This window comes from Eubalaena glacialis, chromosome 2 (assembly GCF_028564815.1).
Source record: "Eubalaena glacialis isolate mEubGla1 chromosome 2, mEubGla1.1.hap2.+ XY, whole genome shotgun sequence".
NCBI lineage: Eukaryota > Metazoa > Chordata > Mammalia > Artiodactyla > Balaenidae > Eubalaena > Eubalaena glacialis.
In genome coordinates this window covers 44,796,746-44,867,621 of record NC_083717.1, presented here as the reverse complement: position 1 = coordinate 44,867,621, position 70,876 = coordinate 44,796,746, and the positions used below count along the sequence as shown (strand labels likewise).

Below are 70,876 nucleotides of genomic sequence, written 5' to 3'. Positions count from 1 at the left end.
TTAAACGCGGTGTGAAAGCGTGCAAAATGTTTAATCATTGAGAAGTGGCTGTGACTTCTGGCCAGTTGGTCTTCCCAGGGACAAGGGGTCTCAGCTCCGAATTGCCGGCTTTCGGGTCCCCTGGGTATTCTTTTGCTGAAGGCGATCTCCCACCTGCTCTCTTTCTGGGGGACTCCCAGGCCTCCCGCCCCCAGGCCTCCTCTGCGGGTAACAGGTGGCTGCAAGCCCTCTCTTTGAACTGGAGAATCCCTCTCCCTAGCCCACACCCTCGCGGAAACCCACAGGCCCTAGGGCCGATCAGAAGGTGAGTTGTGCCTGGACCACCTCTGGGGAGTTCACGGCTGGGCCCTGGCCCTCCGGGGAGACCGCGCCAGGCGCCTCTCGTCCCCCGCGCTTCCAGCCCAGCTGCGGGCTCTCCTTTGCAACCTTTAAGAAGATTTTTAAATTACATTTCCCAAGCCCTTCTGATCTCCAAGTGTACAACACCCACACAACACCCCAGCCCCACCCCCAGGTACGCAGTATGATCGAAAGCTAAGCACCGCCCCCCTCCCCGGGATGGATAGAAATGCAAACCAAGGGGTTTCTGTGGAGACTCAGCTCTAGAAACTGAGCCTATTCATCTGTAAGACAGCTCTGGGGGGCGGGGAGCGGGGGCAGTCAGGGCCCCAAAACACATTGACTGTAGATTCCAGCTTGCCTCTGGTATTTCATAAGGTTGCTGCTTAAACATAATTCCAAAGAAATTGAGGTTATCCTTGGGAGGGAGGGAAGGATGGAGCGAGAGAAAGGCGAACTTGTCCTGTCCTATTAGCGAACTGCAATCACTGATCCTTTGTGACACAGAAGTCATAGGTCAAATTCAAGATCTTACTGCAAATCGCGCGGCGGGGGAGCAGGGGAGAGGGGGATTGTTCTCTCAGGAATATAAGACTGTCCTCTTATTTCCTACTAACACCTCCAAAGTCTCCTGCCCTGAGAATTAGCAAGGATGATGACACGGAAAGCGATAAGGGGATTCGGCCTCCTGCCATTGCTCTGCATCCATTTAATTGATTACGCAGCTCTGGACTCCAAAAGCTCCACCACGCATTTCTTTTCCCCAACAATAGGGAAAATAGTGAAGCTTTCTTTTTACTTATATTTATCTTTTTGCTTTATTTTTGGAGTTTTCTAAAATTAAAAATTCAATGTCCAGACCCTGGTTATTTAAAAACAAGCTACAATAGTTAACTTCCGCTGCATAAACTGGCCTCCTAAATAATTTCTCTGGAGGCCCTGAGATTCCTAAAATGAATCCATCTGAGGAAGCCACAAGGTAGGGAGGAAGAGGAGAGAATTAGTAATTGAGGAGATGTTGCCCTCACTTTGCCTCAGTTTTCCTTCCAGAATCTTCTCAGGCCTGTCATCAGAGGGCCCTTCTCTGTGCCAAGGCAGCTTCTCGCATGGGCTGAGCCATGCCCACCCCACCACAGCCGCACCAGCCCTGCGGCCTAGGTGAACCCCACCTGAACTTAGCAGCACTGCCGCCTCCTTAGGGTGATGCCAGAGGAGCCCCAGTTCCCACTGTGAGTAAAGAAAAGGCCTTGCCAGCATTTGAAGTGAGTTGGTGTCATTCTTTTGGGGCTCACTGCAGGAAGTGCAGCAAGCTTCCCCTTAAGACAGAATGCACAGCCACAGCACCGAAAACAGTGGATCCAATGATCTGGGGAGTCGACAGATAATGAAAAAAAATGGGGAAACAAATATGCATTTGCTAACTTTTTATTTTACCAAGAAAGGATTTTTTTAATTGAAGTACGGTTGATTTACAATATTGTGTTAGTTTCAGGTATACAGCAAAGTGACTCAGTTATATATTTTTTCAGATTATTTTCCATTATAGGTTATTACAAGATATTCAATTTTGTTCCCTGTGCTATATAGTAAATCCTTGTTATCTATTCTACATATAATAGTGTGTGTATCTGTTAATCCCCTCTTCCTAATTTATTCCTCCCCTGCCTCTCTTTCCCCTTTGATAACCATAAATTTGTTTCCTGTGTCTGTGAATCTGTTTCTGTTTTGTAAATAGATTCATTTGTATTATTTTTTAGGTTCCATATATGTGATATCATATAATATTTGTCTTTCTCTCTCTTACTTCATTAAGTATGGTAATCACTAGGTCCATCAATGTTGATGCAAATGGCATGATTTCATTCTTTTTAATGGCTGAGTAATATTCCATCATATATATACATGTATATATATGATGGAATATTACTATAATATTACCATGTATAATACTGCAACTTCTTTATCCATTCATCTGTTGATGGACACTTAGGTTGCTTCCATGTCTTGGCTATTGTAAACAGTGCTGCTGTGAACATTGGGGTGCATCTATCTTTTCTAATTAGAGTTTTCATGTTTTCCAAATGCATGCCCAGGAGTGGGATTGCTGGATCATATGGTAGCTTTATTTTTAGTTTTTTAAGGGAACTCCATACTGTTTTCCCTAGTGGTTGCACCAATTTACATTCTCATCCACAGTGTAGGAGGGTTCCCTTAAGAAAGGATGTTGTTAAAACAATTACTTCCTACTATCACCATCATTTCTTTGAAGAAAGAGTGCTTTAACTCATGCACATAAATGCATGCACACACACTCGGAAAGATAAACCCTCAGAGTAAAGAACTGCCCTTCAGTTGATAATGTCAAGCTTTCTGGAAAGCCAACCACTGAGAAAGCCTGGTGTGGAGTATCTGTCTCATCCTTTGGCTGTGCATGGGGACCTGGGCTTCATCTACATCACCTCTCAGCAAAGATTAGTGAATTTGAGAGCCCCAGTTTTCTGCGGTGAACTTCTCCAGTACATGAGAATAAATCAGCTTCTCTGAAAGCCGTCTCCTCCCAGGACAAGGAGCAGAAAGATAAAAGACTAACGACAAAAATCTTGTGCCCGTTATTCATCCATTGTTCAGCACCACTTCAATGTGCGTTTCCAAGGTCAATTTAAGTCTGAAACTTCTGATTCCATCTCAATGGTGACAGAGGCCTGGCCCAAAGCTTGGCTGGAGCTGTGGTGTGGCCTGCTCCCACGTCAGCTGGAGAAGGAAGTGCTATCTGCTGATATCCCACTATTAGACCTAAATCACTCCAAATAACTTGCAAAGAACCAGGAAGCCATCTCTAGACCCAAATTAGACTGGGATGCTTCGGTGCTTGATGGACACCCATCTAATTGCAGTTTGATTGGCTCTGAGCAGGCCTGCAGAATGGAGAAATGGACTCCTTCGTTCTGATAAAGATACTGATGCCCCAGCTTTGTGCCAGGCGAGAGATCCGCATTGTCGTTCCAAAGCAATTTGTAAGGGATTAGAATTATTTGAAGGGGGGATGCACCCGTGACCAGGGTTGTATAATTCTGGGCTCTTAGTCACAGTTGACTGTCCTTCACCAATGCACGTTCCCAAGCATCGCACTGTCCAATTTGTATTCTAATGGTAAGGAAGGGGTGGGCCTCTTGGGAGCTTGGAGTGCACAGCAAGGATCAATTTCATTCATTCTTGCAAATGTTCTCCCACCTGAATGTGGGCTTCTGAGGATGAAAGAGGAAGCTGACAACCAAGAAATAACACCAGGAGATGAGGCGCTCGTTTTGAAAAGGGGCCAAAGAGACGAACAGGCCATTAGAAAAGGAGCAAAAATGTAAATACAAATGGCCAATAAATAGAATTTAAATGTCCAGTGCCTCTGGTAACTTGTGAATCCATACAATGAGATACCATTTTTAGGGCATCTGATTGGCAAGATAAAGTTTTGATAGTCTTGTTTCCCAGGCTCCAGGGAAACTGGCACCCCATAGGAGAGAGTAGAAAAAAATTGCAATTTTTCCAGAAGTCAGTTTTGCTTTACATATCAAATGTCAAAAACATGTGTATCCTTTGATTCCATTATTTCACAAATGTGTTCCAGGAAATAATGGAGAATGTGCAAAGATGTCCCTCTATGAGAATGTTCACTAAATATCTAACAGTAGGAAGTTGTTTAAATCAGTTATGGTCTCTCTAAGTAATGGAAGAGTGAGCAGCTTGAATGATATGGTAGTTGTGTTGAAACAGACAGGGATTCAAAATTTACTGTTGTTCTAAAAGGGCTACAGACAGTAAGCATACTTTTTTTTGTTTACTCATTGTTTCATTCAACAAATATTACTAAAAAAGAGGAATACATGAAAGATCAAGGGAGTTCCTTGCTCTTATAAAAACTGCATTTACTGGAGTGATGGAAACTGGGGATTGGATAACAATGAATAAATTAGTGAGAAAACTATAAAGTTGGTGACTTAATTAATAGATCTTTCTGACATTTTATACTGAGATCTGAATAACAAAGAAGAGGAAGTAATGAGAGCATCCCAGTCATAGAAAACAGCTAGTGCAAAGGCCCTGAGGCAGGAGCGAGCTTTAGATGACATGATTAGATACAGCTGGGTCATGCTGCTAAACCAAAGTGTAAGAGGGGCAGAGTGGTAGATGAGGTCACAGACTGGGCAGGAGCTGGATCATGTGGGTTTGGTAAACCAGGGTAAGGAGCTGGGATTTTATTCTATGTGCTGCGGGAAGACATTGCAGATCTCAAACAGGAGACAATGTCATTAATGTTACTAAACTTCACTCTGGCTGCTGTGTGAAAGAATGGATTTGAGAGCATAACAATAGGGGCAGAGAGACCAGTCACCAGGACTGCTGTGCTGGTCTAGCCAAGGCTTGGGGGTGGCTTGGACTAGGATAGGAGGTGGAGAGGGAAAGAAGTAGGTGCAGTCAGGATTGACTTTGGAGTTAGAGCCAGCAGTACTTGCTAATGGATGGATGATTCCTAAGATTTCCCGTCTTTCCTCCTATTCCCATCAAATGCCTCCAGCTCTAATTCTGGTCCTTCCCTACCAAGGTTCATCTATACTTCCTGCCTTAGGTTCTGTGGGATGACTTGGACCTAAACTAAATCTCCCTTTCCTCAAAGCTAACTCAAGCTGGTTTTCATTTCTTGCAGCCTTGACGGAGGCCATGCAGCAATAGCCCTCTAAGAAGGGCACAGCAGTTGAAGCAAGCGAAGCTCAGAGAGGTAAGGCAGCTTGTCTAGTTCAGAGCATCAGAGCAAGGATTCAAACCCAAATCTGCAGGGTCCAGAGCCAGCGCTTCCTCCTCTATGCCATGTGCTAGATTGACACAATGCACCCAGCTGATATTTGTCCGCTGAATACTGCTAGTCGTCCACCAAAATCAAAGCCCCCTTCTTCCATGGAAACAGAACAATGGCTGCTGAACTACATTAATTTCCCAGCCTCCCTTGCAGCTAGGAGTGGACCTATGTCTTCCTCCAGTGGAATATTAAGAGAAATGATGATGCAAGCAGAAGCCATTTACTTATGGCTTCAATTTTGCAGATCACAATAAGGCTCTGGGGGATAATGGAACAATGACTTGGAAAGAACCTGAATCACAGAATGACCACATGGATCACCAGCCTGGAGGGCCTACCCTGGACTGTTATATGAGAGAAAAAGAATATAAACTTTATTCTTTAAGTCATATTATTGTTCGGTCTCCTGATTACCCTATTGTTCAGTCCAGTCTTACCCTAAATGATCTATCTATTTTTAAATACAAGTCACCTCTTTTGTTAAAAAATAATTGAACCCCATAAACAATACCTGCAGACAATGGGCAGATCCTTGAGTCTCCCTACTCCAATCCTTGGCTGAATTTGTCTAATTTGTGGGCTAGATTCAATGCCTGGTCCTCTCCCAGGAGTACCTTTAAAACCCAGTTTGGGGGACTTTCCTGGTGGTCCAGTGGTTAAGAATCCACCTTCCAATGCAGGGGACACACGTTCGACCCCGGGGAACTAAGATCCCACGTACCCTGAGGCAACTAAGTCTGCACGCTCTAGAGCCCCCGAGCCACAACTAGAGAGAAGCCCGCGTGCTGCAATGAAGAGCCCATGCACCACAACAAAGATCCCGCATGCCACAATTAAGACCTAACACAGCCAAATAAATAAATAAATATTAAAAAAAAAAAAAAACCCGGTTTGGGTTGGAAAACAAAATCAACAAGACCTCCATGCATGAGGTATGAGAATTTTTTTAACATACTGTTATTTATTTATAAAAAATATTTGAATTACGTATGTATTCCTTGTTCTTAATAAATGCTAAACAATTGATAAAGCAAAATTTTAAATTATGCAATCTAATATTAATTCCGCTGGAAAAGAAATAGATTTTTAAATTAAGCTTATTCCAGAAGGACCAGACTCTGGGGGTCATGAGATCTGGCTTTCATATGTTAAAGAACCATTTTACTAAAGATGTTGGTACATTAGTCAAGGAGCAAGGTGAAAACCCTAGTTGATCAATGAGAATTTATTTATATCAGCCATTGAGCTCCTTCCCAAAGGGTCCAAATTTGAATACCATCCTAAGAGCCCCAGAGATGGGTGTGACTCAGTCACTTTGGGGGAAGCGCATCTGAATATTGAAAGGAACCCAATGTTCCCCTGACCTTCCCTGTGGTTCACAGACTGACAAAGCTTTCCAAAGTCCACCAGAAAAACATCCCACCAGGAGAACTTGCTCTGTGGACATCAGGTGCATTTGGCTGGAGGTGATAGCACTACTTATATACTCCACCAGCCTTGCCAGCGCTGCAGAAAATAAGGCACGAGCTTGCTCCCCAGAGCTGTGGGTGTAGATGATTCTGGCTTAAACCTAAGCCAGAGGAGAGGTGGAGAAGGACGGTAAGGAAAATGGGCCACATGCTTAGCGGGAAATGCACTGTTTGGGGACTCAGGTGGATATGGATTCGAATCCTGACTCTGCCACATGTTCATCAACTCATTAACTTCTCTGAATCTCAGTTCTTTATAAAATGAGAATTGCACCCACCCCAGAGAGTGTTATGAGGAGTAAGGAAGCATCTATAACATAGATAGAATGTGCTGGCACCGTCAGCATTCAGTAAACAATAGCAAAACAAAACCCAAACTGATCCTGCCTTGAGATAAAGAAGTCAGCAAGCCTTGCCCTCCTGGCCACGTCACCGTGAGGGAACGCAGCATGCCAGCTGGCCCCAGGGTTTCTGAATTGTCAAGGACAGGCTTCTGTGGATGCTGTTGAGGGGTGGGTGGATGTGCTCGCCGACCACATGCCAGCTGTTCTCCTGCAGCTGTGGCTGCCCAAACCTTCCAGCTCTCCTCCTGGCTAAGCCAGCCAGCAAAGCCTCACACAACAGCCTGCTTTCCCACCACCTTATTCTATTGTCCAAATGCGTGAAACAGCAATGAAGAAATGTGTTGTTTGCTTTTTATTCCTGCGGCTGACAGTTTGCTTATCTAACCAAAAAAAAAAACCTTTATTTTGCCTTATTTTGGTCCTTACCACTAGACAGCAAATGACCGGCCTGTGGGAAAGAAAGCTGCAGAGAAACAATGAATTAACTAGGTCTTCTTTTCTTTTTTCTTTTTTCTTTTTTTTTTTTATAAATAGGAGCACACCGTTTTGGTTTTTTGTTTTGTTTTGTTTTTTATTTATTTTTGGCTGTGTTGGGTCTTCGTTTCTGTGCAAGGGCTTTCTCTAGTTGCGGCAAGCGGGGGCCACTCCTCATCGCGGTGCGCGGGCCTCTCACCATCGTGGCCTCTCTTGTTGCGGAGCACAGGCTCCAGACGCGCAGGCTCAGTAATTGGGGCTCACGGGCCCAGTTGCTCCGCGGCATGTGGGTCTTCTACCAGCCTCATACCTCCCAGTACACTCTTAGCACCCTGAGTCATGCTCCTGACAAAAATGTGCCAAGATTAATAGAAACTTCTGGCTGGTCTTCCACCTCTTGTTTCTCCAAACCATCTTCCATTGACTTACCTAAAGTGCAGCTTCACTTACATTATTCCTCTGCTCAGTAACCTTCAATGGCTCCCTATTAGTCATTCTGCAACCAAGCTTTCCCACGTTATCACCCTAACCTGCTGTCTCCATGACATCTCTGTTCCAGCACATGAATTCCAACTAGATTTAACCACTCTTTAATGAACTTGCCCACCTTTTGCTATCTCCAGGCCTTTTTTCATGGCATGCCCCTGCCTGGAATACTCTCCCTCCTTCTCTATCATCCATACACTAAAATCAAGTCCATCCATCAGAGATCATCTGAAGCAACACTTCTCTAAAGACTTTCCCAATCTTTCCAGCTGGTAATGAACCTGCCTTCTAAATCCCGTGACATTGAGCACTTTCCTTCTGTCTCTTCTGCCCCTCTACCTTGCAGTGTCAACTCCAAAGAGTCTGTAGGGGCTTCTGAGCAGCAGTCTGATTGGAAGGGAAGGCCAGAGACTGGCCTTAAAGCTGCATTTGCTCGAACAAACAAAAGTCCAGGACCAGATGGCTTCACAGGTGAATTCTATCAAACATTTAGAGAAGAGCTAACACCCATCCTTCTCAAACTCTTCCAAAAAATTGCAGAGAAAGGAACACTCCCAAACTCATTCTATGAGACCACCATCATCCTGATACCAAAACCAGACAAAGATACTTAAAAAAAGGAAAATTACAGACCAACATCACTGATGAATATAGATGCAAAGATCCTCAACAAAATACTAGTAAACAGAATCCAACAACACCTTAAAAGGATCATAAACCATGATCAAGTGGGATTTATCCCAGGGATGCAAGGATTCTTCAATATACGCAAATCAATCAATGTGATACACCATATTAACAAATTGAAGAATAAAACCCATATGATCATCTCAGTAGATGCAGAAAAAGCTTTTGACAAAATTCAACACCCATTTATGATAAAAACTCTCCAGAAAGTGGGCATAGAGGGAAACTACCTCAACATAATAAAGGCCATATACAACAAACACACAGCAAACGTCATTCTCAATGGTGAAACACTGAAAGCATTTCCTCTAAGATCAGGAACAAGACAAGGATGTCCACTCTCACCACTATTATTCAACATAGTTTTGGAAGTCCTAGCCACAGCAATCAGAGAAGAAAAAGAAATAAAAGGACTACAAATTGGAAAAGAAGAAGTAAAACTGTCACTGTTTGCAGATGACATGATACTATACATAGAGAATCCTAAAGATGCCACCAGAAAACTACTAGAGCTAATCAATGAATTTGGTAAAGTTGCAGGATACAAAATTAATGCACAGAAATCTCTTGCATCATACATCATACATTAATGATGAAAAATCTGAAAGAGAATTTAAGGAAACACTCCCACTTACCATTGCAACAAAAAGAATAAAATACGTAGGAATAAACCTATCTAGGAAGACAAAAGACCTGTATGCAGAAAACTATAAGACACTGATGAAAGAAATTAAAGATGATACAAATAGATGGAGAGATATACCATGTTCTTGGATTGGAAGAATCAACATTGTGAAAATGACTATACTACCCAAAGCAATCTACAGATTCAATGCAATCCCTATCAAATTACCAATGGCATTTTTTACGGAACTAGAACAAGAAATTTTACAATTTGTATGGAAACACAAAAGACCCCGAATAGCCAAAGCAGTCTTGAAGTAAAAAAACGTTGCTGGAGGAATCAGACTCCCTGACTTCAGACTACACTACAAAGCTACAGTAATCAAGACAATATGGTCCTGGCACAAAAACAGAAACATAGATCAATGGAACAAGATAGAAAGCCCAGAGGTAAACCCATGCACCTATGGTCAACTAATCTACAACAAAGGAGGCAAGGATATACAATGGAGAAAAGACAGTCTCTTCAATAAGTGGTCCTGGGAAAACTGGACAGCTATATGTAAAAGAATGAAATTGCAACACTCCCTAACACCATACACAAAAATAAACTCAAAATGGATTACAGACCTAAATATAAGACCAGACACTGTAAAACTCCTAGAGGAAAACATAGGAAGAGCACTCTTTGACATAAATCACAGCAAGATCTTTTTTGATCCACCTCCTAGAGTAATGGAAATAAAAACAAAAATAAACAAATGGGACTTAATGAAACTTAAAAGCTTTTGCACAGCAAAGGAAACCATAAACAAGACGAAAAGACAACCGTCAGAATGGGAGAAAATATTTGCAAACGAATCAACAGACAAAGGATTAATCTCCAAAATATATAAACAGCTCATGCAGCTCAATATTAAAAAAACAAACAACCCAATCCAAAAATGGGCAGAAGACCTAAACAGGAATTTCTCCAAAGAAGACATGCAGATGGCCAAGAAGCACATGAAACGCTGCTCAACATCACTAATTATTAGAGAAATGCAAATCAAAACTACAATGAGGTATCACCTCACACCAGTTAGAATGGGCATCATCAGAAAATCTACAAACAACAAATGCTGGAGAGGGTGTGGAGAAAAGGGAACCCTCTTGCACTGTTGGTGGGAATGTAAACTGATACAGCCACTATGGAGAACAGTACGGAGGTTCCTTAAAAAACTAAAAACAGAATTACCATATGATCCAGCAATCCCACTACTGGGCATATACCCAGAGAAAACCATAATTCAAAAAGACACATGCACCCCAATGTTCATTGCAGCACTATTTACAATAGCCAGGTCATGGAAGCAACCTAAATGCCCATCGACAGACAGATGGATAAAGAAGATGTGGTACGTATATACAATGGAATATTACTCAGCCATAAAAAGGAACGAAATTGGGTCATTTGTTGAGACGTGGATGGATCTAGAGACTGTCATACAGAGTAAAGTAAGTCAGAAAGAGAAAAACAAATATCATATATTAACGCATATATGTGGAACCTAGAAAAATGGTACAGATGAACCAGTTTGCAGGGCAGAAGTTCAGAAACAGATGTAGAGAACAAACGTACGGACACCAAGGGGGGAAAGCCGCGGGGGTGGGGGGATGGTGGTGTGATGAATTGGGCGATTGGGATTGACATGTATACACTGATGTGTATAAAATTGATGACTAATAAGAACCTGCTGTATAAAAAAATAAATAAAATTCAAAAATTAAAAAGAAAAGTCAGGACAAAAAAAAAAAAGCTGCATTTGCACAAGCACCATGTTTCACTACAATTACAATAGATGAGGAGAGGGGCTGATGAGATGAAAAATGGAGCTGCTCAGGCACCCTCCAAACCCCAACTACTGAGACCTCTTTGCTCTTCTTTTCTTTCTTCCACTGGACTGCAAGTGTCTTACAGACAGAGGCTGTGTTCCTCAAGCAAATGCCTACTGCAGGGTCAAGCACAGTGCCAGCCATAGAATAGTTGCTTTACACAAAACACACTGGATTTATTAGAGCAGGTGATGCCTCTGGGATGCATCCAGTTAGCACAACGTCTTCTCGTCTATGCAAAACAAGTAAGTCCTCAGCACCCACTGCCTCGCTGCATCTGACTGAAGCCGAGGATGTGACAGTCAGCCCCTCTCTCTTTAACAGGCTCCTACGACAGCTCCTGACCTGCTTCTCCTTTAAGCTGCACTTTTACTTTTGAACCTGAATTTACCCAGAAAAACATAATGGGGTGATACCAAATCCAAAGGGACAGCTCCTGGTGCCAGCCCTCAGTGGAGAGTCATGCCAATCACTTCACGTTGTTTTGCCAGCTGGGAAGAAATCCTTAATCAATTTCACCAGGAATCCACTTTCTGAGGGTGCCCTCTCGCCAGCAGGTGCCATCTCTCGTTGGAAACAGACAGCACATTGCTCCACACCCCAGTAGCACAGGCGCTCCCTGCACTGGGGTGGCACCTCCTCCCACCAGCTGGAGCCCCATCAGCCTCACTGACACAGCACCCTTCCTGGAAGACTAAAGCTCTCCGCGGAAACCAAAGGCTTCCGCAAGGGGCTTGGAGGGGCATCTGGGACTGTACCTACCCCTTCCAAACAAGAGAAAAGAAAAGAGTGGCCGAGAAATGGTGGACACCCTAGCACTCCTGTTTTCCTCTTTAAATGTGAAGCCAGATTTTAACCTCTCCCTTGGCAATTCTGCATGGGACAGGAGAGAGACTAAGAGATATTAGTCTTATGCTGCATTAGACATTCATTCCCCCCCCCACCCCTTATTTCATAATGGCCTTAATCTTTTTTTTTAACTCTTGAACCCAGGTTAGCCCACTTCTTGTGCAACTTTTTAAGGAATTCAAACCCTTTGCAGTAAAGAAAGGCAAGCATTCCCTGGAGCTTGATATTAGGAATGTTTCTAGATTGCTGGTTCAGAGCATGTACATTTGTTAATTTGCAACCTAAACACACCCCACGGCCTCATTTAACTCTGAGTGCTCGTGTGTGCATTGCAACTGCCTATGCCTGGTTCCAACTTAATCAAGCACTTAATGAGTAACATTAATATTCGTTGTCTTCTCCATGGGAGCTGATGCTCATCAAGGTAAATAGCTGCTGGCTGTCTCCACAGCCTGTGGTTAAGCTAAGAATCGTCTATCCTCATCTAGACAGTGGACTGTTTGTCCCCCCCAAGATGGAAAAACCCTGCTGGGTACTTTCCAAAGGTTTCATTTTAAAATGTTTCCACTTACAGATCTTTTAAAAATGCCAAGGGATTTGGAAGAGCAGTAAGAAATCTACTATCTGGGTGATAGTCATTCAGAGATTCTTGTAGGGTGCCTATTACATGCCAGGCACTAAAATAAGTGCTAGGGATGTAATGATGACCCCAGGCAGTCCTGGTTACTGCCCTCAAGGCACATAGAGTCTGATGGGAGAGGCCCAACTAGGTAAGGGTCATGCTAACCAGTGCATAACTGCAAAGTGAGATCAGTGTTAGGAAGGAAAGCATGCAGTGCTGGGAGAGCCATTCCCTAAGGAGGAGAGGTTAGAGCTGAGTTGAAAGATGGATAAAGGAAGAAATCTGTTGTTCACCAACTATTAGGGCTGGATCTCTCTCCCTCTCCCTCTCTCTCTCTCTCTCCACCCCCAACATCCAGTACAACTCCTCTATTTATAGATGAGGAAACTGAGGCCCAACAGAGCTAAAACTCTTGCCCAAGGTCAGAGCTAATTATAGAAACCAACGATCCCAATACCCAATCTCTTCCTGCTAAATCACCTGGATTTTATTTATATCCCAGCTATAGATTACCTCAATGCCAATAAAACACAGAATATTGAGTTAAAACCACACCCCTCAAGACCACAAGCATAAATAACGATCGTGTTTTAATGTAGATGATACCTTTTTATTTTGCAAATCCAGAGAGTTCTCATCGTATCAAAATCCAAGACAGCTTGATTTCTGTAAGAACGCGAAGGCCATAACCCTGCTTGAAATGCACTAGCAAATTTCTCTAACCGTGCAATGCTAATTTAGGCGTGAGCTGTGTGTTCAGGCTGACTTCACGCCCCGGCTAGAGTTTCAGATTTGCACAGGGCGATTGGGTGGCTCTTTGCTGTTTCACTGCAAGGATCTTTCCCTGGACTCCGGAAGCCTCTGGGGAATTTACCGCGGCCGAAGTGGCCGTGTTCTCGCCAGTGTGTGCATGCGCTGCATGGTGAAACATTCTTTTGAAAAGCCCGTGAAAATCCACTCGCAATCCGTGCGTGTGCATGTAAAATCGCAGAGCAAGTACCGGAAAGACCCGCAGCGGAGCACACCCTGACCCGAGGTTACTTCTAGGGAGCCGCAGTCATGGAGAGGGGATGTGATATGGTCTTCTTTTTACTCTAGATATGCCTGAGCTTTGTAAAATTGTACACAAGAACGTATTCGCGTATTACACATTTAATACATTTGTGTTAATTTTTTAAAAGAAGATTCTTAAACAAACATCTCAGTACAACAAAGGTGCATCGCTGCAGAGAGCAGCAGCGTTTCTCGTGGATGTGACTGTCTATTCCAGAAACCTCAGAGTAACACCCCGCGCCCGCCCACCCTTGGACCATCATGGAAATGATGGAAACGTACTCTCCAGGACATCCCAGCGGGAGATTAGGAAAGTTGGAGGCGCCTCGCGGGTCGCCGCACTTGGCGCCCGCGCCCCCCTAACCCGGGCTTTTAGGGAAGTCTCGACTTTGCAGCGTGCGTACCCCACCGCCGCACCCCTCTACTGGTGCTGATGCGTGAAGGTGCGGCCGCGGCGGGCGGGGCAATCCGAGCCCGCACCCCCACCTCCTATCCCGCCCCCTCCCCGCCTGCCCCGCCCGCCTCGCCCCCAGCCTGCGCCCCGGGCGGCCGGCCCGCCCCTTCCCCTCCGCGCGCAAACGAACCTCTCGACGCCGCGCTCCGCGGCTGCCGGCTGGGGCCGGGCGAGGGAGGGGGCTAGCCCGAACAGCCCGACTCTGCAGTTGTCTCCCGAGCGCGGGCTGCGCCGCCCGAGCCGCTAGGCTGGGGAAGCACTAGCCATTCGCTCACGGGCCGGCTCCTCCAGGCGCTCGCAGGCATGCAGCCCGGGAGCAGGCGGCGCGCCCCGGGCCGCTGCTGAGCCGGCCCGGGCGGCGGGGACCATCGCCTGCCGAACCCCTCCCACCTTGCCCCGGGGCCGACGAGCGGCGCCCCGGCACCCCCTCTTCGCCCGCAGCCCCGCCAGCGCCACCCCCCGCGGGCTGCAGGGGCTCATGCAGCCGCCAAGGTAAGCGCGGGCCGGGAGCGGGACGGACCCGGCTTTTGACAAGAGACGCCGCCGCCACTTGCTCGGGGCACGACACCGCTGTGGTCCTCCCCAACCCTGCGTCTCATCTTGCTCCCATCTTGCCCAGATTTGGAGCTTTGCTGCGCCTCGATCCCTTTAGCTCTTGGCAGCAGTAAAGTTTTTGTGGTTTGGTATTTGCTCTTTTTTCCTAAAATGCTCTCCCCGGGCAGCCGGCAGCGCGCGTGGTTGGGCAGACTCGGCGAACGTCTGTACCACTGTGCGCGTGCTGGGAGCTCCCTTTCTCCCGCGCGGCCGTTGCAATCGGCCCGCGGAGCCTGGGACTGAGCGGGCCACCCGGCTGTCCAGCCGTGAACCCCCATTGGCACGAGTCGCCCGGCCCCCTCCTCCTGCTCGGCGCCCGGCTGCCTAGCCAGCTGCAGAGCTGCGGCTGGAGCGCCTGCCCCGGGGGGCGTCGACGCGGCGCACCGTCTGAGCTCGGGTCCGAGCGGTCCTTTGCCTGGGAGGGCAGGTGCGCAGGAAGGTGAGAGACTTGGGATGAGTGTTTAAGAGATAGGATCCCCGAGTGGCCCTGACGTTCCTAAGTGGGCAGGTGGGCCCGGCGGGCGGGGCACAGCGACGGCTGCGCGCGTGGCTCGAGCCGTGGCTCATCCCAGGGAACGAGTGAGGCAGGGGAACAGGTGTATTTAGGGGGAGGGCCGATGTGGGGGGACTCTCGGATGCAATTCTTGATTGCACTCTCTTAATGTAATTGCATAAGATTTGCTCGGAGGTAGAGTCAGTTCCCCCAAATTGCTTTTTTTAATGGGAGCCTGCGAGCTGCTATTATGTGGTGTGGTTTCGGAAGGCGTTGGATTGTATTTATTTTATAAATCGGATGTCTTGCTATCGGATTAGGGGAAATCGCGCCATCTAGCGGAAATGGTACTCTGCGCGTTTCTTTTAGGCCGAGAAGTTGGGCGTTCTCAAAGTAGGAGATTCCGGCGCGAGGCGTGGAGGCAGGAACCAGCAGGCGGGTCCTGGGATGAGTATTTCTAGGTGTATTTACAGTCCGGCTGAGCGGGAGCTCAGCGACGCCCCCAGCTCCGCACGCCGAGCTCAAGGGCCAGAATTGCAGGTCGTACTGAGTGGCAGGCTGTCACCTCGAGGAGATCGTCACCTTCTCCTTCTGGCTTGAGGGTCCTCTAGCAAGAACATAACGTAAAATGTTGCCTGCCTGTAAGTCTGTGCCTGTTCTCTGGGCATCTATCCCAGAAATCGGAAAAACCTAGGCACGGACCGTGGTCTTCTCCGGTGTATCACAGATGAGTGATTTTTCAGGCGAACCTTGAGCCATAACCCCTAGAAAAGAGATTGGCTGTGCTCTAAAGGGCAGCTGAAGGAGAGAATTGGGAAAGAGTCTGTTGCAGATCTGTACAGGAAAGGTATAATATACCAAAATGGCATTTTTTTACGCCAAGAAGAGGCTTCCTGCTGTTCCACTACCACAGTGAGTGACAAGCAGGCCTCCTTTATGAGAGGGACATGATCTCCAGTTAGCAACTGGGGCAGACTTTGCTGGACAGCAAGCGGAGCGGACAAAGACTGTGGGTGGGGCTCCCAGTCCTTGGTGCCTGGTTTTTGCTGCCACCTTCCAGGCCAGATGATGTTAGCACTGAGCTGGACCCTCCCTGTTCTGAAGTGTAGTCTGCTTCCTTGTACAGCAGTGTGGTGTTCTCCTTGTGGGGAGGACCCTTGCCCCCTTAAGATCCTCTGAGCTGTGGTGGTGGTGAGGGAGGTCCCAGCCTCCTTTTTTTCAATAGCCCTGCTCCCATCATTTCCCTCCCAGGTGACAGGTGCTTGTGCTCTGAATAGACATATGGAGTGGTGGGTGGCTTATCTGCTTACTCCCCACGCTATCTCAAACTGCCTCGCCGTTTGCAGGGGTTTATTTAATAACTAGATTTATGACAAAGAGGGTCTTGCAGTAACCTGGCATCTTATTCAAAGAGGGCTTCTCTGACCTTTGCTAAGAAACCTCTGTCTGCTTTCTTTCCTTACAAGCCTCTCCAAGGCGTGACTCGCTCCCTCCCCAGTGGGTGTAATAATACAGAATGGAGGATGAAAAGGTCCTGGTTAATATGACCCTTGACTTGTCTCTTCAACCGCCCTGTGGGAGCCCAATACAGGAATTCTTAGATGAGGAGACGCAAAATAAAATGAATAGGTACTGAGCATTCCTAACACTGGGACAGGGAGTTTTTCAAGTCACTCTCACTGTGATGCTCGCTGCTTCTAGGAAACAGACAGGAAGAGGTGCTGGCATTTCCACTTCTCAGAAGAGGAAACTGATGCCCAGAGAGGTGAAGAGGAATAGCCAAGGTTCTGTGAGTTTAAAGTGCTTTTTTCCCTACAGCCTTGCTACCAAATGAATTAAACTCAAGCACTTGGCTTTACCAAGTATGGTCCCCAAATAGGGCATGCCTTAGGAGATATGTTCACCTATCTCTCCAGAAGCCTGCCATCCAGAAAAAGAGACAGGATATACCCAAATGAAACTGATCATAAAGTTCAGGCTTATTGGAATCTGTTATTTCTGTGAAATAAGAAGGCACTCCTGGGCTTCCCTGGTGGCGCAGTGGTTGAGAATCTGCCTGCCAATGCAGGGGACACGGGTTCGAGCCCTGGTCTGGGAAGATCCCACGTGCCGCGGAGCAGCTAGGCCCGTGAGCCGCAGCTACTGAGCCTGCGCGTCTGGAGCTTGTGCTCCGCAACAAGAGAGGCCGCGATAGTGAGAGGCCCGCGCACCGCAATGAAGAGTGGCCCCCGCTTGCCGCAACTAGAGAAAGCCCTTGCACAGAAACGAAGACCCAACACAGCCAAAAATAAATAAATAATAAAAATAAAGGAATTCCTTTAAAAAAAAAAAAGACGGCACTCCTACTTAAAGATCACTGTTCTAGAACTTGACTTATAACCTCCCAAGTGTAAGTTCAAACCACGTTTACGTGTCTGCAGTGTTCCTGTGGCTCTCTGGAGAATGGCTTTGCTTTTCAAACAACATTCATTGTTTATTCATTCAACAAACATAACATAGACTTAACTCGAAGGAAACCCTGGCTTTCTCACCTGTGGTATCCAGCCCCATTCAGATGACAGGCTTCTCTTTTTCTTATTTTGACTGAACGACACCACAATTTCAGCGTCCCTTCCCTTAGCAACAGAGCTCTGAAGAGCAATGAACAGGGCAATGGAAAAAATGAAGAACTGTCTCGCCCAAGTGTGCAGACAAGGTCAGGCAGAAGTCAGTTTCCTTGGTGACAAAGGAACATCTTTTAAAACGATGTCAGTTTCTTAGCCAGGTCTGACCTATGAGTAGAAAATGCTGTATCACACTAGAGCCTCTGGGTCAGGAGGCAAGAATACCCACTGAGGTGTGAAACTTCATAATCTATGGGCAAGAGGAAGAAGAAATTTTGAGATTTGGGCAGAAATTGGAAAAAATGCTAAATGCAAGTATCTTTTATAGCCCCATTTGAAAGATTTAAAGTCACTGCTACTTGACAAACATAAATGTGCATTGTGTACCTTACAAAATTATTATATCCAGATTACTACTGTAAAAAATTAAAGTGTAGCAGGCACTGTTTTTGTGGAAAATAATGACAAAATTGCCGGTTGAGTTTACTTCTCATTTTTCAACTGTTTGTTTAAAGCAACATTCCAAGATGGAGAACTTTCAGGAATCAGGACCCTGGGTTTGCCAGAGTCTGAAAATCTGGCAGAAACTTGAAAACAAAAGATTCTGTCAACAATCTGGTAAAACAAGACCAATTCTTACAGATTCTGTGTCCTCCACAGGGCATAACAGAGATGAGTGGATATGAGTACCAGTGCCCTAGAGCTTGTTGATTGATATCTCACTAGGGTATCATTTAGTAGTTACCATCCGATGTGGTTTCCACTTCTGTTTTATTTTTTTGTCTTTGGAGACGCTCAGAGCTCAAGGTCTCTGCAGCAGCTTGCCCTGGCTGACAACAACAATCTGTCCTGGTTCCTGATGTTACCCACTCTACATCTGCCCTTGTGAACAGAGATATTCTCTCTCAGTCCTCAGCAAGAGGCTCGGTACCATTACTTATTCTTGTTTTTATTGAAGTGTAGTTGATATACAACATTATATAAGGTACAGGTGTACAATATAGTGATTCACAATTTTTAAAGGTTTTACTTCATTTATAGTTACTATAAAATATTGGCTATATTCCCCATGTTGCACAGTATATCCTTGTAGCTTATTTTATACATAATAGTTGACATGTCTTAATCCCCTATGCCTGTATTGCCCCTCCCCACTTCCCTCTCCCCTCTGGTAACCACTAGTTTGTTCTCTATATCTGGGAGTCTGCTTCTTTTGTGTTATATTCACTAGTTTGTTGTGTTTTTTAGATTCCACATATAGGTGATAACATACAGTATTTGTTCTTTGCTGTCTGACTTATTTCACTTAGCATAATGCCCTCCAAGTCCATCCATGTTGCTGCAAATGGCAAAATTCCATTCTTTTTATGACTGAGTAGTATTCCAACGTGTATATATATCACATCTATGGTTGCTTCCATATCTTGGCAGTTGTAAATTGTAAATAATGCTGCTATGAACATGGGGATGCATGTATCTTTTAGAATCAGTGTTTTTGTTTTTTTTCAAGTATATGCCCAGGAGTGGAATTGCTGGGTCATATGGTAGTTGTATTTTTAGTTTTTTGAGAAATCGCCCATTACTTCTTCTTAGCACACTTATTCTTCTTGAAGGTGGATGCAAACAATTTTTCATCCTCTTTAGGAGTTTTCTCCTTGATGACTTCTTTAAACGAGACCAGGTGGAAGGAAACATAGGAACATACAAAGACTGACCCACAGTGGCTTCCTAAACATCCGTCATGGTATAAGCCTTGTCGGTCACAACGCGGACACTCCACCTGAGAATTCACTCTCCTGACAGACTTTTTAATACATTTCCCAGTTGATCTGGACCACAGTGTGTATTTTCCTCCAGGTTTGCTATTTAAAATCCATGATATCTAGTTGTTCAAGGTGCTTTCACAGTTTTATCCTCTTCATCAAAGTCCAATCCACTTGTGAGACTACCAGACCTTCCTGGTCCCCCCTTGCAGGGATGCATTTACCTGGCTGTCAAAGAGGCTAGCTCAGGAAACACCTGCTGGGCCAACGCAGTGACTTGGAAATTTGCTGCCAGTGTGCATTTTCAGCCCCAGAATAGAATAGAATAAAATAGAATAGATGACTCTTACAAGGACAAGTCCCTTGGACTGCTGAGGGTGCAGCTAAGCTACCCCATGGTACTGCTGCCTCTGCACCCATTTTGTTTGGCCAAGTGGCCTGTGGGGACCTTGAATTGACACCAGCTCCCTCATGCAAGTGCATGCGCTAGATAGCAGCCAGCCCTCGCGATCCACAGTCTCCCCTCCTCCCCAGGGCCTGCCCCTTGTGCACCCCTCAGCTAAGACCCCCATCAGGCTCACCGAAAGCCCACTCTTTTGGTTTGAATTGACCTATCTGGCCTTAGCTCAGGAACCCCAAAGCACTCTACCCACAGACCCTAATCAAGACATGTGCCCCGGGTCCTGTTTTCTGTTTGCACTGGGCCTTGACTTCCCCATGTGGCCCCTAGAAGTGCACCAGGTACTTCCTCCAGGACCTGTGAGTAATGAACTTCCCTATTTCAGTCTCTCTCGTGGTCTGTAGTTGAACCCCGGCTCCCCATCCAGCACCTTGTGCTCCACTTGCCAAGCGTGCATGTGACAGATTCATAACAGAAGAGCACGTGGAAATGCATATTTCATTCACAGAATCATAAAAACTACCAGCTTTCTTCAAAACAATTGGTACCTTGAAATGGATAAGAATTAATTGGAAAGAATAAGAATTAATGTTTGTTTGGAAGTTTTGGTATATAACTTTCATTTACATTTAATTTAACATCCTTTATGGAAAGAGGTAGAATATAAATAATAAATAGATTTTTAATACAATTGCGCTTTCTCAGATGGGCTTCCATTTATGCAAGCAAAAAGAAATGTAGAGCTTATGGGTGTTGCCTGGTGGTCTTGTGGTTAGGATTCGGGGCTTTCACTGCCATGGTCTGGGTTCAGTCCCTGGTCGGGGAACTGAGATCCCGCAAGCTGTGTGGTATGGCCAAAATAAAAAATAGAGAGAGAGAGAGCTTTGAGTGCAGGCTCACCTGTAGACGTGACAAGGTTCATGAGGGCTTCCCCTCACAGGTCCAGACCTGCTAATAACCCCTCACTCTTAAGGTTGGTAGGTCATTCTGCCCCAGAACGAGGGATTCGTGGGAGTTTAATTTGTGTTGTTTTACATCAGTCAGTGCAGCTAAAATAGTTTGAAATTCAAATTTCAGAATACTGATTTCAAAGTGCTTCCCTTACTCGCCTGAGGCATACTTGGTTTTGTATCCTTGGGTATCTCAAGATCATATGGTAAGGAAAAGCTAGATGCCACCCTCTTCAGTGCTGTGAGGGTTTTACATTGCTTTTATTTTTCTCTGCTAAGAGCATTTTGAGAAAGGAGATCCCTAAACTCCAAGCATCTGATTTCTTCATGAGCAAATGGATGCTACTGGCAGAGTCTACTGACTTCAGGGGTTCATTGCTAGGGAGCATACACCTCCCCATATACACACACCTGGGCCAAGAGTCAATGAGGGCAAAGCAAACCCAAGCCAAAACGGCACCCAAACCAAGATGGTACCCAAGTCCTCCCTTTCTGGGTCAATGACCAATCTCTAGGGGTGGAAGCCCATCTGGCTTTGAATTTAAGACATGCTCTGAATAGCTTGAGGTCTGAACGGACTGCAATGAATTGATACTGTAGATAGATTTACCTAAACATCTTGTTGTGTAATATTTACCTGTCACTCAGAGGCTATTAAGTCAGGTAAGCACTCTATGAAACCTTGACCTAAAGATACCATTTAACATCCAAAAGAAAGAAGAAGAATTCTATAAGTATTTCAACTTCATAAGTTTTTAGGGGGGTAGGGGAGATGGTTCAGGAAAATTTTTCTTTCCTTAAAACATTTTAATATTTTTGTTTGTTTATGGAAAACAGTGTATCTCTAAACATGCTCACATCTCTAATGAATGACCCATCATTATACATATGGAGCATAACAGGAAAAAGTAAACCCTGGTGAAGATGAGAAGTAGCTGTGATTTGGTGGGAAATACATTGGACTTGGCATCATAAGGCCTGGTTTTGAGCCTCTCCCTGCCGTTTATATTCTTGGTGACCTTGGACAAGTCACATAATCTCCCTGAGTCTCAGTCTCCTCATTTTGAAATGGAGACAGCTGTACCCATCCCATAGTTGAGACCACCCTACAGTTACGTGGGAGACTTTGTCTTATAGTGGTTGATCAACAAAACTTGAGAATAACTGATCATGCACTTAGAACCCATCCAGAAGTCAAGGTTATCTAAAAGTCCTTGGGCACTAATTTGAAAAGATACGTGCACCCCAGTATTCATAGCAGCACTACTGAAAATTGCCAAGATGTGGAAGCAACCTAAGTGTCCATCAACAGATGAATGCATAGAGAAGACATGTCATATTTATATAGATAGATAGATAGATAGATAGATATACACACACACACACTCACATATACATACACACAATGGAATATTAGTCAGCCATAAACAAAGAATGGAATTTTGTCATTTGCAGCAACATGGATGGACTTGGAGGGCATTGTGCTAAGTGAAATAAGTCAGACAGAGAAAGACAAATACTGTATGATATCACTTATATGTGGAATTTTTAAAAATACAATGAATTAGTGAATATAACAAAATAAAAAGAAGCAGACTCACAGGTATAGAGAAAAAAACCTGTGGTTACCAGTGGGGAGGGGGTGGCAATACAGAGCTGGTGGAGTGGGAGATACAAACTATTGGGTGTAAGATAGGCTACAAGGATGTATTGTACAACATGGGGCATATAGCCAATATTTTGTAATAATTGTAAATGGAGTGTAACCTTTAAAAATTGTATTAATAATTTTTTAATTTTTTTAAATTTAAAAAATAAAATAAAAGTCCTTGGGGAACTCTACAGATTTCCCCACAGTCCCCATACATACAAAGGCTCTAGCAGAATCAGGTACATAGTACTTTGTTACAATCAAAACAATGGTTCTTATCCATGATATAAAACTAACATTGGCTACTACTTATCAACACTTATTCTATGCCAGGCATCTGCTCTAAGTTTTCCATTATTGTGTTAACTCATTTAATCCTCACAATAATCCTCTGAGGGAGCCAGAGTATATCCCCATTTTTCAGATGAGATAACTGAGGTTTAGACAGTCTGGTCAGACTGCATGTTCTTGGCCAGCATGCCATATTGCCTCTGTAATGTAAAAGTGAAGACATTCCCTCAGCCTCCAACAAATCGAAAAAAAGAATACCATGGTGGTAGAGGAAAATGTCACATAAGCAACACATTTGTTCTTTCTCGATTGGCACCCTTCCCCACTGCCCATCAGCCAGGGATCTTCTTTATTTCAGCTTTGCATTAGCCATTCTAAACAATTTTGAATTTGATGAATAACTTGGTTCTCTGTTCCTATTGCTAAATGTCTGTGGTATTTGTGCTCGGCACCGACTTGTTCATTAATCCAAATACTGCGGCCTTCTGCTGGTTGGGAGAGAGACGCAGACTCGCTGATCAATTCAAATAGTTGCCATTTGGTGGATAAATGGGTCCAAGCTGGTTCTTCTCCCAAGAACTTACTGGAATGGGGAGAAGTAGACACTGGGTGGTCTGTCCTCCCTTACAGGAACCTGGTGCATCTCGGTATGGGTACCTGGAAGTTGCTTTAAAACAAGAGGTTACTAAACGCTTACAAGGTGTGGTTTCAGGTATACAGTAGTAATGCTGGGTATGACTGCTGAAGAATTTCATGCTGACACTAAAACATACAAGTGTCACTTTTCAAATAACATTTCCTACTTGCTCAGCAACATTTCGCTTGGGAGAACCCAGAAATGTTCCAGATGAGGCCCCAGGATGGCTGCTCAGAGTCAGGTATGGGCAAGGCCAGTTAGTTACAAAGCCAACACTAGTTCACTGAATTCCTAGAGATACCAGACCGTGAAGCTGGGAGACCGCCTCCCTGGGGGGCGGTGGGATGTGGTGGGCAGCCAGGCCACGATTCTGCAGATTGAGAAGCTGCGGGTCCAGAGGTAGGAAAGGACAGGGACCACACAGCTAGAGGTAGAACTGCTCCAAATCCCAGGTCTCTCTCTTTCCCCACATCCACTGCAGTGTCTAAAAACTCTCAATCTCAACACCGACAATGAAGCAATTCACAAATACTATCACTTTCGTACTGGGCTTTGTAGGCAGAAGAATTTGCAACTGTAGACCAGCTAGTAGGTGTGCACTGGAGTCTCAGACAAGAGCTCAAGAGGAAAGTGAGGAAGACTTTCATAAATAAACTCCAGCTATGTACTGGCTTATAATCACAGTTAGCAAGAAAGGGGAGAGGTATCAAAAGAATAAATGAGGCTGCTCCAGGAGCTTACTGAGAATCTCAGAGGTCAAGAAGGAGAGGTGCGAAAGACGGAAGGAGGGGCTTAAAATATGGAAATGTGACCTCAGAAACTGTTAGCGTGTCATCAGGAGGGCTCCAACCCAGCCTGGGCTGAGGCTGGGGGACCTCAAAGGGAGTCCTTCCTTCTGTTCTGAGTAAGAGGATGAGTACAGAGATGGACGAGCGTCAGTGGAGGCAGAGAGAAGACCAAACATCTCCATGCCTGGGAAGGAGTTAGTGAGCTCATCAGAGGTGGTGTGACAGCTGGGAGTCACCCAGACCTGCCCAAACCCCACTCTGCCACCAAGCCAGCTGGGTGACCTCAGGCAGGTTACTTGCCTTCTGCAGTGTAAGTTGGGGTAAATGTGGGTTGTCTGACTTCTGGATGAGAGAAGAGAGAAGACGTGTTTTTGAATGGGAATTGAAGTCCAGGAAGAGAAGAGGATGTAGTTTTTAAAGGCATTTCGCATTCCTCACATGGACTATTTTATTTTATTTATTTATTTTTATTTATTCTTTTTTAAGTGAAGTATAGCTGATGTATGATATTGTATGCTACAGGTGTACAATATAGGGGTTCATAATTTTTACAAGTTATACTCCATTTATAGTTATTACAAAATATTGGCTATATCCCCCACGTTGTACAGTATATCCTTGTAGTTTATTTTATACTTAATAGTTTGCACTTCTTAATCCCCTACCCCTATATTTCCTCTCCCCCCTTCCCTCTCCTCACTGGTGACCCCTAGTTCTCTGTATCTTTGAGTCTGCTTCTTTTTTCACATGGACTGTTTTATATTTAAGTCTATGTCTCCATACATACATCCCCTTTGGCTGGGGAACTCAGTTCTTCTTGGACTCCTCAGCTCCTGACATAATGGAGGGACTCATAGGGCTATTTCACTGAGAGCCAGAATAAAAAAGGAAATACCCCCTGGGGAGGAAGCAGTTGAGGGCTTGCTAATACTTTTTGGTAAAATGATAGCTAGATAGATAGATAAATATGTTGATTGATTGATTGATTTTTATGTGTGCTTATGTGCATATAGAAATATCTAGAAAGATGTACATGAAACTGTTGATAGTTATGGCCTCCAGGGATAGTGACCTGATTTCATTTAACAGGAAATTGATTTTTGAACATGTGTGTATATTACTGTTTCAATTTCTTGAAATAAATTTGATGTTAGATTGAAGGGAACAGAAAGTCCAGAAAATTTGTTCTCCTAGCATTTTCTTTTTTTAAAAAATCCCTTTTATATCTTTCCAGCACCATGAATATGCCCATGCCTACCTAGCAGGGGTGTGCTTCTGGAAGGTTCTGAGGTGGACACTCCATGCTGATGTCCCATGCCAACCTGGTCCTCCAAAGTGGACTCCTGAGCAGGGATGCTACCCCACGGGGCAGTCTGATGTGGTTTGTCCACAAGGTGGAATTTTGACAGATGTGTTCCAGACAGTATGAGGCCAATGGTGACGCAGTTGTCACCAGATCTGGTACTAATGAAGTCTTGCTTTGCAGTCAGTGGTCCAGTTCGTTAAAGAAGCTACTGACAAAGACCTCCCATTCTAAAAGATTCTTCAGCCTGGTAAAGTCCCGAGTTAATTTGCGGCAACAGGGATGGGGAATAAATGTGAGGCTCCTGAGACACCACACAATCACCCCTCTCAGAGTCCTCAGAACTAGAATTATTTGTCTCCACATCTGCCTGCCCCCGTGGGCTTCCCGGGGTGGGGGGCGAACTGTCTGCTGCTCATCTGAAAACCCCTAAAACCCACTCAGAGCCTAATACTCAGTGAATGCTTGTTGAATGAATGAAACAGAAAAACAAATAAATTAAAAGAATCTGCCTTGCGTGTGCGAGTGGGGAGGGGGTGGGGAGGTCGGCGGGGGGGGGGGGGGCGGGGTGGGCGGATCTTAGTAACCTGATCACAGACATTAAAAGACATGTCCAAGAGCAAATAAAATCTGCTAATGTGTTTTAAATCCATTGAGAGAGTTCAAAGAGAAAGTGACATATTTCTTCAGTTTCTGAAGAGAGCTGTTGGAATGTCAGGGAAATGTGTGTTTCAAAAAACCATTAAAATATTGGAATAAAATCTGTATGTTCTAATTACTAAGAATAAGCGCCCCTCAGGGTGAGGGACAGAGCTCATAAGCCAAGGAAGTAATGTGCACACACAGAGAAAGTAAACCTGCAGCAAACAAACAAACAAACAAACAAAACCAAGATAAGCCAAAGAGGGAACACATTGGAAGGCTTTCCGAAATCAACAGTAAAGAGGTTCCTTGATGCCAGAGTAAGGACAGTGAGACCCAAAAATGCTTTGGAAGAAGAGAAGCAGGGAGATTCCTAAATTGTCATGGAAACAAATAGGTCAAGGACAGCCTGTGGCCCTCTACTCCAGGAACATCTGGAGAGAAGGGAGCAATGGCAATTAAAAATGGCAGTCATATCCCGGTGGCCAAAATATGCAACTTTCCTTCCACACCTGGCCTGCACCCAAGGGCGTACATGCTGGGCCCCCTGCCCACAAAGGAAGCCCACCTATCCAGGAAGGGTCACTTTTAATAACCACTTTGGTGGAATAGATACTAAAAAAGTGGTATCAGCAAGCATTTTGTAAAGTCCTAATTAACTGGCCAAAGCACAACACGCTTTCTGAAAAGAGAACATGAAACTGGACCAATCTATTAGCATTCCTTGAGGAGGTAGAAACAGGTCTGGAGAAACCCAGGGCTGAATTATGTTTAAACGTTCAAAATTCCTTCTGACAAAGTTCCACCCCAAAGGTCATTTCCAATAGTAAATTCCTCCAGAATATAAGGGGAAATCTCCATGGATCGGAATTGTCCTTAGAGACAGGAAACAAAAAGAGGATAAACAGGTACTTTTCTAGATGAAGAATTATAAACAGTGGGGATCCCCAAGGATCACTGGTGCTCCCAGACTTTGTTTAAATGTCCATAGATCATCTGGAGGAATGACTGGTTCCAGGCCTTCAGATGAAATGGTTCCAGGCTATCCATAGAGATGGCAAACAAATGGTGATTAACTGCAGGACCAGTTTATGAGTTTGCAAGAAGATGCATATTAAGCTTTTGCAGGGGCAAGCCTCAGTTAATACATTTAGGAAAACAATCCAAATTACAAAAAAAAACGGACTGTGTCCAGTCTGTTTATAGCCCCCAAGGGATCTTGGGGGTCTTTGCAAAATGTTTGTTTGCCAAAGACTGTGCAGGACCAAGCGTTCAGAAATGGTATTGGAAACTAAGCCAAAAATAGTCTTCTCCCTGGGCTCTACCCAAACCTGGCAGTTTTATGATCTTCTTCTAGAGAAAAATATCTCAAAACCGTAGAAAGGTGAGTAATCACCCAGGCAGAAGGCTTTCCTGAGAAGCTGGGCTGCTTTGTTCTTTAAGGACATCAGTGTGGAAAGATGAAGCCAGAAAGGTGATATGATCAAAGTCTATAAAACCTTAAAGGTTATGCAGAGATTGAGCAGCTCTGGTTCATCAAATCTGAGGTGGACAGACCCAGTGTAGCCCTTGAAGTTTGAAAGAGGATTTTGAGGGAAAAATTACAAAGAAGGATTGGGTCCCACTCTGAGTTGTAAAGTGAAGCAACTGAGTTTCTCAAAATGTGGTATAGGGCAAAATTTTTTCAAAGGTGGGGAGTGGAGGGGATGGGAGTAGGCTCAAGAAATTTTGTCAGTAAATGGATGATGGATTAAGGGCCATCAACAACACATCCCTGCACTTCTGAGGATGGCTAAAATACTTCATGGGACCAGTGTTGGACCTTAGCTTCTTCCTGATTGGTCAAGAATCTGTGCATAGACGTGAGAGGAACCAAAATCAAACCAGTTTCAGCAAAACAAGGACTTTGTTGGCTTCCATAGCTGGAGCAGGTCCTCGTGTAGCTCCGAGGAGCTAAGAAGGCGCTTCAGGGAGAATCATGTGCTGAAGAGTGGCATGAGGATGGTTAGCCCTGAAAATCGCCATCAGTCCCTGAAAAGCTCACCAGACACAATGCAGTTTTAGTATAAACAGTATGCCAACTCTGCAAACACAGCTTCAACCCGCAACACTCATCAATACTCACCTTGCCGTCAAATTACTATCCCCAGACCCATCCTGTGGAGGAATCAGAGATCAGAACTGGAAGCTCCCTCATGGCAACAGTCTCAGGACAGAGTCTGATTGGTCAGCTTGGGTCATGTGCCAGTCACTGCTTTAATGAAACCAATCATTAGGTTCTCTGTCTTGCCTGGACTTTAAGTCCAAGAGGATAAACTGATTGACTCATCCTGGGTCTTATGTGCACCCACGGTTGATGGAGGGTGATGGAACTTAGAACCTACAAGTCCCTACACATTAGTCACCCAGGAGGGCTGGCTAAAAATGCTGATACCCAAGGCTCTACCTCCCGAGATTCAGATTCAGCTGCTCCGAGTGGGGCCTGGGCATTTGTATTATTGTTAAATCCCCCATGATGGTCTCCCAAAAGAATAAACCCCTCTCCTTTGTGAGGCTTTGGGTGGGGCTCCCAAGTGCTAAAAATGCACACCCTAGCAGAGCATGTGCTGGCCTTTCACAGGCTTTCCCAGGCTCCTGCTTTCTCCTTCTGCAGCCTCACCTCTTTCTCCTATAGCCATCCTCAAGCTTTTCCAGCTCCTCAGGCAAGCCACACCTTGGTACATGGTTTCTTCAGTGTTCCTTCTACCTGGAAGCCCTGCCCTCCTCCTCTTCCCTTGCCCACCACCTTCCCCTGGCACATTCCCAACTGAGAAAACTTCCCTTCCCATGCTGTACCCCAGGCTGGGCTGGAGGCCACTGGCGCCCATGTTCTGTGCCTCCCCGTCAGCGTCTGTGTTATGCCTTATTGAAAGTGATTGTTAAGTTATCTGTCTTGACTTTAAGCCCAGTGTGGACTTGCACCATTGGAATGAAAGGCACATACAGCACGTCAGGGGTGGGGTTCGGTGTGCTTGGCTCTGCGGTTTATTAGCTGGTAATTGGGTGAGTACTTAAGCTCACTCAGCCTCAGGTTCCTCATCTGCAAAATGGGGATAGTAATAGAACCTACCTTAGCTTAAAGTGTCTAGAAATGTAAAGCACTTAGCCAGCACCTGACATAATGTAAGAGCCCATTGAAACATGAGCCATTATTACTATCATTCTTACTGAAAATGAATCCTTGAAGACACCTCGCAAGATACACCACCCTTTTGGTAAAGCCCTCCCCAGGTAGTTAGTTGTTCACTCCTCACCTCTGTTTTACCCCTCACCTTCCTCTAATTTCTGTTTCTACTAGCAGTTCAAAGATAGGAGTCGTCTTATTGATTTCTTTATACCCCAGGGGCTAGCATGTACTAGTCCTAAATATGGATTTATTGACTGATGACTCAGGCCCTGGATTTGAGAACACCCTGTTCATACCCAGAGGCAGGGGAAGCCAGACTCCTTCCCCACCCCTGCCCCTGGGAGGGCTTCAACCTTATGTAGACCTCGCCTTTCAGAAGCTCCCTGCCCCTTCATAACACAACCCCACCCCCCGAAAATGGAGAGGGAGAGATGAGGGGGGCGAGGGTTCAGTGGTGGGGCCTCCACAGCCAAGACTGGCGGAAAGGGAACAAGAGCATGAAAAGGTCTCTGCCCCTCCGCTCAGGCTGCACCCAGGGGAAAACGCATAAGTGGTGAGACTCTATAATGAGAGCTGTCAGTCTGAAGTCAACTACACTTTGAGTTAAGGGAGTTTCTATGGCAAATAGAGTGCTGAGTTCCAAAACCCAACATTTCAAGAATTTCTCATTTTTGCAAAGATTTGGGGACTTGTCAATAAGCTGGTTGGTTTGGCCTGTATAGACAGATTCCTCAAGGTCAACACAACCTCATATTGCTCTATTTGTGGCTGGATTTCTCTTCATAGTCTAAACTGGAAAAGCCAAATCTCTACTTTGGTGATGTCCAAATTCAGCCTCACACATTTCTCCTCTGAGAAGGAAGCCCTTTTCGTCCCTTTCCCAAATGATTTGCTTATGCCGTAGGAATTGGATCTCCTCCCAAAATGACAGCCAGTCCCCTGGCCGCAAGGCTGGGGAGCTCCCATGGCCCAGTGCCCCTCCCAGATTGTGGAGGCACACCTCGTTTTATTGTGCTTCGTAGATATTGCTTTTTTTTTTTTTTTTTTTTTATTGAAGGTCTGTGGCAACCCTGTATCCAGTAAGTTTATCCATGCCATTTTCCCAACGGCATTGGCTCACTTTGTGTCTTTGTCACATTTGGGTAATTCTCTCAATATTTCAAACTTTTTCTTTATTGTTCTGTCTGTTATGTGATCAGTGATCTTTGATGTTACTCTTGCAAAATGATTCCGACTCGCTGAAGGCTCAGATGATGGTTAGCATTTTTTAGCAATAAAGTATTTTTAAATTAAGGTATGTATACTTTTTTTTAGACATAATGTTATTGCACACTTAGCAGACTACAGTATAGTGTAAACATAACTTTGATATGCACTGGGAAGCAAAAAATATTTGTGGGACTTGCTTATTGCATTAGTTGCTTTATTGCAGTAGCCTGGAACGGAACCCTCAATATCTCCAAGGGATGCTTGTATTCAGTTGCAGTCTTGGGGTGACAGTATTATCAGCCTGCCCCTTACAGACGAAGAAACTGAGGTGTAGAGGCTGCAGCCAAAGGTCCACACTCTTGGGCAAGGACAGTGCCGGGAGGGCCTGCTTCCAGGCCTTCTGAAGCCTGCACGGCCTCTCTGCTGGATCCTAAGCCACATTCTACAACCCAGAGATGCTGCAGCTGTGGTGGTGGTGAATTTACAGTCGGGGCTGCTGGGAATGCTAATGGATCCTTTCTCTCTCATTAGCGAGAAGCTTTAGAACTAACTTGTGTAAAGGCAGGATCTAGCAAAGGGTGTTAATTGGTGGACCTCAAAGGTGCCTGTGTGCAGTCTGGCTCTGTGCCTGCCTCAGTGTGCCAGGGCTGTCCTGTGATTCTAGAGAATAAATTGTGGATCTGGCTCCCGGATGGGCCAAGCCTGAGAGGAATGCGAATCGCGACCTGGATTTTGAGGTGGTGGCCTTTCACTGGACAAACCTGTAGCATTTTGCCAACGGGGGCTTAAAATGATTCCCGGTTTGGGGGAATGATAATTAGACAGAGCCTGTTGGACTGAGACCCACATTTTTGAGGGAAATACGGTGGCACCCCTAACTGTAAAGCCAGCAGTAGCCATCACGGCATTTTGCCCTAAGGAAACAACAGCTTGTTTTTGCCCCATGGTACGGTGCTTGAGGCATTAGTCCCCTTTCATACTTGTTTTGTAGAAGCCAGATTCAGAAGCATTACTGCTTTGGGTTCCATCTACAGACCTAGGGTCCTCTTCCCCTAGCCCAAACCTTTCTCCTTCAGAGCCTCACTCCCCTCCCAGCAGGCAGAATCCTAAATGCAGATGCAGCCCTTCAGCCTCTGTGGCCTTCAGCAAGTGAGGACTGCCATAGTGCTTAAGAGAAACATCTAAATTGGATAAAACCTCAGAATTTTTTCCAAAGAACCAGATGAGTAGGCTTGGAAGTGAGGTGAGAGGGGCCAAAGGAGCAATTGGTTTGACTAAAAACACTTGCTCTGGCGTATTTGTGTTCCATCCAAAAGATGCTTCTCAGGGGAAGTGGCCAGTCTTAAATATCCCAACAGCGGCAGGAGAGCTGCGGTGCCTAGGGAATCTTGGGGAGGAGACATTTTGCTCCTGGAAAAATAAGTGACCAAGTTAAAGGAAGTCACCACCCTGATGCTCTCCCAAGAGCGGCCTTGGTGGCCTTGCCCTGGCAGCGCCGAGCGTCCAGGCTCTGCGCACCGCGGGGCCCGCTGCATCCGCACCTCCTGGGGTGGCAGCTGTCCTGCCGCCTCCGTCAGGCTCGCAGGCCCCCGACTCCGGAGCGCGGCCAGTACGAGTCCTGGGGCAGCAGCGAGGTGCCTGGAGGGGATGCTGGAGGTGGCCGAGCCCAGGCGGGGTTGGTGGCCCGGGGCCAAGGGAGGGGGGGGGAGGTAGGGAGGGAGCCTCGAGGTGCTTTAGTGGCTGACATCCATTGGGCCATCCCGCCCAACCTCGGACAACTTGGAAGCGGATTTTTCAGCCTCCTGCACTGGGGACACATCTGAGTGAGAGCAGTGAGTCGGGGTGTCGGTGGAGTCTTCGGGACAGCAGTCTAGTTGTAAAGGGTTCCTAGGGTTTTTCTCCAAGCTCAGTTTCTACTTGGGTTGGATACGTATAGGGAAGATGGGGGGAGGGGCGCGGCCGTCCTTGCATGCTGCCGGCCTTGGCTGTCCCGGGGGATTTGGGCCTTTTCTGCGTGGAAAGCCGCGGGGTTCGGGGAGCCGGGGCGCGCCCACCGTCCTCCAGCCCTGGGTTCCCCAGGTCCCCGCGGCCAGCGCCGCAGCCCGGCCGCCTCGGTCCCCGCCCAGCTCTTCTCCCCCAACCCCCAGCGGGCCGCGCTGAAACCCGACCGCGAGGGGGCGGAACGCGAGGCGGCTGGGGCAGCGGGGCCGCGCCGACATTGGAGGCGAACTGGGTGATGGATGGCGAGGGAGGGGCGCGCGGGGAGGGGGGGCGCGCCGGGCGCCCGCGGTCGAGGTGGACCGAGCCTCCCGGCTCGCTGCTCCCGCCGGCGGAGCGAGGCTGCCCTTTCTCCGCAGCGTGATTTATTTTCTTCTTTTCTTCTGAACTCTTCTTCCAGGGAGAGGCTAGTGCTAACAGGCCGAGCTGGATGGATGGGTATGGGGAGAGGGGCAGGACCTTCAGCCCTGGGATTCTGGCCGACCTTCGCCTTCCTTCTCTGCAGCTTCCCCGCAGGTAAGGCACTGCCCCCGGCCCGGGGACAGCCGGCCGGGCACGCGGGGCCCGCTCCCCGGGTCTCCTCGCAGCGCCGGGCCACAGGTCAGCGAGTCGGAGCTCAAGTTCGCCGGCCCCCCGCCTCCCATTTCCACGCGTCTTTGTTTCTCCCGCGTCCCGCCGAAGGCGCGATGGATGCGCCCGTGGGGACCTGGGGGACCCCTCCCAGGCTATAATGAAAAAGAGCCAGGCGGGGAGGTCGCAGGCGCCGGGGACGTCTCCCAACTTCCGAGAAAAAGGGGGTACCGGGACGCGCCTCTTAGGGGCCCCCGAGAGGGGGGAGAAAGGGCGGCACGGACTCGGAGCAGGGGGCACTTTCTCCAGCTCCTTGCCCAGCAGTTTGCAAACCTGCCGGGTGCCCAGGGGTGGAGCCGGGGGCGCCCCTGAGGTCCCAGGCCTGACCCGGACCGCCCCCTCCCGCGGGACCCCGTTCCGCCTCCCCGCGCTCGCCCACGCGGGGAAGCCCACGGACTTCGAAGGGCCCTAATTCCTGTTTGATAACATTCCGCGTCGCCCCCTGTTTGTTTTTATTGTGTCAGAAAGGGAGAGAATTTCAGAATTAAAGCTGAAAAAGGCCATCTGTTTCCAATGAATCCCCCATAGTTTTTCACAATGTTTTTGGCAGATCGCTGCTTTCAAATTCCTCCGAGCCCGGACCTCTTGTTTTTGTTGGGGGAAGGGAGACCAACTCCACAGAGAAGCATTTGTTCCTTCCCAAACGCTCCAGTTTCTTTACTTTTTTTTTTTTCTTTTCCCCTTTCGGAGGGGGAGGGGGAAGGCACGAAACTTAAATCCTGGGTCTGTTTTCTTTATAATGTTTCAAGAAAGTTTATTCCATTTTTGCCATATGCTACTCACAGCCTGGAAATGCCAGGTAAACCCTTCGTACCCATTTTCCCCTTGTTAAAAATACAAATAAACCCAGCGTCATGGGTCAAATGGTCCCCGATGCAAGGCGGGATTTCCCGGCTGTTTCCATTGTGCTGCGCGATGCCGAGGTGTCTTTTTGCAAAAATGAGAGCCTGTTTCGCTCCGCAGGCGGAACGGATCCGCAGCCGCAGCGCTCTACCGAGCTCTGCAAGAAAGGACTTGAGTTAGACCGGGATTGGGTTGTTTTGTTTTGCTCCTCAGCCAACTGGGTTTCAGGAACTGGCAGAACTGGGCAGTCCGGACTCGGCCTGGCTGTAAGTTGGGGCTCCCGGTGGGAGGACATGCAGGCAGTGGTAAGGGAGGAGGAATCCTTTTACTTTCCCGCCCCAGCCCTGCTCCGGGGCCCCTCAAAACCCACCCGGCCCCGCGCGCCCCAAGGGCGTCCCCGGAGCGTCGCAACCTGCTCACAGCCCTGGATTCCACTGGGGAGGCCCCGGCTGAAGACAAGATGGGGGGGTGTCAATGCCTTAAAGAGCCCTTAGACCCCGTGCACCCTCGCCGCAGAATATTACAACCTCCATAGAGGGTCAAGCAGCAGGGAGTCCTACTTTCCCTCCCCCCTTTTTTTTTTTAAGGCAGTTTCCCCACCTATAGAAGGTTCTGGCTCAAAGGCTGATTTGGTTCCCTCCCAAGAACTAAGAAAATAAAATTTGAAATGATCCTCTTCTTAAAAAAAAGAAATCCCCCTTTTAGAGATGCAGAAGTGTGCAATGTGTGTGCATCTCGGTTTGGTCCAGATAAAGATCCAGCCCATTGGAAGTTTTATCAGATGGGTTGATAAATGGCTTTTGTCCCTTAGCTGCCGTGGGGGATGTGATCTCAGCTTGGAGCTGAATTTGAGAAGGGGGGCTTAGAGGCCCTTAAAACAACACCTTCCCACTCTTAAAGCGGCAGCACTTGTTAACTTATTGGGCTGGAGGGAGAGGAAGGGAAGGGCTGGCAGGAGGTACTCAGAGGTAAGAGGGAGCTGTCAGGGCTGGGTGGTGGAGTTTTGCTGTTTTCATTTCTCCATCTTAAAAACTTTATTTTAAAAGTCTCCCCCATAGTCTGAGGAAAGCTGGTGGGTTATATAATTCACAGCCCGAATTCCATCACTTGTTTCCAGGAAGCCCATTTCTTTTTGGCTTCAAGGCTGTTAACTAAAACCTGGCAGATAAAGCAGATAGCTGTTGCACTGTCATGCCAACTGGCTAATGTTTCTTCTAATTTGAGGCCTTGACAGCCGCATTTAGTCAAAATTGCCCACCTTGCTGAAAACTGAGCTTCCAGTATGCCCGCATGAAATACACTGGGGGCTCTGAAAACGCGTGTGCTCCAGAAACCTGGGTCAAGAAGACAGTTTCTTAAGAGATGAAATGGGTCATTTCCACCACAAAGAGGTGGACTGTTGGCAGAGGGGCTGCTTGGGGATAAAGTCAGAGAACCTGCAGGTCTGGTGGGGAGCTGGGTGGGCATTAGAGAGAAAAAAAAAGAAAGCACTGGAGACAGTCAGGGGCCCTGTGTGCCAGCCCCTCCCTCTAAAGACAGGTGGAATCTGGCTGGAGCAGCCTTGTGAAAGCATAGGCTTGTTCGGTGCTAGTCGACTTGAATGGCTTCCAGGAGTAAACCCATAGGAGTGCAAATTAAATTGGACATAGTTATGTGGAGAAAGATGCCTTAACCTCTGCTAGACTGAGAGGGTTTGTGTCTTTTGAGAGTGTTTACATGTACTCAGCGTGCGTGGCACACCTCCTGTGGTCCTGACACAGGGACAGCATTCGGGGCCCTCATCTGAGCAAGGCTGACGTCCGCCTTCAGTCCTGGTGGAAGGACAGCGGCCCTTGGGTGTCCCTTGGGCTATCAGGGTGTCTGCATGGACCATGCTGTGCCTTCAGCAGATGGACAGAGTGGCCACTGCTGTGGTCTAGCTGGGAAGGGGGTGGGTGGCAGGAGGCCAAGAAAGGCTTCTTAGAAGAGTCTTTCACTAATAGTGTCTGCTTCAAAACACAATTAATAGATACTTTTTTGAACTTTGAAACCACCCTGGCTTAATAAAACAGATTTCTGAGAGGAACCTGTCAAAGTCATATGTTGTAGACACGCTGGCGTGCTTCCCATTGGCTGCATACGGATGCTATACTCCAGCTTGGTGGTTCTCAAAATGTGGTCCTTGGACCAGCAACATCAACCCTCTCCCTCCCCCCGCCCCAGGAACTTGTTAGAAACCTACTGAAGCTGATGTTCTGGGGGTGGGATGCGCAGTCTGTACTGTAACAGGCCTTCCGGAGGGTTCTGATGCACCTCAAGTGTGAGGACCACTGTTCTAAAAATTATTGCCCTGGGCCTTTCTTTATTTTTCTTTCCCCTTCCTTTTAAACCACAGCCGTTTTAGAAAGATTAGTCCTCAGTGGGGAAACTAAGGCTTGCAGAGACCCAAGTCCTCTGCAGTATCCAAGTACATCTGTGTCACTGTAGAGATGAGAATATTTATCTCAGAGCTGCTCTTCAAAAATGTACAAGCAAGTCAACCTACTTACCATGTTATTGACCTCCCAGTAGGACTTTGTGTCCCAGAGGGAAAGACTGAAACGAGTCCCATTGCAAAAGCCAGATGGCAGCAGCGCCAGCCAGTAGGCTGGTGTGTGCCACACCAAGGGGCCTGCAGGGCAGAGCCCTGGCTCCCAGGGAGGGCGGGATGTAAAATCCTGCAGATGGTTGGCCCCTTTGGCCCTGAGGATGAGTTGGAGAGTAAGGAGAGGATCTATGGTCTTCTGGTTTAAGAAGGGAAACCTCTGCAAGGTTGGGGGAATTGGCTAGCAATCACCCCAGTGCCCAAAGGACAACTGGGGAGAGGTGATCCATGGGCTCAGATAAGGTTGCTCCATGAGATGGGGAACTGGGGTGCCGGGTCTCTGTGGAGGTGAAAGGATCGCGTGGGGACCACTTTACATGTTGGAGGTCATATGGTTCCTGCTAAAATTTCCCTCTCGGGTGCAATGTGCAAGGCCCTCAGCAGAAGTGGGCAGAGAACCCCAATTTATGTTTGGTTGAGTGATTGGGGATGCCATGCCATTGTAATGCCTGGCTACACTCAACCTGCCTAAAATTGAAGGCACTGTATCTTCTAGGGTAACCAACGCATCTCAGTGGACCCAAGACTTTCCACTGTTTTAAAATTGAGAGTCCCGTGTTTTTAGAAGCCCTATGAGTCCTGGGCACACCAAGATGGTGGGTCTCCCTAGACTCTCCTCCTGTCCCCTGGACTAGTGCCTGGCCTGTGTCTGTTAGACCCCTCTGCCCAGAACCGTTAAGTCCTGGGTGTGAAGTGGCCTCTCCCTTCTGTCCGTTCACCTGGCGCTGGGCCTCCTTCCTCCGCCCTTTCCTGCCTGTTCCCGTTGTCACCTGCAAGCAGCTGAGCTTGGACCTGCCTCCCAGGTGCCCCACCCGCACGCTCCAAGTTGCCAAATGAATCGCTCTAAAACTCCTGCTCAGGCACTCTAAGCTCCCTGTGGCCCTCTTTGGAGCATCCAGAAGGGAGGACCCTCTGGCATCTGGTCCCACACTCATCCCCGGCCTCATTCCCATGGCCTCATTCCCTGGCATGTCCCCAGGCTCCGGGTCCCTCCTGGTCTCCCCATACTCTGTCACCACCCACCACACCTTAACGGTGGGCAGCCCCCAGGCCTTGCTGATGCCCCTGCCCAGTTTGGAATGGGAATGCCCACTAGATTAAAGCCCAAGGCCAGTGCCATCTGTTGGGGTCCAGTGCCGTCCCTCCAGTGACCTGGGTACCTGTCACCTTGGCTGCTGACGCCTGTGCTTCCTCTTGGCCTTCTTGCTTCCTGGGTCTTGGGTTTTTTGGGTTTTTTTTTAAACTTTATTCACAGATAATGTGTTAAAGAATGACATTCATTTTTAATTTTTATTTATTTTTATTTTTGGCTGCGTTGGGTCCTCGTTGCTGCGCGTGGGCTTTCTTTTTAGTTGCGGTGAGCGGGGGCTACTCTTCATTGCCGTGCACGGGCCTCTCATTGCGGTGGCCTCTCTCATCTTGGAGCACCGGCTCTAGGTGCGCGGGCTCTAGAGCGCAGGCTCAGCAGTCGTGGCGCATGGGTCCAACTGCCCCGCAGCGTGTGGGATCCTCCCGAACCAGGGCTCGAACCCGTGTCGCCTGCATTGGCAGGCGGATTCCCAACCACTGCGCCACCAGGGAAGCCCCGGGTCTTGGGTTTTTAATCATCTTCTAAATCACTGGAGCTGTTCATAAGGGCAGGAACCCCATTTCCTGTTTCTTTATACCCTTCTTGCTCTGCACCCCAAACACACCTGGCACGATCCTGGAAACTACAGGACCCTTGGGTTTTTTGTGTCTCTGTTTGTTTTCTGCTCAACAGGCAGAGACCACAGGGTTTGGGGGGTGTGGAGGGGGGGTGTCCAGATACCCCAATCTTTTTTTCAAAAAATTTGTTTCTGATTATAAAGACAATACTCATTTTTAAATCTAAAGACCGAAAAGGATAAATAAGAAAATGAAAATAACCCAAATTCCAATCTCCCACAGACTACCATCACTAATTAACATTCATGAATAACCTTCAAGACATAATACCTTCATATTGTTTTCTCCAAAATATGATCATTTGAAGGAGAACAACAGTTTTTAAAGCTCTTCCGTTTACTGAGTGGCCACGTATACCAGGCACTCTGCTAAATACTTGAAATATGTCACCTCATGAGATGGTCACCCCTCCCCCGTGAGCATCATTCCCACTGTATCGATGAGGAAACAGAGGGTCAGAGAGGTTGCCTGACGTCACACAGCTTAGTGGCAGAGCCAGGAGTAGAGCCCAGACCCCTGCCCTTTTCCATATACCAGATTTTGGGTAAACACACTCGTTAAACGTGCTACGTAGCATTTTAGACTTTGAGCTATGTAGCATATAAGGCTTTAAGGTGGGGGAAAAAGAATAAGAAACTTTGGAGATATGATTAGACAGCATAATGAAGAGTGACCACACTCTTCCATGGATCTCACATTGTTGCCTCTTCCCAAAGGCCCTCTCTGCTCCCTCTCCATCCCTGGCTTAGCATTCCAAAGCACATGCCACCCAGCCGTAGGTTGGGAAAACAACTTTGGCAGAGCTATCATGGTGCAAATTTTCCCAAGTCAGATTTGTGTCTTTTGGGTTTTGCTTATTTATTCATATCACTCACCACTTCACCTGGGCAGTCAGAATACCGAGACGCCTATTAAAGTGATCCCTCTGTGCCCAAGTCCCTGCAGAAAGGAGCCCATTATTGCTCCCCACGCTAAGGAATGTTCCATGAACACGGGCTCACACTCGTGTGTGCACCAGCCAGGCGTGTGCCCTCCCAGTGCATGAGGAAGGTAGAGGAAGGCCTGCCTGCAGATGGAAGTGGGGGAGAAAAGCCACTTGAAATGAATTTTGACCCGGAGCAGCCAAGCAGATGCGCCCAGGGTTACTAGAGGCAGAACCAGAATGGAAAATTATCACCTCTAGAGCCAGTCTTAGACTCAGGAAAAGGGGTTATGCCTCAAAGTAGGAAGCCCAACTGCTCGCCTACAAGCTTCATTTATACCTGAAAAGTGATGTCTTTGCCCATACCATCCTCCTTGTGGAACCCAGAGTCGCTTAGTTCTCTGCCCTAAGGCAGGGTGGTCTTGGCATGGAATCCTGTGCCCGGCCCCTGCCTGCCATGGGCCCCTCTAACCCAGAGGAGCCCTCAGCTGCCTGACTGACAGGGCTGCTTGCGGCCTTGGACCCGAGGGTGAGCACATGTGCTTTTTAACATTCTCTCGGCTGTTGATCTGGTTCCGTGTGGCCCCAGTGGGAGCTGGGGGAGGGTGTCCAGTTGGGAAAGCTGAGGTGTGCCCTTTTCCTTGGCACTCGGCGTGGTTTCTTGCAGCGACTTGGCACGTGTGGAGGCTGGGACAGAGCAGCCTGGCTGGGTGTGACGAGGGGACAGCGCCTCCTGCCTCAGCTTGGTGAGTGGCACTCGGCCACCTCTGCCCACACTTAGCAGTGAGTTAACCACTGCTCCCCCATCTCCCCTCCTCCACTCCCTAAGCCAATGCAGATTCTCTGAGAAACTTCCTCCTGCCCCAGGCTTTCTTCTCTGGTAGGCAGGTCCCCGGAGGAAGCCCCTGAGAAAACTCCCAGCGCTCTCAAGGGGCGAGAGACACTTTGGAGTCATGGGCTATGTCGGTTCCTTGGAACATTCTTGGGCTGAACTGGGAGGAATGCCTTTGAGGAAAGCTGATCGATTCTGGCTGCTTGTGGGTTAAGTCAGGTAGGGTCTGCTGCACCTGGTGGAAAATCCAGTCCCTCACCTGGGTGTGTTCCTCCCGGTATCTGACGCCAGACACCTGGGTGGAGCGACACAAACCCGGAAGCCACAGGCATCTCTCAAGCAAAGAGACTCCAGAACACTGCCCGGGCAAGAGCTTGCCAAATTCTGGCGCTAGATCCATCCACTGTCCCCTCCCAGCTTCGGTGCTAAGGGACAGGAGAGGGTGGAGAGTGGTCCGCTGTTTCTGCTGCCGGTGCCCAGCCTGGGTCTCCCACTGGGCGCAAGCACGTTTCCCACCTCTTTTGGGACCCACATCCCAACTCGTTGCTAAGAGGCGAGCCCCAGCATCGGCGCTGCCTGGGACAGGTGGGCAGTGAGGACAGGTGACCTGGGGGGGGGGGTGGGTCAGGCCTCTGTGCTGCTCCTTCCACAGAGGCTGTGCAGTGAATTCTCTTTGAAGCTGCTCTCCCTCTGCTCTGCCTGCTTCTATCCTAATTAAAGCCATCGCCTCTTAATGTTATGCCACTTCCTAAAATAGTGTTCTCATCATGCCATGTACTTACTGAAAATTATCCAGCAGGCTCCCCACGGTCAGCGGGATCTGGTCTGAAATCCTTAGGCTGGCGTATCGGGGTCCAGTCAGGAAAACAGAAACCACATGGGGTGTTGCCACAGAGGGAACCTAATATAGGGGATTGTGTCTAGATGGGCGTGGGAGGACGGAAAAGGCCACAAGGGACCACGGAGGCACACACAGAGTTGCAGGAAGCGACTTCCACTCCTGGGGTTGGAGGGACAAAGGGAAGAGGACCTTGGGGGCCCAAGGCTCTGAGGAGGGCCGCTGCCTGGCTGGTCTGGCCGCTTCGCAGCACCACCACCAGCGGCTGGAGGGGAAGAAGGGCCAGGGCTGGGTGGTGGTACTAAGCTTAACCTGGCTGGGCCTCGTCTAGGGCTCCCTGGTGGTAGAATCTAACAGGGAGCTGGGTGAACAGGGAAATGGGGTTTGCTGCATCCCAGCCCCACACAGAGCAGAGAAAAGCAGTTTGAAGCTGAACGACATTTGCTTCATCGCCGGGTTTCACTCGGGGCTTTCATGTCTGGCCCCAAACTTCCGGCCACACTCTCAACCATCTGGCATTTCGCCTCCGGCCAGTCCCAGCTGTTCTGGAGCCACTTGGGCTTCTGGACCTCTGCCCTGCATCACCTGTCAAATCCCACTGCCCTTCAGGACCTGGTGGAAAGGCTGCTTCCCTGATAACCCTCTACGCCTCCATCCTTAAGTCTGTGTTCAAATGAACCGTGTCTTCTTCCCTGCATCCCGGTGGTCTGCGTAGCTGACTCCACCTGAGCACAGAAACCAACTGGGGCTTGTTCCAGGAATGGCAGGAAGCACCGTGCCTGGCACCTGGTGGGGTCCAGAACCTTCAGCAAGTCCATGAATCCAGGCAGTTACCCTGCAAACCACAGAGTCGGGCAAAACCAACGTGACTGTGGGGTTTGCCTTCAAACGAGCCTTATACTCCTTTAAGAAGAGGCAGGTTTTTCTCTTTCCCGTCTCACCCCACCCCTCCTACACGGCAACTGAAACCTGATCTAATCCCTTTGCACGAGGGTAATTTATTGGTCTATTGGGCCTTTCTTGGTGGCAAATTGCATTGTCTTTATTCCTGGGTTCAGGCTGAGGAGCGGCTCCTGCATTCCTAAGACTCCTTTCTCAGGGCCGAGCCTTCACACCCCGTGGCGCTCAGCAAAATAAGTTTTATTGGGCTTCTTTGTTATGCAAACAAGGCGGTAATAATCAGGCTATTATTCTGAAAGATTGGGCTTGATTAACAGTTCAAAGGAGGTCTCTGAAAGCTGCTAATGCTGCGCTGGTGCATAAATATTTTCATCCTGCCTGGGTTGGTACAGCTGCAGCTTCCAGCTCCTGGCTGCCGCCCCCCACCCCCTCCCCCGTCTTTCTGCTCCGAGAGGAGCTGGGTTGCTATTTAAAGGAAGAGAATTAAGTCAGGCAAGCCGTGTGTGGCTGTGATTTCTCTCTGCTTCATCTCAGACCATGAGGAAGGCAGTCTGGAGCCCACCTCCTGCAGAAGTGAAAGGTTACAAATGTGGGGTGCCGGAGCACAGATGCTTTGAGCGTAGAGTGTGGGAGTCAGAGGATTCTCAGGGGATTTGCAGGCAGGAGGTGGCACCCTAGCTGGGGCGTCGATGCTTGACAGTTCAGTGAGGCCCACAGAGAGGAGTGGCCAGAGGGTGAGACCAAAGAAGGTGACACAGGGAAGCCAAGGGGCCATCCCCAGTATTTGCAGGGTTACATTTGAGCCTTTTCTATGTGGCTCTAGAGAAGGGCCAAAGCCCCACGGATCTCCCTGAGGGGCAGATGTGGGTCCACAGCTGGAGCTGTCCAGAGCAGGAGGGGCCAGCCCTGCCCAGCAGAGTTCCAATGGCAGTGGAAGCCGGACACCCACCGGGCAGGGATGCTGCAGGCAGATTTCCTGCCATGGGGGCTGGCTGGAGGTACAAACTGGTGACCTGTGGCATCCCTCAGGCCCCAGGTTCTAAAATTCCATGGTGCGCCTTGGGAAGCCAACATGGAGTTTGGTCGCCAAGTGAGCATTAGATAAAGTGATCTTAACAAAGTCAATTGCACAGAGAAGTGGGAGCCCTGGCCCTAACTGCACAAGTTGGGAGCGAGTGGGTCCGGTGGTTGCCCAGGGTCCCAGCCTGCACCCCACCTTTTGAGCCAAGTGTCTGGTATCATGGGGCGCTGGAGGGAATCGGGTTTCCTGGTGGTGAGTCTGGCTGGCCACTGTCTTTGCAGCCTCTGGATTCTCCTCTGTTTGTTCCCTAGTAGCTAATCCCAAAAGTTCTACCTCTCAAGAGGCTTGAGTCAAATCAAAATATGCATAATAGACTTCCGAGGAGCATAAAGTCTGTGCAAGGGTCTTTGCATTTTCCTGGGTGTCTGAGGTGGAGCTCCAGGTACCAAGGGTCAGAAGGGGCCCCTTGAGAGCCCCCCCTGCCGGAGGACACAGCGTCTGAGATGGACATAAGAGCTCAGGAGAACTTTAATCACCTGGCTGTGCGCACATGGGCTGCTGTGGCACCGTGGCGAGGTGGCCGTCTGCAGGAGCCAGGCAGGAACAGGGCAACCGGCCGCCTTCTGTCGCACTGAAAGCACCAAGGAAGCCGCGCTCAGAAAAGCTCACTTCCTCTTCCCACTCACACGAATTGCAGTAAGATGTTTCAGACTCTCAGACTTTCCTCTCCTTCCTTCCTTCCTTGAACACTCACATCAGAAAAGCCCAAGGTTTACTGCCTGGAATTCAGGTCTTTTTTTTTTTTTTTTAAGATACGGCACATAAAAATCAGCCCCTCTGGGGTCTCTTTGGCAGGTGACGCCACAGTCCAGAGCTTTTCCTTTTGATGCTGGGCCAGGTTACATTCAGGTCCCTGACCTGGGTTGGGGAGCCTTCAGCCTATGATTTACTGGAGTGGAGCACAGGGCGGCAGGATGACTCCATGGGGGTCAGGGGCCCTCGGCTCACCACCCGTGGGGACTGTCCAGCCCTGACATCCCCAGCACCCTTCCCTGAGGCCCCCAGGAAATGATGGCAGACGGGCCTGGGAGAGCTGCGTTACCACCTGGAGAGAGGGCAGAGGGGATCTCGCCCAGTTCTGGTCCCAGCTCTCGTTACTCTCAGTGGCCTCTTATACGCCATTCCCCCACCCTGATCTGTAGCTTCTCCCTTATGATGAGAGCGCCTGGGGTTCCTCTTAGACCCTTAGGAAGATGTGCAAGGCCCGAGGGTTCGGGACAGCTGGGGAAACCCAGGACATCGGGGGAAATGTGGCCCCAGGCATCATGGTCCTGGACTGATCCAGGTGGGCTGCGGGGCTGGGCCTTTGGGGGTGAGTGGGCAGTGGGCAGGAAGAGCTGCCCAGACCCAGCTGATCTGAGTCAAGGCAGAAGGGCAGATAGAGCGCCAGCCAGGGCCCTAACCTGAGGAGGAGGGTGGAGGGCTGAGAGCAGTCCCTGGGATTCACTAGGGAAGAGGCAGAGGGAGGGGCCGGCTCTCATCCAATGCCCTTTCATCCCCTGCCTGGTTACTTTTAACCTCTGACCTCACAGGGGGGTTGTATCTGTCCCCCTCTGAGACCTTTGTCGGGGACCTTATTTGTTGAGTGCCCACTGGGTCCCAGGCATGCCAAGTACATCTCCTCAATCCTCCGCAGCCTCTGAGGTGGGTGTTACCTCCACTTCACAGATAAGGAAACTGAGGTCAAGTCCAATTCCCAAAACTACTCGTAGGGGACAGAGTGGGACTTTGGACCAGACACCCTCCCTCCGGCGCACACTCTGCCCGCCATCCCACGCGACCAGCGTCGCCTTCAGACTTCCCCACTTTTGGCCCAGCCCTGGGCGATCGCACCGAGAATGTTCTCCAGAGGGTTGAGAAATGGGATTGGCAGGACTTCAAGCTCAGCCCCTCTACCGCCACCGCCCCGCCGGGATGGAGGCCGGAGGGAGGCCCTGGGTGCAAGGGCAGCGGGAGAGCAACCCCTGTCCCGCCTGCGGGTGGTGGGCGGAGCTGCCATGCGCCCTCTGGGGGTGGCCGGTTGCCACCTGTGGCTCAGGAGGCGGAGGGGAGCAAGGGGCGGAGCCACGGTGAACGGAGAGATGAAAGGCCTTGTCTCCGAGCGCTGACAGCCTGAGTGCCCCGGGCCGCTCAGTGTTGGCAGCTGGGTCCCTGCTGGGTTTGCTCCTCGGAAGGCCGGTCTCCTCACTGCTCCCTCTGCCTGCAGCCCCCGCCCCCCACCCCCGAGAAGATGCCCCGTTCACACATTCCAGACCTGCGGGGGGGCTGGCAACTTGGCCCCTCTGTGACTGGCTGTTGAAGAGAAAATGACCCCCAGAGCACCTGACAGCGAGCAGACCTCAGGCCCGCTGGGCCCGGCGGAGGGAGAGCCCGGTGGTTGGTGGGCACATTCGAGGAGCGCGGCTCTGAACGGTTCCACTCGATGACCCCAGAGCACTTCAGGGACTCCCTCTGGGGGCACCGGAGTGGGATTTCGGTCACGGATTCCAGACACACCAGCGAGCTCCGTAGCTGAGACACTGCTCTGAGCCCAGGTATCAAGGCTGTGCAGACAGCAGACCCCCCGTCGCCCGTTTGGGGGGAATAGAGCCACGCATGACGGGCGTCGGGAGTGGGACGCCCCCAACGCGTCCCACGCTGTCTGTGTGCAGGCTGGCCCTGCCCTGGGCAGCATCCCGACCCCAGCCTTCGAGCCCCTGCCCACCCCCGGCTGCACCCTGAGAAACAGGCCCTGGAAACTAGTCTGTGGAGGCAACGCCGCGGAGCGTGTGGACCATGGGCCTCCTGGCGGGTGGCGGTCTCTCAGCGTCGCAGGAGGGGTCCTCGGAGAGGCTGAAGCCCACCCGTGGCGGAGTGTGCCCTTGAACCACCCAGCGGCCAGTGGAGGGAATCATGAATGTGCCAAGGTTGTCCGATGTCTTGGCACTGCCAAGGGCCTGGGCTCTCAGGTCTGAGGGGCTGGATTCACATCCTGCTTCCTCCTCACAGTGGAACCTCGGGCAAGAAAGTCAGCCTCACTGAGCCTGGCTCTGCTCTCTGGGAGGTGGGGATGCTGTACTGCCCACCCATGAGGCTGCCCGGGGCCCGAATGAGGTGAGGCCTGCAGGGCCCAGGCCACTGAGCCTGGAACAGAGTCAGTTAGCTGGGACTTCAGTCTCTGCTGCCCCAGCTTGGCTCTGGTGGAGAGCTGAGGCCAGCACAGCCCTGCGTGTGCTGCAGTGGTCTGGCTGGAAAGGGACGGGCACTGTCTTTTCTGTCCTTTGGGCATGGTGAGGGCCAGAGGGGGACCCAGGGCTGGTGGGCCAGTGGGCAGAGCCAAGGTAGCTGCCACTCGGGACAAGGCCTGAGTCCCTTTGGGGTGGTTTCCTCTGAGATGCTTATCTCCAGAATTCTGAGAAAGCAGAATGGCAGGTCAGCTCACCTGAAATCACCGAGGCTACTGGAGTGGGCATTACAGGGAGGCCGCAGACCAGAGTTGGAGGGTTGGCAGCTGCAGCGGTCAGTTCTCCTGACCTGTGTTCCTCCACACTGCTTGTTCTCCACGGCATCCTTTCCACACACACACACCCCCCCCCCCACCTCGAGGCCCCCTTTACCATCTCCCACTCAGGCCACAGTAGCATTTGCAGCCCACAGGGAGGTTGGGCCCTTGGGCATCTTCTACAGGTTGGGAAATCATGAAGATGGCAGGGCCAGAGAATCTTCTAGCCGCCTTTCAAAGGAGACCTGGGCCAGGAACATGGCTCTGTGGGAGGGCGACCACACAGGGGGTCTCCCCGGACGGGCCCCTCTTTACAGCGGTCACCACCTATCATTTACCGGATCTGCTTTAGGTCAGCATGCTTCTTCAACTTAAAATGGGAAATCTGTAGCTCTTCTATCAAATCTGTTTTATTTTTCCTAATACATATTTAAATATGTGACTTTTCAAGTGAAAAGAAAAATGCTCACCCAGATACCTCCTGAAATGACCTTGTTGTACCAGAGGTGTGACAAATACAGGTCAAGTTAGGGGAAAGCCTGAATTTTAGGACGAGCACCGTGTTTACCACATGTGTGACTTGGGGCAAGTCACATCAGCTCCAGGAGAACGGCGCCCGCACCTGCAGAGGTGGGAGAGCTCCATGAGCTAGGTGGCCCAGGCGTCCAGGTACGGGGCCTGGCAGCACAGACCAGGGCCACACAGGGCAGCCGCCTGGATGGTTCTTTTGCTAGCCTGCCCTCATATATTTCTGTCCCTGCTTTTAGGCACAACTTGATTTTATAGGTAAAAAGCCAGTAACAGAGAAGTAAACTGACTTTTCCAAGGTTAAGAGCCAGATTAGTGGCCCAGCCAGGAGTGGCTGGAGCAAGCGCCTCCTTCCCCTCTGTTGATTGGGCTGAGACACCAAAGGCTGGACCTCGCAGCTGGTCTGCTGGCCCCTTTGCACCTGGCAGCCTGTGTAGAAACGTCCCTCCTGCTGCCACTTCTGGTCACTACGGGCCGTGCAGAGGAATCCAGGAGGCCGGGAAAGGGCAGGTTCCATGTGTCTAGGTACAAGATGCAGGTGTGTTGAAGTCACAGTTCTCAGGCATGATAATTATCTGTAGCTAATTATCACTAAGGTCTCAACGCTTGTAAGTGACCTTAAAAAAAAAAAAAAGCATGAATTAGAGCAGATCCAAGGTTACCACTCTCAGTTGCCTCCCAGCTTGCTCTCCTGAGCAGGATAATGGGGGATGGAGCTATGGAGACCAAGAAGGAAGCTGTCCTTCATCTGCAGACAAAGTGACAGAACCAGGCCCTCTGTGACCAGGGCTAATAATCACACTAGCCAACATTCATTGAGCTTCTGCTCTGTGCCCGGTGCTGGGATAAGTCCTTTAACACTTTCAGCAACCTCATAGGGTAGATACTATACTACCCCATTTTCTAGATAGGTAAAATGAGGCACAGAGAAGTTAAGTGATTTGTACAAAGTCACACGGTGGCAGAGATCAGAACACATACTGAATAGTGGGGCTTAATTCCCTGCCAGATTTCTGCTGCTGTGCCAAAATTTTTGGCGGTAGTTGTGAAAGTGTCAACAGATGCCAAAGGCCCAAGGGTGGGCGGAGAGCTTGCGGCGGGGGGTTGGGGGGGGTGCCGGTAGTCCTCCGCCAGGCCTTTCAGCCTGCAGGTCCGCAGGCCTAGCCACTCAGGGTCATTACGGCTGCGCAGAAGAATCGGGAAAGTGGGAAAGGCAGGTTCCGCGCCTGCAGGAACTCTTCTAACGTCTGAGATGAGGCGTCCTTTGTCCCTTGCACGTGCCCCGCAGCCCTGGCCCATGGGGGTGGAGGAGGCCTGGGCTCACCACTCCCAACGTGACAGCGCCTCCCTTCCTGTATCCGCAGCCACCTCCTCGTGCAAGATCCTCAAGTGCAACTCTGAGTTCTGGAGCGCCACGGCGGGCAGCCACGCGCCGGCCCCGGACGACGCCCCCGAGTTCTGCGCGGCGCTGCGCACCTACGCCCTGTGCACGCGGCGCACGGCCCGCACCTGCCGGGGCGACCTGGCCTACCACTCTGCCGTCCATGGCATCGAGGACCTCATGAGCCAGCACAACTGCTCCAAGGATGGCCCCACGTCGCAGCCGCACCTGCGCACGCTGCCGCCGCCGCCGGGGGACAGCCAGGAGCGCTCGGACAGCCCCGAGATCTGCCACTACGAGAAGAGCTTCCACAATCGCGCGGCCGCCCCCAACTACACGCACTGCGGCCTCTTCGGGGACCCACACCTCCGGACTTTCACAGACCGTTTCCAGACCTGCAAGGTGCAGGGCGCCTGGCCGCTCATCGACAATAATTACCTAAACGTGCAGGTCACCAACACACCGGTGCTGCCCGGCTCAGCCGCCACTGCCACCAGCAAGGTACGGGGAGGGGGGCCGGGGGTGGTGAGGCGGGTCACGGCACCAGGCCCTGCCGTCAGGACGGCCCAGGCTTTCCTCCCCCCGACCCAGACGCCCCCCTGACCCGCCGTGTTCCTCTTGTCGGTAACTGAGCAAATTATTTAGGAAGGAATGTTCTGGACATTCTTTGTCATCAGGTGAGCCATCCTGGAGCCACCTCTGCCCTTTGCCCAGAGTGCGGTGTTTCTCAAACTGCTGCTGTACACCGTCCACTAGGCGTCTTTGAAATCAGCATTCTGGTGTCAGAAGCTAGCACACAGGCATAGTTTGGGGGTGGGTCTGGGTTGGGGGGCGCAGGGTAGAACAGGATAGCCAAACCTAGCCTATATTAAGGCAGTTTGTGAATGCTTTCCAAGTGCAAGAGTAAACGGTTAGGAAACTTAGTTTCTGTTGTGTGCGTTTGTTCATGTGCGTGCACATTGGGTCTAGCTGTAAGTAAGATGTATTTCTTACTAGGCTTAATAGTCCAGAAAGTTTAAAAACACTCCCAGAGCATTCAGTTTCAAACTTCTGGGATAGTCTTCTCTTGCCCCAAACTATATTTTCGTAGAACTCCAGTGTCAAATCCCAATAAAGAGGAGCCTCTATGCAGGTATGTTTCTGTCGTTATCATCACGGAGCTTACTGTCCAGTGGGAGTCAAACCCCGCCCCAGACAAGCGGACCCAACAGCCTCCTGGAGGTGACGGTCCTGCCCAGGGGTTCTCATTGTGGCTGCACATTTACGAACCGAGCGGATTTTAGAAGATAGTGGTTCTGGGCCCCCCAGGCCGCTCTGACACGACATCTCTGGGTGGGGGTCAGATGTGTTCTTTTTTTAAAGCCCCCAGTGATTCTGGGGCATGGAGGGCGTTGAGGACACTGGTTGGAGGCCACGGCTGCTGGATGCTGCTGGGGCCAGTCGGGGCTGCAGGGTACCATCCTGCCCTTTGTCTCTGTCCCACACCAACACAGTAAGGCTGCAGCCTCAGAGCAGAGAGGGCCGTGGTGTCTGGGCACAGGGAAGATGGAACAAGTGAGGACAGGGCATCAGCCCACTGAGCACCCCCAGGGCCACCCATGCAGCCCGTCTGTCCAGGGCAGCTCCATTTAACGCATCCAGAACCTGAGGCTCTAAGAGGGAAAGTGGCCTCCCCACCCAAAGTGCATTCGGCTGGGAACCAAGCTGGGATTTCACCGGAGCCAGGGGACTCCAGAGCCCAGCGTGTTCTCACTGCCAGGAGAGGAGGTTCCCATCTGGAGCCCCGGAGGCCACCGAGAGCCAATCATCTTCTGACCCAAGGAGGCTTCAGTGTCTGGGTGGCAGGACTCAAGTCCTGCTCGCGGAGCCACAGCCAGAGGCGGCCATGATGTGGCCCGCGGCCCAGGCAACGGGACATTCCTGTCCACTCCAGACTCTCCCTCCCGTTTTTCCAGGAGAGTCTCCCATGAGCTCACATTCAGACTCAGTCGGAGAACGTGGTCTCCGGTCCAGGAGGCTGGTGGATGACCAGAGTCCAGGCCGCGGGGACACCTCTACCTCGCCGGGGCCTGGGCCACCAGAGCCCCTGGGGTTTCCGGTTTGGCAGCGGGTCTGTTTTCCCAGGAAGAGCACGTTGCAAGGCAGTGTGTGGGGCAGTGCCAGGCTGGCCCACAAGGGCGTTTCTGTTCCTTCTCGTCCCTCCATGCCCCAGAGGAGGGCACTGAGGTGACCTGGCAGCCAGGAAAATTCCTGCCACCTCCCTCTGCTCCGGTGGCCCTTGCATGCCCACAGGGGTCTCTTCCTGGGACCAGCTGCTGGGTAGGAAACAAGCAGGCCTTAGCCCCATGGATGCTCTTACAGGCCTTTGGCACCAGGCCATGAAGCCTAGTGGGCAGCAAATTGCGGCCAGGGCTCCCTCCTCCCCCTCCCCCCTCTCAGCCCTCCACAGACGAAGGGGGGCCTGAATCAAGGTGCCGGCCGCCTTCTCTGCAGCCCCTTCACCTACCCGCCTCCTTCCCTAGAGCCAAGATAAATGAATGCCTGGAGCCTGAGGCTGCGGCTTCTAAATCCAGCAGCAAACACACTGTGGAAGGGGACCCCGCCTCCCTGTCCCAAGCTGGCAGGGGGCGCACAGGAGTTCTGAGGGTGTGAGAGGGCTGTGGACCTCAGGAGGCCTACCCCTCCTGACCAGGGTGGTGTAAGCATCAGATGTGATAACAGACCTGGGAGGAATTTTGGTTAGTGACCAGCAAGGGGGGCTTGCTGGCCCCTTTGACTGGGAGTGAAAGCTAGAGAAAGAGCCTTTGGGTCACATACTAGTGGGTCCTGCAGGCCGGGGTGAGGTGCCTGGGCTTAGAACCCCTGGATACCACCCTCGGCTCTCTGTTGGCACACAGTAGGACCCTGAGCTCAGCGAGGCCGTCCACAAACCAAATGGCTTATTCATTCATTCATTCATTCATTCATTCATTTGTTCTTGTATTCCATCCATTCACTTAGCCCACATTTTTCAAATGCTTACTCTGTTTCAGGCTCACTGCTGGGCGCTGTGGCCAGCAGAACTGCCCAAGCAGGCATGGGAGCTCCTCCCTTCCTGTCCCAGCATGAAGCTTCCAGAAGGGTCTGGGGCTCTGCAGCAGAGCCCCTTGATCAAGCCAGCCCATTTCTGCGGTGACCTAGGGCCACCTTGATCTTGCCAGCAGGTGAAGAGCTTTAGCAGCCTTCTCTTATCTCCTCATCAGCCAGGAGGCAGCACAAGGCTCTGCTGGAGGCCGGGCAGTGACAGGCTCCGTGTCTGTGGCCCAGCCAGTCTCAGGCCTCAGGGCCGACTGGGGTCTCATGGTACCCGAGTGAGAGACATCGGTGGCTGGTTCACCAGTGCCCTCGGCCTGCCTCGGCCTGTTCTCTTGGGCCTCCATTACTCAGGTGTGTTTGCTCCTTCGCTGATTCAGAAAACACTGACCAAACAGCTCTTCTGTGCCAGCCTCTGTGCTCGGCGACGCCTCCGTCTCAGCAGCTCCCAGGCTAATAGTGGAGCACAGAGATCAGCCACGGGATGCTGGTGATGGGTGCTGGGGCAGCAGGATGCTGAGGGTCTTGGGGCGGGGGACTGGCTCTACACAGAGCGCTGGGGAAGGCCTCCTGCCTGCCCTTGCCCTGAGCTTGCCCCCGAAGGACAGGACGGGAGTGGGCAGCATCAGAGCCAGGCAGAGTGTGGGCTTTTATCCCCGAGGTGGTGGGACCTGGGCTTTTGTGATTTCCCGCTCCCCTCAGCCGTGGTGCCTTGCCCAGGAGCACGGCACTCTCATTATCCAACCCTGCCTAGCCCTCTGTTCTTGTGGAGGGTCGAGATCTAGTGTTTTCCAGCCCAAGCTGACATTTCAACTTCCTGTTCCCGTGGGACTGCCTCCCATGCCCACCCCCTGCTCTTTCTCTTTCTGGCTGCGCTGGTGGCACCCCGTGTTGAGCCTCAGGGAGGAGAGGAACTCGGGTCTCGGTGCCTCCCCCCACGGAAGCCCTCTTGCAGGTTCCCCGTTGCACTTGCATACCATCACACGGCATCCTTCATCAGCTTAGTCTGTGACATCACCTTCCACCCCCACAGTGTGAGCACCGTGAGGACAGGGGTCTTGGGCTGTTTCCTCCCCTCATGTGGACACAGCCCCCAGCCCCAAGCCTGGCACACAGTTGGCGCTCCATGAATAGTTCTGATGACACTCGGGCTCTGCCCTGTGCCCAGTGGTGGAGAGGGCACGAGCCCCTGGGGGAAGGGGGGCAGCAGAGGCAGGAGTGGCAGCCACGCCTGCGGCTGTGTGGGCAGTGAGCCGCCCGGCTCTCAACAGGCCCCCTTCATGCTGTTCCTTGTGGTTGAGGCCCTAGCACCGGTGCCAAGAAGAGTCAAGCAGCCTGTCAGCCTTCCAGGAGACTGTCTCCGCAAGAGATGGCGGTTAGAGCGAAACCAGCCTTTCCTGTTCCAGGGAGGCTGATGGCACAGGGAAAGCCACCCCCCTACTCCCCCGCCCCCAGTGTCTATGTGTCTGTGTGGCCCTGCACACCAGGCAGGGACACCAGAGCCCCTCCTTGCACGCCCCTCCCCCCATGGCAGGACCACCCACTGCCTAGACCACCCCGGCTGGCCCACCTCCCGGCCCCCCACAGGCAGGCAGGCAGGCAGGCGGCCTCCTCATCAAGGCAGGAGCCTAGGATGGAGAGAGGAAGCAGCAGGAGGTGGATCCCTGTGAAGTCGCCACTTTAATAGGTCTGGGCAGTGGAAGAGCGGCAGTTTCATGGGGTTCGATGATGCTTGGGGCTAGGGGCAGGATGCAGGGGCTGCAGCCACCTTGGACATCCCACAGTGAAGCAGAAGAGCCACGTCCCGGGACCAGCCTGTGACCTCCAGGGAGGAGACGGGGAAGCAGAGCCCCGGGCTCAGGGAGCTGTGCACGCGGGCCTCCCGCTGTAGCCCGCTGTGGCCTCTGGCAGGGCCTCCGGCTCTCGACCTCAGAGCACCAGCCCCTCCTCGTGTCCCATGAAGACCGCACAGAGTGCCCCCTGCACACCCGTCAGGCCCCACAGGCGCGGTGCCTTGGCCCCAAGACTTCTAGGGCCCACGAGAAGGCTTTCCTTCCTTTTAAAGTCAGAAGGAAAAAACCAACATGATCCAACCTAGACTATATTAGTCTTTACACCAATGCAGTCCCAAAATGTAGCGTCTTTTTTTAAAAGAATTTTTGCTGGCATATAGTTGATTTACAATGTTGTGTTAGGTTCAGGTGTACAGCAAAGTGAGTCAGTTATACATATATCCACTCTTTTTTAGATTCTTTTTCCATATAGGTCATTACGGAGTATTGAGTTCCGTGTGCTACACAGTAGGTCCTTATTAATCATCTGTTTTATATATAGTAGCGTGTATATGTCAATCCCAATCTCAGCCACAAGTGTAGTTTTTAATGTTTCTGACGGAGGAAGGGACCCAGGAAGGCCCAGGTGCCCCGGAGTTCCCAAAAGTCAAACTGTGGCCTGCCCCTCTCGGACTTCCTCTCATCCTTACATCTCTCAAGAACGGGGTGAGAAGGGCTGGGGTCTTCTCTGTGTTCCCTCCTTGTACACTCCCTGCCTGGTCACCCCTGAGCTTTACACTGGCGTGAGGGGACGCGCAGAGCAGCCGTGAAACAGAGCCGGCGACACCTCCAGCCCAGCTCTTGCGACTTTGTGGGTTTGCTCTAGAACTTTCTGAAGCCCCTAGGCTGCCCCTCTCCAGTCCTCAGGCCTCTCAGCACCTGCTCCTGGGGCCCCCAGCCAAGGCCACCCCCTGCCAGCTTCCCCCTCCTGGCTGTGTCCCCAGCCACCCCGGAACTGCAGACAGACACACTCCCTGGCCTGTGCCCCACCGGCACCTCCGCACCCCGCCCCCGCCTGTCTTAGCCGGCCTCTCCCTGACCCTCCTGCCTGAGCTGAGGTCCTGCGGCAGCTCTCCCCGCCTTCCCTTCCCCATCAGAGCTGCTTTGGGTTTCCTCTTTGGTTTCTAGCAGGTCTGGGGCCTCGCCTTTGTCATACACCCACTGTTCAGCCAGAAATTCCCCTAGTGCTTTGCCGCATTACCCTCAACCCCAAGAGCTGTCCAGGCCATCTTCATGCGCCTCAACTGCCACGTCTCCCCGGGGTGCCCAGGCAGAGAATTCAGCCACGGCCGACCATACATGTCAGCAGCCCCCCACCCTTTGCTAGAGCCCCTTCGGCCTACAGACGTTATGAGGAGGTGTGGACCCCAGCTGGTGAGGCCCTTCTTCTCCAGGCTTGGTGGCAGGGATGAGGGGACAGGGCCTGGGAATGGTGGCTGGGGGCCGTGAAGAGGTTGGGGCCAGGCGGGGGGGGGGTTGCTTTTAGCGGGAGGTCCCAAGAGGCCTGGGCACCATCTTGCCCCCATCGCCCCGCCTCCCTCCCTGGCTTCAGGCTGAGAGTCCAGGAGGAACGGCGCGGGGGCGAGTTTCCCAGTTTCACTCATGTCTCCACCCCATCTTCCTGGTTAGGGTTACGGAGGAAAGAACAGCCAGACATCTCACCCAGGGTGACAGGGGAAACACATCACTCCCCGGACTGTTTGTCTCCTGTCCTTCTCCCAGGCCCCCCACCCTGTGACTTTTTGACCAAAAATGCCCAGGGACTGGAAACCAAGAGCCTAATCCCAGCTCTGCCTCTTGCTGGAAACCAAGGGCCTAATCCCAGCTCTGCCTCTTGCTGGCTGTATGACCTTGGGCAAGTCACTTTACTTTCTGAACCTGAATTTCCTCGTCTATAAATCCGAGGTAATGTCACCTTCCCTGTAGCACCGCACAGGCCCAGAAGTAATAAATGCAGCGAGTGTGCCTGTGTCTGTGGTTCTCAGGAGGACAGTGATGGAGCCGCTTAGCCCTCTGCTTCTCCAGTAGCTCAGCGCAGCCCCTCATCCCGGCTGCAGGCTCCAGCAGAAATGCGCCTCGCTGCTCCCCTGGCCAGGGCTGCCCGTTAACCTGGAGCCCCCCTCTCCCTTTTGCTGACTGGCACCTCCCTCCCCTCCCTCTTCCTCCTGCTACTGCCAAGGCCTGGCTGGGAGACCCCTCAGGGCAGCCCTGCTGCGGTGGCCTCTGCTGACCTCTGCCTGCCGGCCTGCATGGATTTTGCCTGCCCGTTCTTTCTTGGAACATCAGTCTCTTCTACCTGCTGTCATGTTCAGCCTGTGGCGTGTGGTCCATATTCGTTTCCTATTGCTGCTGTAACAAGTACCACAAACTAAGTGATTCAAACAAACAAATTATTTCTCATACCTCTGAAGGCGAAAAGTCTGAAATGAGTCTCAAGGGGCTAGCATCAAGGTGTCAGCAGGACCAATCCTTCTGGAGGCTTCAGGGGAGAGTCTGTTCGTTGCTTCTTCCAGGCCTCTGCTGGTGGCCAGCATCCTTCAACTTGTGGCCACATCCCTCTGGTCTCTGCCTCTGTGGAAACCCCGCCTTCTCTTCTGCCGTCAGGTCTCCCTCTGCCTCCATCTTATGAGGACACACGTGATTACATTTAGGGCCCACCAGGAATAATTTCTCCACCTCAGTATCCTTAACCTAATCCCAACTGCAAGATCCCATTTGTCATATAAGGTAACATTTACAGGTTCCAGGGATTAGCGCCTGATGTCTTGGAGGCCATTCTTCAGCCTACTACAGTGGACAACGACCTTTCATTTTTAATTAGCCATGCTTTTCTTTTTATGGTTCCTCTCTGTATATAGTAAATGAGCTGGTTTTCTATTTAGGAGAGGAGTATAAAGTTCCCTTTCTAAGTCAAAAAAATTTTTAAGCAAAAATGCAAATTGTTTTAAAGAAAAATATTAAATGCATAATAGGGCAGGTGGCACTCAACAGTGACCACAGTGGGGAAGGGGCGGTCTGGGACATCCTGGGGGCTCTTGCCATCCCTCCGCTCAGTCCAGAGCATTGTAAGTATGGGGCTGGGCCTTGTCCCCTCCACAGTTCCCGGCACCGCCTCACCCCCTCTCTTTGCCCCCTTGCCCCGCAGCTCACCATCATCTTCAAGAACTTCCAGGAGTGCGTGGACCAGAAGGTGTACCAGGCCGAGATGGACGAGCTCCCTGCCGCCTTCGCCGACGGCTCCAAGAACGGCGGCGACAAGCACGGGGCCAACAGCCTGAAGATCACCGAGAAGGTGTCGGGCCAGCACGTGGAGATCCAGGCCAAGTACATCGGCACCACCATCGTGGTCCGCCAGGTGGGTGGCTACCTGACTTTCGCGGTCCGCATGCCCGAGGAGGTGGTCAACGCCGTGGAAGACCGGGACAGCCAGGGCCTCTACCTCTGCCTGAGGGGCTGCCCCCTCAACCAGCAGATCGACTTCCAGGCCTTCCGAGCCAGCGCCGAGGGCCCTGGCGCCCGCAGGCTACCAGCCGCCAGCCCCGCCCCCTCAGCCCCCGACACCTTCCCATACGAGACGGCCGTGGCCAAGTGCAAGGAGAAGCTGCCCGTGGAGGACCTCTACTACCAGGCCTGCGTCTTCGACCTGCTCACCACAGGAGACGTGAACTTCACGCTGGCCGCCTACTACGCCCTGGAGGACGTCAAGATGCTCCACTCCAACAAGGACAAGCTGCACCTGTACGAGAGGACTCGGGAGCCGCCGGGCCGGGCGGCTGCCGCAGGGCTGCCCCCGGCCCCCTGGCCCCTCCTCGGCAGCCTTCTACTCCTGTCCCTGTTCCCTGTGCTCCTGGAGGCCGCCTAGACCGAGAGCGAGGCGTCCCCGAAGTGGTCGGCGGCTGCACGAGGGCCGGTGGCCTCCCGGTGGCCCCGTAGTCCCTGCAGGGGTCAGGAGCTCCGGCGGCCGCGTACCTCCGAGCTGCCTTGGGCTGCCTGCTGGCAAGGGCTGGGGGCGTGGGACATTCCCTCCCCTCCCCTGGGGCCCGGGACAAGGTTGTGGTGACTGGTGCTGTGACGTTTGTGACATAGAGCTGTGCAGAGAGAGAGCTGCGCCTCTCCGCCCGCCCCGCCGTGTGAATGTGCAAATCAGAGCCCCTCAGGCCTAAACCCTCACCCCAACAGAGACACTGGGCGTGGGCAGAGTCGACCTGCCCTCACCCCTGCAATGCACTGAAACAGGCCCGGCTGACTGCTGCACGTGCATCCCGGGCCACCTGCGCCCACCCCACGCACACACACTCATACACACTCGCACACACAAAGCCGGGGGGCCCGAGGCAGCCTCAAGGCTGGACCCCTAGGCAGGGCATCCTTTCCTCTTGGGCTTTAGGACACCCCCGGGGTGCTGCTTGGCATCTTTAGAAAACTAATGTAACCCTTTGGCCAAAAAGTTGTGCCCTCCTGGTGCCTTCCCGCCTGTGGCCTCCCTGCGAGCCAAGGAGAGACCACCGTGTGCGCCCTGGCTGGGCACAGGTTCAGGCCCCAGTTACCAGGCCCCGCAGGTGGGGGACGACACATGTCGTCGGCACGTGCTCTGGGCAATGCCTGCTCTGGCGCCTTCCCCCACTGCCCATCCTCCTGTCCCCCGGTCCCCACTGTTCTTTGGAAGTCGAGTCTTTGTTTCTAAATGTCTAAACAGAGAACTACCCCCTTGATTTCTGTTCCTTCCTCCCCAGCAGGTGGCAAGAGGCGGTGAGTAGGGGAGCTGAGGCCGCAGGGTGCGGGCTGGAGACTCAGTGGACAGGGCCAGCTGGCCTGCCCTGATCCTCTGCTTTCTCCTCACCTGCCCCCCAAGAGCCCTGCTCCCTGCCCTGTCCACCCAGGTCTGCATTCTGGGGAAAGGAGCAGGACCTGGAAGGTGTCTCAGCCCTTAGCATCCCTGGCAGGATCTCCTCCTTCTAGGCCTTTCTCTTAAGCCCCGTGGCCACACAGCCAGGAGACTTTCCCACCTCATGTCAGCCAAGCTGCCCATCCGAGGAGCCCCGAACCAGTCCCACCTCTGCTGCTGTTTCAGAGAACCCCGGGCACCAGCACCGAGCTGGGCTCCACTCCTAAAGGTGCGGCCGTGCCCCAGAGGGCGATCCTCCCAGAAGCCCCGCAGGCCCCACTGTCCCCGCCCGCCCACCACATCCCCGACCGCCCCTCTGCTGTTGCCCAGGGACCTCTCATACACTGGCCCGGGAGGCTGCGGACTGGTCCCTGCCTCCCCCTCCGAGAGGTTCCCTCTCTCTGCCAAGCTGTGGGCTAGGCGGGCAGGTGGGTGGGAGGCGCAGCCCCGGCCCCTCCCTGCTGGTTTTTAGATGGTCCCTATGTTGGAAGTAAAAAGTGAAGCACTTTATTTTGGTTGTGTTTGATCACGTTCTGCTTGGAAGTGGGGGCCCCTCACTGTGTCCCATGTCTGCGACCTGTGTGGGGTGTCACCGCGTGTACATACTGTAAATTATTTATTAATGGCTAAATGCAAGTAAAGTTTGGGATTTTTTGTTTTGTTTTGTTACTTTCTTTTGGACTACGTGTTGGAGTTTGTTTTCTGAACGGACTTTGGTTCCTTTCGGGGTGGAGGGTTGACTTTGGTGGTGGCTGCCCCCTTACAGTGTATGTACCAGGGAAAGGGGAGCGGGCAGCACACGCGCGTGTGTGTGTGAGTTGAGTGTTGTGAATGCCTGCAGAAGGAGAAGCAATTAAACAACCGAAGCCCCCTGCTTCTCTAAAATTACTTTTTCTCCTTGCAATGAGCTGCCTTTGGGGCTTGAGGGGTCCAGGTTCCCTCGTGAAGCTGGAACCGTCTTGGAGACAGATGATCACATGGAGGAGGGACATGAAGGGCCTTCTGGGACGAGGTTGGGTGGGCTGGCCTGAGATCCAGGAGGAGTCCATCAGTCTAGGACCCCAGAGCTGGGACTGTGGCTGCCTCCCTTCCCAAAGGTCCCCCTCCTTGCCTGCAGCCCAGGAAAAGCGTGGTGGCACTGCAGAGGGTCCATCAGTGTGCACAGGACTGAAGCTTGCTTGAGCATATCATCTTTTAAAGTTATCCAGTGAGTCAGGAACAAATGCATGCCCATTTTACGGATGGAAAAAGAGAGACTCGGGGAGATGGACTGACTGGCCTAGGGTTCCTTAGCAAGGGCAGGGCCAGCATGTACACCTAGGCCTGTTTTGCCCCCAAAGTCCCTGCTGTTAATACTAAATGCCAGGCAGCAGAATAGCAGCCCAGCTAAGCCAGGCCACGTCCCAGCTTCTCCACTTTCCTAGCTCTGTGACCTTGGGCGAGTCAACCTCTCTGAGCCTGCATCCCCTCCTTTATAAAGTGGTGAGTGTCCATCCCATAGGGTTGTTTGAAGATTCCGTGAGTTAATTCCTGTGAAGTACTAAGGACAGGGCCTGGCACACAGTGAGTGTCCAGTGTTGGTGTCACTATTATCCCAAAGCAAGAGGGGTTGAGTGAGATGGTGGGTGAAAGGAGAGGGGAGAGGGCCACATGGACCCTGGAAGCTCAGGAGGGAGGTGAACTGAGAAAACCAGAGAGTGAGCATGTACACCAATCCCAAGCCGAGGAGGAAGCTAAAAATAGGAAGGGAGAACTTTCTAGAGCCCTGTTCTTAAGCAGGCTCCCAGAGAGAACACAGGAGTCCGGGCTTTGGGAGGAAGAACCATCCTGGAAGGGATAAAACAAGGCTGGGACATCCCCACGCATCTTACCCAGTCACCCAAATTGATAGGCCTCTCAGCCTCACTAGAAAGTGGGATGAAATGAATACTCATGCAGGGGGTGGGGGGAACCAACGAGGGCTGTTGGCACTTGGCCAGCGCAGAAGAACAGATTATTGAGAAGCCAGGGCCAGGGCACACGGGAGAGAGAAAAAATCTCATTCACCATCAGATGAAAAAGCTGCGGCCCTGGCCAGAAAAGAGTCTTGGTTTGGACTTTGTTCAGGACCCTAAACTTAACCAGCTGGAATTCTTTTCCAAGTACCATGCTACTAGTTGCCCTCGTGAACATGGAAATTTGCATTTCATCATGAATATGGAACACAGAGTCGTGAGCTAAATGATTCCCAAGAAGCAGCTTCATCTCACTCCGCAGGCTGGGTTTGGAGCAGAGACGCTTCTGTGCCAGCTCAGCCGAGGCCAGTCAGCCTGGAGGTAAACGCATTAGCAGAAGGAGCTGCGGGCCCCTGTCCGCGCTCCACCCCCGCCCCCCGCTTACGGAGAACCCATTTGACCCATTTGAGCCAGGCCAGAGGGGGGCTCATCAGAGCAATGCCAGCGCGCAGGGTGCAGCAGGAGGTTGCACGGACTGGGGGGGCGGGGAGGGGCACTTGGTCTCAGACGTCAGGCTGACTTGGCATCCAAACTGGCTCTGCCCGTCGCTGTGTGGTCTCCCTTGGATTTTTTGAACCTTGGATTCCTTCTTTGTAAAATGGAATTATGAGTACCTACCTCCCAAGGCCATTACAGAAATCCAATGAGCTAACGCTCATAAATTGCCTTGCACACGGAGCTCTAGCGCCCTGACAGCATGGAGAGGCCACCAGAAATGGCCATCTCCTCCCTTTGCAACTGCCCGTGGTCCTTGATTCATTGGATAACTCTTGCGTGATCACAGGTGCTGGGGGGATGCGACAGAGATCTGTACACACTCCCTTGTGTTCTTGTTGGCGAGACGGGTCCCTAACCAAGCAGTTACATCAGCGAATGTCCCATGTGACAGCAACATGAAGAAAAGGTTCACGGGTCAAAGGACCCAAGAGAGATGCACCCTGGATTGGGGGATGGTGGGGAGAGGCTTTCCTCTCCGGTGGGGTCAGCGGGGACCTCAGACTAGTTCACCTGCGTGAATCCGGAGAACGGGCCGTGCAAAGATCTGGGGAGAGCGTTCTCCACAGGGAACGGTGAGTGCAGAGGCCCTGGCACAGCAGCAGCCCAGAGAGTGTGGGCAGCACGGAGCCAGGTGCATGGATCAGGGTGCAGGGTGAGGCCGCAGAGCAGCGGAGCAGGACAGGCCTTGTTATTCTGGTTGCCATGGGAAACTGCTAGCAGGCTCTGAGCGTGCGGAGACGGGCTGGACTCTGGTTTTAAAGGAATCATTCCAGCAAAGAGTGGGATCACTGCGGGGAAGAAAAGACGTCAGAGGCTGCGACACAAAGCCAGCCAGAAGTGGGAGGGCAGTGGCGGAGCCAGAGGTGGCACACGTGACGGGCTTTGGGGTTCACTGTGAAGGTGGAGCTTTGGGGAGCGAGAGAACTTGAGAGCGGAACAAGGTGTTGCCTCCAGGTGTGTGGGCTCAGCACCCGGGGAAGCTGGGGTGTCATTTACCGAGCCCGGGAGGACCACAGGAGGAGCAGGTCCGGGACCCCGACATCCAAATCTTAGTTTAGGACACGTTAGAAAGCACACACAGCTAGATTTTTCTTAATTTTTAAATTTAAATGACAAAACTTCCAAGAAAAACCTCTTAAGAAGTGCAACGCTCACAGAATAAACCTCTCAAAGGGAAATGTGTTACATTTGAACGAGCCGATTGCAAAGCCGTGGTTGGTAAGAGGACTGGCAGGGGTCTCCTGGCTGTCACTCAGGGGATAAAGACATCTGAAGGCCACGACCCAACAGAATCTTGGGAGCCTGGTGGGTTGGGTGGCCCAGGACAGCTGGCTTCACTAAGATTGGGCTTTACGGCAAATACCCAATTACGCATGGACCAAAGTTCTGATCCTGTTAAGGACAACGATGCTAAACTTTGAAAAAAGGAAGTTAAAAGAATAGGAGGGAAGCCTGGGAGGGGCATACTTACTCCCCACAGCTACCAGATGATGTGCTGGAGCCCCTGTGGGCTGGAACAAGTCCCCTTCAAGTGGTGGCCCTGCCACTTGCTGGCCGCGGGACCTGTGGCTTGTTTCCTCATCTGCCAAATGAAGCTGGTTGTCCTGCTGCAGGGGTGCTTGGGAAGACAGGCAAAAATGAGAGAGAACACGGAAGGAAGCACCAAGCAAACCACAGGCCCCAACTAGTGTCAGCCCCTCCCCATCTCATCCCCCAGCTCACACCACCTTCATGGACTCCCTCCTCCAGCAAGCCTGCTTGGGGCAGCTCCTACACCAGGAGGGCCCCTGCGCCCACCCGCTCCCCAGCTGACCGATGAGATCTGGAGAGAGGGCGCCTTGAAGGAAAGGCCCACCCTTAGCCTCACATACCTGTCTCCCACCAGACACTCAGGGTGGGGACCCTGCTTGGTTCACGGTCCTTTTCCATGTGCTCATCTCTTGAATATGGCCCAGGAATCACATCTCTTTGGTCTGATTGGCCTTACTTAGACTCATAAAATAATTCAAGAGCTCTTTATCTGGCTCCCACATGGGCTGAAGAAGCTTGGTGTTCTGGCCAGTGGTCAGTGGGAACCCCCGGCACCAATCAGGAGTCTAAGGACCCCTAATCCCAGGGAGGTACCCGTTGTCCCTGGGAAATCATCACCTCCTGAATCAGTGGGACCAAAGACTCTACCACCTGTTTCAACAGCTCCCTCTTAGCTACCTTCCCCACCTTTCCAGGCTTTTCAGCACCTTTGACCATTTAATCCCTTCCTGCCTCTGACGTGGGTTTGGTGCAAGAGCCCTGAAGGAGAGGAACAGAAATGAACACTCTCAGAAGGTCCCAGAAGGATGGACTTAATTAAGAAACTGCAACGGGCAGCAGGTGTGCAAGGCATGGTGTGCTAGGGGCAAGGTTGTCTCTGGAACCTGGGGACGCAATCCCAGGCAGCCTGGATCCCCGAGGCCAAGGCAGGCGTGGCGCCGGGCATCACTCCATCCTTGCCCAGAGCAGTGCTGGGAAGGCTCACAGATTCTTCCGCATTTAAACTCCTCCTGCCCCCTTCGTCCCTCCCTCCCGCAGGAAGCAGAGCCCTCCCCAGGCTGGCCCCTTTAGCCAGAGCAAACTGTCTGGCCAAGCAGATCTGCCCGGGGAAAACAAAGACATGCTCGGAAAGGTCTGCTGGAAATGGTCTGCGGCCTGGGTCTCAAGTTCACTCCAAGCTCCTTTTGTGCACAAGTCCAGCAACAGTATCCACTGTCTCCGGGGCTGGGCACTTTATTAACGTGGGTGAACTGGCTGGGGCTGAGGGGGACACCCCTGAAAGCAGGCCTCTAAAGGGATTAAGAGGGCTGGAAATGGGTGGAGAGGCCATCCCCAAAGCACGCCCTCCCCAAAGCACGCCCTCAAGGAAGCAGTGCAAGTGCTTGGTCCACTGGACCAGCCCCACCCTGCCCAAGGCCAAGCCCTCTCCTGGGGGCAGGGGGTGTGTGCCTTGGGTTGGGTGGGCCTGGATGACCAGGGATGGGCAGTGGTGTGGGCAGGGGGACACCTGGGCAGAGGGAAGAGCCCAGGCTCCAGGACCAGACCTGGCCCAGGATCCCAGCCCTGTCACCCACCTACTGACTGTGTGACGGGGGATGACGTGTGATCATTCTCAGCCTCAGCTCTCTCAGCCACGAGGGATGATGACAGCGTGTCCTCACGTGGTCTTCCTGCAGACAAAATGCGTACGTCGGCACCTGCCCTGAGCTTGCAGTTCCTTTGACCATTTTCACAACAGCCCTACCAGGCAGATGCCATCGACCTGGTTTCCAGGTGAACCCCATGCCACCCACCTGCTCCTCCCTTGAGGAGCCCCAAAACAGGGGTGGCATCAAGCCAAGGCTCTGGTCCTGGGGGAAGCAGGGGGCCAGACCCTTACCTGGAGGCTGGGCAGGTAGGGGGACCTCAACGGACCCTGAAGAGAAAGAGGATGGGAAAGAAGGTACGCCAGACCTGAAGCCTGAGAGGCTTGGGGTCGAAGGAGGAGACGGCCCGGGGTGCCTGTGGGGTCTCGGCTGGGTCATCCCAGTCCAGGGGCGGCCATCAGCTTTCCCAGGTTGGGGTCGGCCTTGTTGGCAATCCCAGACATGATCCAGCTGCTGGTGTGGACCCCTCTCCCAAATGCATGGGGACTGGAGTCTCCAGCCAGTGCCATGACAGCTACGTGTTCTGGACACCTGCCGTGTGCCAGGAGCCCTGCCAAGTGTTTGATCCAAGGACTGATTTGTCACAGCGGAGCCCCCTTCCAGCCGCCTCCTTCCTGAAGCTCAGGGGACTTGAATCCTGGGCTCCATCAGAGGGGCTTGGTCAGCAGGGCTCCCAGGTGGCCCTCAAGTCAAGGCTGGGGACCTGGACCACCAGGGACCAATGCCAAGGTGAGCCGGGCAAGGCGACTCCGGCATCTGCCTTGGTGAGTTGACACATCCTTCCCTTTGCTAATGGTCAGGGTGGAAGGGGGCGGTGAATCCCTCCAGGAAGTGCCCAGGCCCCTCCCTCTGGGTGCTGACTGGTGGGTCTAACCTTCCCTTCTCTCTCTCTTCGGTCCTTGCACAGACACCGGCTGGTGCTTCCCCTGTGTGTCCGGTCATGGTGTGGGTTTGGGGACACATTCATTTAGTCCACACACATTCAGTGAGGCCCTATGCCGTGTCTGGGGCTGTGCTTGGTGTTGGGGACACAGCAGTGCTCCCAGGAGATGAGTGTGGCCGCCCTCCCCGGATGACTTACAGAGGGTGTAACAGAGTGGGGAGGGGATGAGAACGGCAGCGGGAAATGGCCCTGCGCTGGTCCTCACGTTGCTCACCTTTTTCTCTGGCCTTGAGGCAGTCACACGCTGCCCCTGAGCCTCTCTCTCTAGTCCTGGGGAAGGACTAGGACTGGGTCACAGGGCCGTCGGGAGAATAAGATAATACCAGTCAAAGGCACTTGGGTGACAGTCGGAGAAGCCATTGAACAAGGCAGGGACAAGCTCGGCCTTTAGAGGCGGGAGGAGCCAAGTTGGAATCTGAGCTCCACCATTTAGCTGTGTGATCTTGGGCAAGTTACTTCAGGTCTCTGGGCTTCAGGATCCCCACTTGGAAAATGGGGATAAATCCGACCTCATGGCAATTTTGTGAGGACTCAACGAAAAAACACAATAAACAACAGGCCCAGAGCCTGGCACCCAGTAACCAACCCTCTGTAGATGGTGGCTTCTGCTCACGGGCCTATCACTCAAGCTGCTTTATTCACTCACACCCAAGTCAAGGCCGTGACCAGCTCGAGGTTCCCAAAGATACATAACATACAGATGCTTTCTAGGGGCCAATATTTCCCCAGGCCCTCCAGGGCTGGAGTTCATTGTATAATTTATAAGGGTAGGGAGAGAATCTTTGTAATTATAGCTCCTTTCAACTATAAAATCAAGACATTTATTAATTAAGCCCATACAAAACTACAAAACCAATAAAACACAAAGGGACAGCATTAATTTAAGAAACGGGTGATGTTTTGCAGACACTAAATGGGCCCTCTCCGTGCGATGGAGGGCGGAGGTGGGAGCGTCCGGGCCAGGCTCTCCCCAGCTCAGCTGCCTGTCATCTGTCCCCCTGCCTTTCAGTCTTCTGACCCTGGGAAGCCCGTCTCAGGTGTGAGTTCCCTCGTCCCCCCGGGGAAGTAGCACTGACTCCTCGGCTCCAATACACCCCTCAAGTCCCGGCTTCCTTTCTCCCTCTTGCCTTTCCCAATGACCCAGGATTCGCTTCAGTTGATTGAAAAAGATGTCCATCAATATGAAAACATACAAAAACTTCGATTCTTCTAGAGATCTCAAAGGACTACCCTCCCCACCATACATCTGTTGGCCCCAAGTTCAGGAAACACTGAACTAGGACCTAGTCGGGCGACAGTTAGCTAATCTGATTCCCATCCACACCCACTGTCAGAGCAGAACTCAGGAGGTGAAGGGGGCCGTGAGCCTCTGTGCAGGGGACAGAGTGACGTGACATGGGGTTCAGAGGGGGAGGCAGAGAGGCCCCGGGTGGGGGTTGGGGACCACAGGAGCCCAGAGCAATGTGGGAGCAGGTGGCCCCAAAAGGAGGCAGGGAGGCCCGCAGAGCCTTTATCTCCAGCCTCTCCAGGGCAGGGAGGGCAGGGAGTGGGCTGGGCCTCAGGACCGATCACCAGGCCCAGGCCAGGCTGGTCCATGCTGAGGCAGCAGCCCCGAGGAGTTGGCCACAGCAGTTAAGATTCCCCCTGCACGGTGCTTAGCATGGCCGGGCACTGCTCCCCCATCAAGTGGGTGACACTTCCTCCCCCCCAAAGGTTAACACCTGGCCCAGGTCACAGTCGGGGTGCAGCCTGATCTGAAGTGAGATGTTCTCTCTGGTATCCATGCTGTCAGCCAGGCTGCTATGAGGGCCCTGGGTCTCCTCCCCGGGCCTTGGGGCCCTCTTGTGTGAATCCACTAGGCTCTCCACCCTGCTGCTGCCACCCCAGACCTTGCTGCCTCTTCACCTTCCTGCCTGGTACAGCGAGTCCCAGGCCGAGCCTGGGTACCTCCCTCCCCGGGTGAGGCAGCCGGGGACCAGGAACCCACATGCCTGCCGCAGCACAGCCACCCTTCCAGGAGCTACGATGCTGAAATAATACCACCATGGCTAGTAAATTGCCTCTACTTAATATTTGCCCCAGGCTTCTAAAGCCCCATCATCCTTCCAGTCCGTTCCCTGGAGATTCTAAAAATCCAGCAAATGAAGGGTTAATGCCCGGCAGGCCAGGAAGCCTTGGGGAAGTTTTTCTACTGCCCAGAACTGGCTTCTAACTGCTTTAAATGTCCCCCTGGTCCAGGAGGCCTGCCGACTGGGACCTGAACTCTGGCCTGAGCCCCCAGCCCGCTCATCCTCCAGGGAAGGGAGCACCCCGGCCCTCCTCTCCCCGGGTCCCCTCTCCGGGCACCTCACAAGAGAAGGCTTCAAGCCCAGCACCCACAGGGCCCGAGCGGAGTCAGGACTCAGAGCTGGAGGTGAAGGAAACCTGGTCCCCGCTGGGAGCCCCACTTTTCCAGGGGGCATGGTGGCTATGACAAAATGGGGGCAACAGAGTATGCCAGGGGCTCTGATGGCATCTGTGGGCACCGGGAAGGGACAGACAGGAACGGAACAGGGACAGCAGGGTCAGAGAAGGCTGCTCAGAGGAAACCAAGCTTGAATTGCATCTTGAGGTTGAACAGGATTCACAGGCACGCGGAGGTGAAGAAGGTGGGGAAAAGGGGGACAGTGGCCTAGAAGCAGACCCTCAAACATCTGAGGCTGCAGGAGCAGTTTGGGCTGGCTGCAGCCAGGGGCTCAGGGAGACAGAGAAGATGAGCGTGGCCAGCAGGGCAGGTTGTTGCCAACGGCCTCGGACCCAAACCAGCGAGCTTAGAGCTAAGGGGAAGGTCACAGGGGAGCAGCAGAGTGATGCCTGGGCCTTGAGGCTCAGGGCGGACCCTCTTCCTGCCACACGGAGGTGGGAAGGAGGAGAGGCTGGAGCTGGGAGTAGCCTGTGTATCCCTGAAGGATGGCTGGAGGTGACCGTGAAGCAGGGCTGCCCCGTCAACCCTGGGGGGCAGAGAGCCCACCCGGCTGCCTGAGGCCCCTCCTGAGGCTGGGTGGTGGCGGTCGGCACAGCCCCCGGGGCTCCTGCTGGTGGAGGCAGGTGAGGCCAGCCTCTCCCTGCAGCCTCTAGCCCTCTCCTGTGTCCCCGCCCCGTCGCACTTCCGGCAGGGACAAGGTGCCTCCAGGTCTCTGGCTCCAGTGTGGGCTCACAACCAAGGAGAAAGGCCCCCAGGGGGCAGGGGAGTGACGGCTGAGCCCTCCCAGGGTTGGGTTCAGGTGGTGGCAGAGACAGGCCGTTTGTAGTGGAAATCTGCTGCCCCCTGCAGGACAGTTCTAGAACCATACTCGCTCAGGGCCCTCCATCAGAGAACGGGAGCTGATCCCAAAACACACAACGCAGACCCCAGCTGGGTGGCAAGAGTCACCTCCCAGGTGCAGTTCCCCAGCTCCTCAGGATGTCCCAACATCCCCCTTTGATAATATCAACAGATGCCGAGCCCATCAGGGACCCCTCAGGGACCTCACTCAGGCCACCAGAGCCTGACCAAGGGCTCTCATACGGACTTTGAGTCTGAGGCATGGAGAGGCAGCAAAGTCGCCCAAGAACGCCAGCTGGTTCCAAGCCAAGTCTGTCCACCTCACAGACCCACGCCTCCCATTGGTCCTCACACCTTCCCTGGACCCCTTCCCTCTACTCATCTCCTGGCTCTTTTCTCCCTGGTATTTATCAGACCTTGTGTCCTCTTATTGTTTGCTTGCCTAGGGTCTGCGTCCCCAGTCCCCCCAGCTAGGAAATCAACTCAAAGAGGGCAGGGCCCCATCCTTCCTGTGCGTGTCCACACCACCTGGAACAGGGCCCGGCCCACAGGCAGAACCTCTCTCTCATGACTGTCTAGTCCCAGCTGTGTCTCCCCCACCAGACTGGGAGCCTTGTCTCTGTGTTTAGATGGTTCCAGTCACTGCTGGGCCTTCCTCCTTGGGTTTAATCACCCAGAGCAGGCTTTGCAGAAGCCCCTTTCCCGGGCTCCCAGGACAGGCAGCTCCAATTATTTGGCCGGCTCCAGGGTGAGGGTTGCTACATCCTAGGTACCCCCGACCTCCCCTCCTCTACCTGCACCCTCCCCAGCCGAGAACTGATGGATGCTGTCTCCTTCCGGGTGGTCCCCAGGGCTTGCAAACCTCTTCCTTCACAGCTGGAGCTCTCACTTACAAACCACATTAACCCTACGAGCTGCCTGCCTTGTGTGCAAATGAAGGTGAAAAACCCACCTGCCCTACTGCACACAGGGAAGGACCAAAGGAGACAAGGCACCGACTTCCCTGCCCGTCTCCTAGACCACCCCTGCCCTCCAAGGCCAACCCAGTGCATGGGGTCAGTGGGGACCATGCTTTAGTGACAATTCCCTCTTGGATCACAAAAGACATTAAGAAAAAGACAGCACGTATGAACCCTCTGCGGGGCAGCTCTGGTCCCAAGAAGTGGCTGTCATTCTGCCCATCTTCGAGGTCGGAAGTCTGTAAGTCAGAGACTTGCCTGTGTTCCACATAAAGCTCGGTCACACGGCACAGAACTGACCAGGAATCCCCAAGACTCAGCCCAGGGTAGGACCCCACCAGCAGCAGCAGGGGCAGCCCCAGCAGGGCCCCAGTTTCTACAGGATAAGGAGCATTTATTCCGATGAGCCATGTCTCTTCCCCACTTCACAAAGCAGAACAAGTGCAGGTTGGGAGGTGCCATGAGCCCAGTAGTTTTCCAGTCTCAAAACGTGATGGAAAGGCTGCCTCCAAGACAAACCTGGTCCTGCTCCTTTAAGAGCCACAGGCTGGAACCCAGAGCCACAGATCTGGCAAACTGCGGGGGCCTTGTGTTTCAATAAGTGACCTTTCTGTTGGCGCTAATTGAGAAGGACTTGCCTTGATGCCAGATGTGTGAGGCCCTGCCAGGGAGCGGGGAGGGGCCTGGGCCTGCTCCTTCCAGTAAAAGGCAGGCGTTTTTGGCAGCGGTCAGTTTAGAAGCCTGGTTGCTATTGTAAATCATAAGCTGATTATTGCACTTGTTCTTAAAACTTCCCAAAGTTGTTGCAGCTGAGCTGTGAGTTGCAACACGATTGTGAGTTAAGTTTATAGGCAGGAAGACCCCTCAGCTCTTGAGTCTCTGACTCCCACTGCATGCACTAAAACCCCAGCACCACCAGGCGGGTGAGGCTCCCTGCAGCCACGTGTCCTGGGCTGACAGTCACAGGAGTTAACCCCTCAGCCCTGAGCAGACACACGGGTTTATTTGGTTATCAGCAATTAAGACCTTCACAAAGACTGAAGTTTGGTTTCAGAGTCACTTAAGTATTAGCAAAACCCCTTGGGTCTGGCAAACTTCTCCGCGTCCTATTCAGACGGCTCTCCAGCCGCGCCTGTGCCACCCTTCCTCTGTCTGGGGCTCGCAGGAGCTGGGCCGGCCCCGGTGCCAAATTGCTCAAATTAACATTTGTGTCAGTGTTTCCATTATAAAGTGCTCTTCTCCCCCCTTCAAGAATATACAACCCAACCGTAAAATTACCCTCAAGGCTGCAGGCTGGCAGACCCGGTGTTCTGATTTCCTCTTGACGGGGGGCTGCGGGACCCCTGCTGATGGGCACATGATGGGCACGGGTCTCCCCGGGATCCTCCCCGGCCGGCACGACCAACATGGGAAATTGAGGGCGGCTCTGCTCAGCCACTGGCGGCAACTCCTCATCAAGTGCAGGGACTCGGGCTAAGACGACTGCTGCTGGGCCGGGGGACTGTCAGCCTCAGCTACTCAGAGAAAATCTAGAACGTGTGGTGAAAGGACCTGGACCCGACAACACAACTGGGCCTGGGTAGGGGCAAGAGATGCAACTTTAAAAGGCTCCGTTTCACAAGCTGTCAATCTTGATGACCCAGCAACCAAAGGAAGGGAGACGAGGAGGCATGCACAGTCGCGGGTCACGCCAATGCAATGCAACGTGTTCGCCCAATTCTAAAAATCCTTAGTAACACTTTTTAATATACAAGAATCAAAAGTACAGCAGTTTTACAATGTAGGAAAATTTAATACATACTATATAAACAACATTATTTACATCAGAAATCAC

At 51.7% G+C, this 70,876-nt stretch overlaps 1 protein-coding gene across 1 annotated transcript; it reads left to right on the top strand.

Annotated features, from left to right (window-relative positions):
* The first annotated feature begins 14,562 nt into the window (after positions 1-14,562).
* RGMA (repulsive guidance molecule BMP co-receptor a) lies at positions 14,563-58,807 on the top strand. The gene is made up of 4 exons (XM_061181796.1): positions 14,563-14,617; positions 33,014-33,129; positions 48,363-48,880; positions 56,429-58,807. Exons 1-4 carry the CDS (start codon positions 14,604-14,606, stop codon positions 57,143-57,145), a joined length of 1,365 nt encoding a protein of 454 aa, XP_061037779.1. The 5' UTR covers positions 14,563-14,603; the 3' UTR covers positions 57,146-58,807.
* The last annotated feature ends 12,069 nt before the right edge of the window (positions 58,808-70,876 follow it).

Coding starts and splice junctions, on each gene's coding strand:
- RGMA (XM_061181796.1), top strand. Junction 33,130..48,362: donor TCTCTGCAGCTTCCCCGCAG/GTAAGGCACTGC, acceptor CTGTATCCGCAG/CCACCTCCTCGTGCAAGATC. Junction 48,881..56,428: donor CCGCCACTGCCACCAGCAAG/GTACGGGGAGGG, acceptor CTTGCCCCGCAG/CTCACCATCATCTTCAAGAA.